We start from the raw sequence: 72,089 nt of genomic DNA on the forward strand, positions 1-72,089 counted from the left end.
GAAAAAAGGGGAAGGAAGAATCTGGCTGTTGAAGAATAGGTGCCGATATGAAGGCTTCTTTAAGATACCTGAAGGCCTCTACCGCCTCTGGTGGCCAGGTCTTAGCGTTGGCAGATTTCTTGGTCAGGGAAGTGATGGGTGCAATAACAGACGAAAACCCTTTGATAAAGTGGCGGTAATAATTAGAGAACCCAATAAAACGCTGGATGGCCTTAAGTCCAACCGGTTGGGGCCAATCAGAAATCGCCTTTAATTTCTCAGGGTCCATACGTAATCCGGAGCCAGAAACCACGTGACCAAGAAAAGGAAGATGCGTTTTTTCAAAGACACACTTGTCCACATTACAGTACAGATGATGCGACCGAAGGCGTTGAAGAATCAAGGAGACATGATGGCGATGAGTAATAATATCAGGTGAAAAAATAAGAATATCGTCTAGGTAGATGACAACAAATTGATACAGGAAATCCTGAAAAACTTCGTTAATGAAATTTTGAAAAACCGCAGGAGCGTTACAAAGTCCAAATGGCATGACAAAATACCGTATATACTCGTGTATAAGCCGAGTTTTTCAGCATACTTTTGTATGCTGAAAAAGGGCACTCGGCTTATACACGGGTGAACTTACCTGGCGTCCGGTCCCTGGGCTGTCAACTTCTGCATATGCGTTCCAACAACAGGAAGTTCGGCATTTGGAACGCAAACCTGCGTTCCAAATGCCGAACTTCCTGTTGATGGAACGCATATGCGTTCCAGTGCCGGGTAGGTGAAAATTCTCTCTCTCTCTCATACATTTAAATCCCTACCCCTTATATACCCCCCCCCTTAATTTAGTTTAGTTAGGTTGTACCCAATGATTTTATAATCATTTATGAATGTTCCTTGTCATCTAGCTAAAAATGATTTCATAGATTGAACCTATCATTTTTATTTAGGTTTTTAAATTAGCGCTCTTTTCCACCCTAGGCTTATACTCGAGTCAATAAGTTTTCCCAGTTTTATGTAGTAAAATTAGGTGCCTCGGCTTATATTCGGGTCGACTTATACTCGATATATACGGTACTCAAAATGCCCATCGTGCGTATTGAACGCCGTCTTCCATTCATCCCCTTGTTTAATACGGATAAGGTTGTAGGCCCCTTTCAAATCCAGTTAAGAAAAAATTGAAGCTCCCTTGATCCTATCAAAGAGTTCAGAGATTAATGGTAAGGGGTACCTATTCTTTTTCATTATGGCGTTGAGGCCACGGTAGTCTATGAAAGGACGCAATCCGCCGTCCTTCTTTTTTACGAAAAAGAAACCTGCTCCTGCTGGTGATGAGGATTTCCGGATAAAACCCCTGTTTAAATTCTCCTTAATATATAGGGACATGGCCTCTGATTCGGGTAGAGATAATGGAAATACCCGTCCTCTAGGTGGTATCTTATCCGGCAACAATTCAATGGAGCAATCCCAAGGTCTATTAGGGGGTAACTTGGAAGCCTCCTTTTCACAAAAGACATCAGAAAACGAATGATATTGAGGAGGAATACCGGAGGGTGTTGGAAGACAGCCCATAGCGGGTCTATGAATCCTGGGAAGACATCGGGAATGACACTCTGAACCCCATGCAAGAACTTCCGGTTTCTGCCAATCTAAAGTGGGGGAGTGAAGTCTGAGCCAAGGTAGGCCTAAGATCAACGGGTTGATAGCCTTTGGAATGACTAAGAAGGAGATTTCCTCAGTGTGTAAGGCTCCAATGCGTAGAGACATGTTGACAGTTCTGTTCTTAATGGATCCTCCAACGATACGACTGCCATCTATAGCTGTAATGGCAATAGGTGGATCTAAGGGTTGCCTAGGCAATGATAACCGCTCTACAATGTCAGCTCGTAAAAAGTTCCCCGCTGCACCGGAGTCAATAAGCGCTGGAAGAGACAATTGTTTATCAGTATATTGCAGAAGAACTTGGATAGAAAAACTAGAATCCATAGGAGAGAGAATGTTCATACCTAACTTAGTCTCTCCGTCATCAGTTAGGTCCGATCGTTTCCCGGGCGCTTCCCACATTGACTCAGGACATGACCGGGTTCCCCGCAATAAAGGCATAAACGATTCTTGAACCGCCTCTCTCTTTCCTCCTGGGATAAACGTGCTCTTCCCAACTGCATAGGCTCTTCCTCCGGTGTAATAGGACTTTGGAAGCGAGGAGCCAAACGGAAAGTAGATCGACGGGAACTCTCTCTTTTCTGAGTGCGTTCACGGAAACGTATATCAATCTGGTTACAGAGAGAGATCAAAGCATCCAGGGTAGTGGGTAACTCTCGGGCTGCTAGCTCGTCCTTAATACGATCGGACAAGCCTTGCCAAAATGTGGCCACTAAAGCTTCATTGTTCCAACGAAGTTCGGCCGCCATAGTGCGAAATTGACAGGCATACTGGCCCAGAGTAAGGCTACCCTGACGCAGACGGAGGAGTCCAGAAGCTGCACTGGAGACTCGTCCAGGTTCATCAAAGATGCGTCTGAAGGTTTCCAAGAAAGTGGCACAATTATGGAGAATGGGGTCATCATGTTCCCAGAGAGGAGAAGCCCAGGCAAGCGCTTGACCAGACAATAAGGAAATAATATAAGCGACTTTAGTTTTCTGTGTAGGAAAGTTTCCGGGCAAAAGTTCGAATTGAATAGCACACTGGTTCAAGAAGCCTCGGCATTCCTTAGGATCCCCATTGAACTTGGGTGGGTTAGGTATGCGGAGTTGAGAGGTGGTGGGAGCAGATACAGCTGAACCGCTTGGAGCGGGGGCAGGCTGTGGGGCCGGAGCAGGTGGAGGATTAGGAGCTGCCACCTGAGCTGCTTGGAGCGTATCCAACCTGTTAGACAGAGTCTGCAGAATCTGTAATAACTGTTCTTGATTTTTCCCCTGTTCCTCAACCTGAGCCGCTAAGTTATCCAGTAGTACTCTCGCAGTGGGATTCCCTGTCGCTTCCATCAGTTAGATAAGGGTCAGAGCAAACTGTTACGATTTTGATGCCTTAGTCAGTATTAGCACAGGCTTACCTAGGGCGCGGAGTCTAACGGCCTTCCGGTCTTCACCAAGAACCACCGCAAGGTAGTGTGGGCTTAGCTGCCGAAGAACCGCAGGTCGCGGCCCCCAGATTAGCCTAATGACGTAAGGGAGAAAGTTCTAAGTGATGGCAGGCAGACAAGAAGATAGACAATGCGGTACAAGTACAGGCACTAACCATTAATTCCAGGCGTTGTAGATCTGGAACAGTAACCGGTAGATGCACGGAGGCAATGGGTGCGTGGCAGGATCCAGAGAATAGTTGGTAACACAGCCGGGTCGGTACACAGAAGGTATCAGGTATACGGTGCCAGAGGGAGATCCAGAGAATAGTTGGTAACACAGCCGAGTCGGTACACAGAAGGTATCAGGTATGCGGTGCCAGAGGGAGATCCAGAGGATTGTTGGTAACACAGCCGAGTCGGTACACAGAAGGTATCAGGTATGCGGTGCCAGAGGGAGATCCAGAGAATTGTTGGTAACACAGCCGAGTCGGTACACAGAAGATAGTCCAGTTGCGTAGTGCCAGGGATAAGCCAAAGAATAGTCAGGTCACAGCCAGGTAGGTACACAGGAGTAGGAGGAATAGAGGGGTTAACAGGGAGCAGGTTCACAGGGGTCAGGACACAGGAACTGTAGCCAGGAACAGGAAACACATTGCTCTGACACAGGCAGCGTGTCAGAGCAGGGGAGATATAGGAGTTTGAATTCCCCGCCCAGGAGTCACATGATCAGCAGCAGAGAGAACCCGGAAGTGTGGCAGCGCTAACAGAAGAAGCGCTGAAGAGATGGACACCGCTGTCAGCTCCCGCTGACAGCGCAGCGGAACGGGAACAAGGTAAGTTCCTAACATCCGCCTAAATTGAGATGGTTTGGCAGTATGCCATTACTCCACCATTGCACAATCTTTTATAGACAATAACAATACCTGATATTAACTGTCAATAACACCAAAATTTCCTCAGTCTCCCAAGCCCGTTGCCTTGGTGTCACATTTGACTTACCACCCTCTGCTTTATTCCACACATCCAGACTCTCTCCCAGTCCTGTTGACCCCACCTTAAAAATATTGTCAGAATATACCCTTTTCTTAGTCAACATGCTACCAAAACTCTTATCCATTCTCTCATATTCTCCTGTCTTGTCTATTGCAACCTCCTGCTATCTGGCATTCCTGACACCCACACCACAATCCATACTAAATGTTGCTGCAAGACTGATTTTCCACTCTCACCGCTTCACATCTGCTTCTCCACATTGCAAATCCCTATATTGGCTCCATGTGTCCTCCAAAATCAAATTCAAAATACTCACGCTTACTTACAGAGCCCTCAGCAACACTACCCCTGCATACATCTCAAATCTCATATCAAAATACTCTCCCTCCCACTCTCTTAGATCTACCTCTGACCTGCACCTTGTCTCATCTCTCATAACCACTTCTCACTCCTGCCTACAAGTCTTCTCCCGTGCTGCTCCCCACTTATGGAATTCCTTATCACGCTCAATCAGACTTTCCCACAGCCTTCAAATCTTTAGAATCTCTTTGAAAACCCATCTCTTTTTTAGAGGTGACCTTATCACCGATAACACTATTCACACTAATGCACGCTCACAACTCTCCCAATCTCAACTCTGAACCACATTTGCTACTCTTGTTTCAGCTGTACCCTCTTCCACTTAGAATGTAAGATCTCTAATGAGCAGGGTCCTTCATACCCTTTGTTTTCATGACTGCATTTATTTTGTCAACCTTGTATGTCGCTGTTTAATGTATGTAGTTTTCCCTACATGCGCTGTGGAGCACTGTGACACCTTACAAATCTATGATAGTACTAATAATAATAGACACCTCTACACCACTTGCATATTGACTTGACATAGGAGGTGTTATTAAAAATAAATATCTTTAATTGTATGTAATCACACATGTAACCATAATACTGAGATATCAATATTACATAGCATGTGATGTACCTTGTGTTGTGAAGGGAATTACAGGTAACATTACTATATATAATACTTTATCATTTACATTGGGATAACTACATCGCCCAGATAAAACTATAATCGTATTTTGTTATTTGTAATATTGAACTTACATCTGGCAATCTTCCTCCTAAATTCTGTAAGGAGCTGCAGCTATCTCCTACGGAGGTCACTCCAGCAGCGTAGAAATTGTGGACCAGTGCACTTGCTGCCCGCTCTGCTCCTTGATTATATGCAGCATTTTTGTACGCATTTCTGAAAAGGAATCCATTATTCTAGCAAGGGCCAACAGCTCAGAACCGGTGAAGCTCTCTGACCACATGTTTGCAAGTGATGGAGGCTTTTCAACATTCTGCTCACTGATTGGCTAGCAGGACATGTGTCGACTTAGGTACATAAACCGTGGCCCCCATCAACACCATATATAAATGGTGGATATGCTTTAATTGTTTTATCCATACTGAAGTACCTGTCATTTCTCCTATGATGATGATGACAATGGGCAGTACCAGTGCCATAATGTGTTCCAACTTGACAAATGGTGAGAGATCAGCCCAAATATACACCTTTTCATACACTATATAAAACATAAGAGGTGGATCTTGCATTGCCATTTTGTGACAATTCATATCCATTTTGGTATTCTGCTGTATTGCTATATTTTGCATACAAAATCATGTCCCATCCTGAGGACGAAAAGCCTGGGCCTAACGAATCGTCCGCAAAGCAGCACCAGACAACCTTCAGTCATCAAGAACTTTTGCTGGTGGTGCTGCTCGTGGTTGATAAGCTACACCACACTACCTGGCAGCAACTGAGAAGAAATCACACAATGGGGTAAATGCTGCGGCATCCATACGCAGATCTGTATCAGAAATCAAAAGAGGTGAGTTAACATGGCCAAAATAAATTTTATGTTCATAATACATTGGAACAATGGCCATTTTCTCTTAATATTTTTCTACACATATGTATCCTAAGGCATGTAATGTTTATATTTTCATAGGATCTCTTCCTAAGTAATAACAATCAATTACAAAACAAGTCAAAAAGCTAACAACTGTGTAGTTGTATAGATTTTTTAATGCATGTGTATCTGTCTCTAATTTGTGACCTTTAACCAATAAATAATTAGATATAGCTATATGTATGTCTTCACCAGTAATTTTGTCATATATTATTCACTATTTTTAGCAACATTGTAACATTTGCATATTTTACACAGCGGCAGGATTTCAAACAACGCTTAAAATATAAGAGCCAGAAAACCCTCTTTGGACCTAACACATCTGGAGAACACAGTATTGGTCTGCATCGATGACCATTAAGTACAGGTTGTGGAACATATTGACACCTCACAAGCCACAGAACAAACACCATCAGTTAAATATCATATCATAGCACATATATTAACTATTCTGAAAACGTTTATGCTGTGAAGAAATAAATATAGCTACACTGGTAAACATTTGGTAAAATAAGTCTTTCATGTTATCACGTGATAATACATTATCAAGTCATGAATTTAAAATGATTTTAGAAATAAAATTAGATTGAAACTAAAATACTTTCTAAACACACCATATAGTCATGTAGTTATTATGCATTAAAAATAAAACATGGTCAATTCTATTGTGTATTTTCAGTGATTATCCCTCGGAACATATGCAATTAAAATGGCTGCATATGTAAAATTGGTACAAAGGCACAAAATGGTAGTTTGCAATTCATCCATTTATTGGTGTTTTTAAAATAACCCTTCATATACATACACACATGTGAAACGTGTATGCATTTGACATGTAAAAATATAAATGTTTATAATAAAGTATACTTTTAAACAAATCTACATATATGATGGCAACTTGTATGACCAATATAAAATAAATGTAATGGACTAAAACATACATGATTTTAATATGTTTGTAATATTTTCATTATGTGAGCTGTACATGGCGAGGAACCACCCCAGAGTGAAGGTGAGAATGAGGAAAGTGAAAGTGATGTGTCATAATCTCCTGAGAACCAAAATGTTAGCAATATTCAGAAGATTTTGCTAGACATGCAGGTGACCAGCAACCTTGTCCAAGCTACATTTAATTACATTACAAACCTTCTTCAGAAGCTGTTCCTTCCCATGCTCTGATGACTAGGAAGCACTTAAGCTTCAATACTTCCAGTATTGGGCCAGGAGGTAACAGAGTCAGGAAACTCAATGATGTGTGTCCTTAAATGTTCTTTGTGTGTATCACTGTTTGGTTTGTTTATTTCAGCAAATACATTGCTTTAAAAAAAATCTGGTTTCCTTTTTATTTAAAAAATTATTGCAATAATAAATTAACTAATGTAAATGTAACTAATTTGTTATTTTTATTTCGGTTTTGTTTGGAAAAAGAAAAAAAATATTTGATTAAAACAAAAATTTGTAACTAATTCAAAAGGTACTTACATGAAAAGTAATTAGAAATCACATATACTACATGGACAAAAGTATTCAGACACCTGACCATTACACCAACAGAGACTGTAATGACATTGTATTCAAATACATATATTTTAATATGGAGTTGGTCCCCCTTTTTCAGCGATAACAGCTTCCACTCTTTTTGGAAGGCATTCCACAAGATGTTGGAGTGTTTCTGTTGGACTTTTTGCCCATTCATTCTGTAGAGCATTTATGAAGTCAGGCACTGATGTTGGCGAAGAAGGCCTGGCTCGCGATCTCCGTTCCAGTACATCCCAAGGGCATTCGATGGTGTTGAGGTCAGGGCTTTGTGCGGGGCAGTCAAGTTCTTTCACACCAAACTCATCAAGCCATGTCTTTGTAGTCCCTGCTTTGTGCACTGGGGCACAGTCATTTTGGAATAGAAAAGGGCCTTCCCCAAACTGCCACAAAGTTGAAAGCATAGCATTGTCCAAAATGACTTGGTATGCTGAAGCATTAAGATTGCTCTTCACTGGAGATAAGGGGCCTAGCCCAAACCCTGAAAAACAGCCCCATACAATTATCCTTCTTCCACCAAACTTCACAGTTGGCATAGTGCAGTCTGACAGGTAACGTTTTCAGTCCAGTGTTGGTGTGCTTTACACCACTCCATCTGTCGCTTGACATTAGTCTTGGTGATGTGAGGCTTGCATGCAGGTGCTCAGCCATGAAAACCCATTCCATTAAGCTCCCGCCCCACAGTTTTTGTGCTTACATTAATGCCAGTGGAAGTTCAGAATTCTTCATCTATGGAATCAGCAGAGCGTTGGTGACTTTTACGCACCATGCACCTTGGCAGTCGTTGACCCCACTCTGATTTTACATGGTCCTACCTTTTGTGACTGAGTTTCTGTTGTTCCTAAACGCTTCCACTTTCTAATAATATCACTTACAGTTGGTCGTGGCATATCAAGCAAAGAAGAAATTTCACGAACCATCTTATTGCAAAGGTGGCATCCTATCACAGTACCACGCTTAAAGTCACTGAGCTCTTCAGAACCCATTTTGTATCACAAATGTTTGCAAATGGAGCTAGGTGCTTAATTTTATACACCTCTGGCAACGGGTCTGATTGAAACACCTCAATTCAATAATTAACAGGTGTGGCCAAATACTTTTGTCCATATAGTCTATGACTATGCCTTGAATGCGGCATAGTCCTGTGATTCTGGAGGACCATCATTGACATTGTTTTCCTTCTGGTTAGCAACCTTGTCCTCACCCATCCATGGAACCCCACAACGGATGGCAATATTCTGAAATATCAAACACAGAGTCGCTCACAATATCCGGCGACTACATAAGTGCTCCACCAGTCTGGTTAAGAAAACAGAATCAGGCTCTTAAAAGCCCGAACATCGTTCTATAACCGATCTGGTTGAGGTATGCGTGGAATTGTATGCAACATCTTGCTCTGTTTGTAATGTACAATTGAAGTGAGGAGCCAAGGGCAAGCATTGTATCCTTTGAAAATAAATGGGAAAAACACAAAAGCAAAACATGTGTGTATTGTATTGGGCCACAATTGTGTTCAAATGAATGTAAAACTTTAGCATTATTTGGCGCTAGTAACAACAAATACTATTAAACAGATTATTAAACAGCTACACCATTATGCAAAGAGTGCTCTCAGAATTTTGTAAAGGCTCAAAACAAAATTTTTACTATTATAATTTAAACAAACTTATTTGGACCAAAACGCTGTATTACAATAAGCATTTATTTAATAAAACAAAATGACCTAATAGTAACATGTCTCCATGTGGCTTTGCCTCGGTGTAAATTTTTTTGTCAAATGCCTGATTGCCGAAGGCAAAGAAATCATGGCTGCTTCCATGCCATTTAACAGCCAGGCATTGAAACTGGAGACATGCTTCACATATAGTTAGAACATTTATCGAGTGGAAATACTTTCTATTCCTAAAACTAGCTTCATTTCCAACCGAAGGGATCAGGGCTATATATATATACCATGTACTGCTCCTATAATGTGAGGAAAGCTTGGCAGCTATATTGGAAAATTACTGCTGTATGAGCATAAGGGACTCCTCATTGAGGACTCATGAATAAATTGACAGATACGGTCCTGGAAAACCAGCAGAACAACATTCATAAAGACTAAAGGTAGGCTGGGATATTCCTGCCATAACTTCCACTGTATTCTGGAATGAACCAGATGAACAGAAATGTAACACCGCCAACAGTTTGGTCAGCAGTTGTATTGCTGCAAGACATGTGCTGAGGCTCTAGGTCACAGTCATGGTGACATGAGGTGGAAGCCGAATGTGGCTGATCAATTCAGCATCTGACATCCCAAATACGCTGACACGCTCCCGAAGACACACTCCCTGGCCTGGCCATGCTGTTTTTGGAGGGGATGATGTTTGTCATCCTCCAGAATCACCTGCTGTGCAACATGTGACTGACTATATGTGAGAAAGATTGAGACAAAAAAAAAAATCGAGATTTTTCAGGGCTCTTTGAAATTTCAGATTGTAAACAAAATACACTTACAACTAGCACAATTTCCATATTGGGCAAATATATATTTATTCATGTTCTGTGAGTGAAAAATAATAAAACTAAACTTCATATATTTTATAAAACAACATATTTCATTGCTATTCAGTGGAATAAAGGCTGTATTTCAAAATAAATTTCAACATAAATGCTAATGTATGTGATTGCTTAGAAAGAATAATAAAAAAACAAAGCTAAAAACCAGCAATGCTAATGTAAGTGACTGCCTAAAAAAAATCATGTTTTCATCTCTGGATTTTTATAGTTTTTTTATTACTGGCAGGAAAGAATCTGACTATTTTTTGACTATCAGTACATTTACTGACAGTTGGTAATCATGGCCTGGAAGCATTTACCAGCTCCATTCATTTTTATCATTGGTTCTGCAAAATTATTGAAAATCCAAAACTTGCTGGTTTCCAGGGCTTTGTCTGCTGTACAACATAGTAGCCATATAGGTTACTATGAACTGCATTCTTCCAATGCTGCATTGCCTGGGATTGAGGTCTTACAAAATAACAATAAATGTACTTCACCAAGTGCCAACACTGTAATATGTCAAATTCAGCCTCAATCCAAATATTAAAATGCAATGTTACTAGACCTACATACTATTATAGGATAGCTGTTGTGTTTACAGTATAAAGAATGAATTTGAGATTGTGACTTGTAACCCATATTTAAATACTTTGTTTATTGTCATTCCTTTCTTCCATGTTATATATACTGTATTCTATTAAACTTTCTTTCATTTAATATATTTTAGATCGGCCTACTCACCAGAAGTTTCTGAAGTAAGTTTCCGAGTACTACTCCGCTTCCCTCAAAGAGTTAAAAATCGTGGAACAGCAGACTTCTTACCAGTGAAGCCAAGGCATTCGTGGGAATGGCACAGCTGCCACCAGTGAGTACTGATTGCTGTCATGATATGATCTGTCCTTTCTACATCTTTTTTATGGTATTCATTTTTAGACCTATTTCTCCCCAAAAGGCATTTTCATAGTATGGATTCCTTTAGTCATTATGACCTCCTAGACTCTGTGTCTCATCGGAAGGTTGCAGAAGGCCACAAAGCCAGCTTCTGCTTGGAAGACACTACATGTGATTCAGGAGTAAGACGCCGATATGCCTGCACAGCACACACCCAGGTGACAATATTGGATCCTTATGTATATTTACCTAGATTATGGCTGGTAAACACAGTGGTTTATATGTCTTTTTTATGTAAACGTTTCTTTTCTTTATTAAAATTGATAAGTATCAGACCAAAACAAGAATCAAAGAATATTTTAAGGTAAACAAATCAAACCTATAATGTTTTACCATTTTAAAACTTTTAAAGAAGGGAAAAAACTTAAAGAGGGGAAAAAACTTAAAGAGAGCAAAAAGGGAAAGAAGGAGATGGGAAGAAGGGGAAGGAGGTGGGGTGATGTCATGTGCTCCCATCATATAAGAAAAATCAGTAAAGTAGGGAGTATCCTTAGGTCGCCCAAAGAAATGCTAAACTAAGTATGGTTAGATCTAGGTATAGTAACCTCTAGAGTAATCTGATTCTTTAAAGGATAGCCAACTAAACTAGGTTGTGCTGACCTCTGCATTTCTGTCTATTGTGACAAGGCGATATGTTCCATTGACATACAGAAGTCTATTCTCTTGAACCAATCCGGCACCCCCTCTCGCAATATCTCTTTATAAATTTTAATCACCTCCATTCAAAATGGTTGGACTTCGGACATCTCCACCATATATGTCAAGGACCTCCTATGAAGCTATAGTAGCACCAACATTGATCTGCGAGTCCAGGAAACATCTTACTAACGATGCTGGAACATCTGTAGCATCTAGTAATCGTTTTATATTGAGTCTCTAAAACTGACACACTACTTGATGAAGCATGATTTTTTCCCATTGTGGGGTGACTAATTGTTAAGGATTCCCAGTGTGAAAACCATGGACAATAGTTGTGAATGCTAACAGTGTCTTTATTTAGAACACCGGTCACACAGGTAATAAATAGGTGCTGGCAATGGTTAACAGTATGCATAGTCCATATGTCACGGTCTGCGAAGAAGTTACTAGCTGGTATTAGCGCTGCTGAACAGGCAGGCACGGAGTTTAGCGCACCCCCTGTGTTCACCCCCGCAAGAGAGTTTGGGCTTCGCTGCAAGAGGGTGCGCAGGTCGCGGTTCTACGAGACAGCCCTCTGGCATAGTTACTGAGTGGACGGGCGTAATCAATCAATCCGGGTCAGAACCAGCTGAGAAGCGAGGTACAAGGGAAGATTCAAAGAAGAGTCAAAGGACAATCAATGCATACGCATGCACTAGTTAACACAATGCTTGATTTAGAAGGGTATGTATGAAGTGGATAACTCCTTTAAAGTTTTACTAGTGCTCATAGACTTCTAGAACTTTTATAAATATTTAAATTTATCTTCCTGCTTTATTTTATGTATATACACTATATGGACAAAAGTGATATTATTAGAAAGTGGAAGCATTTAGGAACAACAGCAACTCGGCCATGAAGTGAAAGGCCACGTAAAATCACAGAGCGGGGTCAACAACTGCTAAGGTGCATGGTGTGTAAAAGTCGTCAACACTCTGAGTTCCAAACTTCGACTGGCATTAATGTAAGCACAAAAACTGTGCATCGCGAGCTTAATAGAATGGGTTTATATGGCCAAGCCTTACATCACCAAGACCAATGCCAAGCGTCGGATGGAGTGGTGTAAAGCACACCGACACTGGACTATGGAGCAGTAGAAACGTGTAGAGAATCACGCTTCTCTGTTTGGTAGTCAGATGGGTGAGTCTGGGTTTGGTGGATGCCGAGAGAACATTACCTGCCTGACTGCATTATGCCAACTGTGAAGTTTGTGTGGAGGAGTGATAATGGTATGGGGTTGTTTTTCAGAGTTTGGGCTAGGTCCCTTATCATCAGTGAAGGGTAATATTAATACTTCTGCATACCAAGTCATTTTGGATAATGCTATTCTTCCACATTTGTGGCAACAGTTTGGGAAAGGCCCTTTTCTATTCCAACATGACTGTGCCCCAGTGTTGCACAAACAAGGACTACAAAGACATGGTTTGATAAGTGCGGTGTGGAAGAACTTGACTGGCCCGCACAGAGCCCTGACCTCAACCCCATTGAACACCTTTGTGATGAACTGGAACGGAAATTACAAGCCAGGCCTTCTTGTCCAACATCAGTGCCTGACCTCATAAATGCTCTAAACAATGAATGGGCACAAATACCCACAGAAACACTTCAACATCTTGTGGAATGCCTTCCAAGAAGAGTGGAAGCTGTTATCGCTGCAAAAGGGGAACCAACTCCATATTAAAGTATAGGTATTTAAATACTTGTACAGCGTCATTATAACTGCTGGTGTAATGGTCAAGAGTCTGAATACTTTTGTCCATATAGTATATGTAACTAGACTATCAAATAAAATAATTTTGGTCCCCATGTTGAAATCTCAGTATGGGCCATAGGTGTGCACACAGCATATACCAGGTGTTCCCTGATGTTGGGGCCCACACAACTTCCTCTGAAGACTAATTCTGCACACTTGGTGAAGCACTTGTGCTAAAGGGTGCAAATTTGCATATGGACAAACCATACTGCGATGCAAGGGGTGTGATGTTATTGCATTAGATATGCTTAATGTTTGTAGACACTCCCTTATATGTTTAAGCTTGAATCTTTAGTGATGGTCCCTAAGACCATGGGGAATGCTGGGAAGTGGGTGTGGCCAGTGTGCAATGTACCCAGAGTCTGCAGATGGCTGAATAAAGAGCTCAGCAGTGCCCACCCATGCTTCAGTGTCCTGATGAACTGATTTACAAGAATATTAACAAAACATGGTGTCAGAAGAAGTTTTAACTGGACTGCTAGAGCTCAGAGTGTGAAAGGATCCTGCAGAAGTCTGTAAAGCTGTGACACGCAGTGTCTGAATATCTGCCTTGTGCTCTGGTCACATCAAACAGTGAGTAACTATGGATAGGCTGTCTCCTCCAGCAGGCATGCTCATGTCTGGCAACTTGTCTGAAAACTGGAAAAGATTTAAACAAAGGTTTAATATATATCTTGCTGCATGTGGAGCTGATGCAATGGAGGATAAAACAAAGTCATCCATCTTCCTCCATGTGATAGGAGAGGATGTGCTGGACATTTATGACAGTTTTCAGTTTGCTGAAGGGCAGAATATGGTGCTATCTTCTATAATGCAAAAGTTTGAAGATTACTTTGTGCCAAGGAAAAATGTGACATATGAAAGATATAAGTTTTTCACCTGTGATCAGAAGTCTGGAGAAGGATTTGATCAGTATGTTACAGAACTGCAATCACTCAGCAAAACCTGTGAATTTGGTGATTTAAAGGACTCACTGATTAGAGATTGTATTGTCTGTGGAATACCTGATAATGGACACAGAGAAAGATTGCTGAGAGAGCAAGACCTAGAACTAGATAAGGCAATGACTATGTGCAGATCTGCAGAAATGACCAGACTGCAAGCCAAACAGTTACACAAGGAATCTGATACTACTGTACATGTGGTGAAGAAAACAGAGCCAAGCAAACCACCATTCTCTAAAATGAAGCAGTCTAAAATGCAATCTAATAGGAAAATCTGCAGTAGATGTGGAAATACTCACAATCCTAAAATGTGCCCTGCTTATGGTAAAACCTGCATGAAATGTGGTGGACTTAATCACTTTGCCAAATGCTGTAGAACCAATAGTGAAACAAACAAAGTGCATGCCGTTGAACAAGCTACGTCTGAAGATTTTTTTGTGAATTGTATTGAACTTTGCAGTACAGACAAGAAAGAATGGATTGTTCCTTTAACAGTGAACGAGATTGTCATTCCCTTTAAGCTTGATACTGGTGCGCAGGTGAATTTGATATCGTTTCAAGACTATAAGACTTTTAGAGTAAAACCTAAAATTCATCCAGCCAATGTGAAAGTTACAGGCTACACTGGGGAGGAAATTCCTGTGAAAGGTACATGCCTAGTGACCCTGAGCTACAAAGGACAAAAGTTCAAAACATCTCTACTGATTGTGGATAAAGATGTACAACCGATTCTAGGATTAAGTTCATGTGAGAAGCTTAACTTGATAAAGAAAGTTTTCATGGTGACATCACAAGTAGAAGATGAATGCAAATCAGTGTTTACAGAATACAGAGACATGTTTGAAGGTTTAGGTTGTCTGCCTGGCGAGCATAAGATAAATCTAGACACGCAAGTTCCTCCAGTGATACACCCCTGTAGAAAAGTGCCATTTGCGCTGAGAGAAAAACTAAAACAGGAGTTAAACCGCATGGAAGCTTTGGGTGTGATACAGAAAGTTGATGAGCCTACTGAATGGGTGAGCTCCTTAGTAATTGTTGAAAAGAAAAATGGACAACTCAGAATATGTCTGGATCCAAGAGATTTAAATAAGGCTATTAAAAGAGAACATTTCAAACTACCAACCAGAGATGAAATCATGTCACAGTTTGCGGGAGCAAAATGGTTCAGTAAATTGGATGCATCTTCAGGATTCTGGCAAATGAAGCTAGATGAAGCCAGCTCAATGCTGTGTACATTTAATACCCCAGAAGGTCGATACAGATTCCTTCGACTACCATATGGGATATTGTCTGCTCCAGAAGTATATCACAAAAGGATACACATGATTTTTGAACACATTCCAGGTGTTGAAACAATGATGGATGACATTATTGTCTGGGGATCTACAAAAGAAGAACATGATTCTAGACTGAGACAAGTAATGGAACTTATCAAGAAGGTGAATCTAAAGCTGAACAAGGACAAATGTGAATTTGGTGTGAAAACACTTACCTTTATGGGTGACGTGGTCTCGGAGGAAGGTGTGAAGCCTGACCCGAGGAAAATATCAGCCATAATAAACATGGAACGTCCTAACAACAAAGACGACGTGAGAAGATTCCTAGGAATGATTACTTACTTAGGAAAGTTTATTTCTCAACTCTCCGAACAAACAGCACCTCTAAGATGGTTGTTGGACAAAAATAATGAGTGGATGTGGTCACATGAACAAGAAGAAAGTTGGCAAAACTTGAAATGGACCATCACAGAGCAACCGGTACTAAGATTCTTTGATCCTACAAAAAGTATAAGAATTTCAGCAGATGCCTCGCAATTTGGCCTAGGCTCAGTGTTGTTATAAGAACATGAGGATACATGGCAACCGGTAATCTATGCATCAAGAGCATTGACAAGTGCTGAAACAAGATATGCTCAGATAGAAAAAGAACTTCTAGCAATCACATATGCATGTGAGCGATTTCATCAATTTGTGTATGGTCAAGCGTTTACAGTGGAAACTGACCACAAGCCATTGGTAGCTATCATGGCTAAATCGTTACATGACTGTCCCATGAGAATTCAACGAATGCTTATAAGACTACAGAAATATGATGTCCAATTGCTGTACTGTCCTGGTAAATACATGTACATTGCTGACACACTTTCCCGTGCTGTGAACAAAAGTGAAGGTTCCGAAAGTCTGATGGATAAAGAGATAGACGCATATGTTAATTTGATTGTAGCTTCTCTACCTGTGTCTCTTGCAAGACAAGAACAGATAAGAAAAGAAACAGAGACAGACATCACAATGAAAGTGTTACAAGACATCATTCTGAAAGGATGGCCAGCAGAAAAAAATGCGTGCCCACTGTCTATTCATGATTATTGGATGTACCGCACTGACCTTACGGTTGTCAATGGTATTATTTACAAAGGCAATAGAATTATTATACCTGCACGACTAAGAAAAATTATGCTGTGCAAGATACATGAAGGCCACTTAGGAGAAGAGAAATGTAAACGGAGGGCGCGTGAAGTGATGTATTGGCCAAGAATGAACCAGGACATAGCACAGACAACAGCTACATGTGAACTGTGTCTTACGTACAGACCAAAGCAACAAGTCGAGCCGCTGAGTCCTCATGCAGTGCCAGAGAGACCATACCAGAAGGTAGGCGCAGATTTGTTTGATTGTATTGGAAAAACGCACATTGTCGTGACTGATTATTATTCTAATTACCCTGAGGTGCAGACTCTACCTACAACTACTAGTAAAGCCGTAATCACTTGCATGAAGTCAATCTTTGCAAGGCATGGTGTTCCTATGGAAGTGTTCACTGACAATGGACCTCAGTTTTCCAGCGCTGAATTTAGACAGTTTGCTGAAGAGTGGGAATTTGTCCATGCAACATCGAGTCCCCACTATCCACAGTCAAATGGGTTGGTGGAAAGTTCAGTAAAAACTGTAAAGAGTCTAATGAAAAAAGCACAAGACGGCAAAGAAGATTTCTACAAAAGTCTTTTAATCTACCGCAGTACACCTCTACAGAATGGACTCTCTCCTGCACAAATGCTGATGGGAAGGAGGATTAGAGCAAATCTTCCGATAAGTGATGAACTGCTTAATACGCATAACTCAGCATTGGTGAGACTGAGTAAGGTACGTCAACAGGAGAAACAGAAACTGTACCATGATAGGCGAGCAAAATGCTTATCTGATCTAAGATCAGGTGACCAAGTCCGTCTCCGAGATCATGGGAAAGGCATTTGGATGCAGAAAGGTATTGTGCAAGCACAAGTAGCACCAAGATCTTATATTGTACGTACAGATCGTGGAACAGAAGTAAGAAGAAATCGGGTCGATTTAAGATCTCAGCCCAACCATAGTGATGGCAACACGACTGAAGACTACCCTTCATCTGACATGTATGATGGACTTGATAATGGTGAACAAACCATGATGGAAGAAAGGTCCAACATGGTTGACGATACACAGACTTTGTGTGAAAGACCCATAAGAGAAATACGCAGACCTGAGAGACTCATTGAAACGTGTTAGATGATGTTCTTAATGTTATATCGTTAAATTGTTATTCTGAAGGATACAGGGCTTATCTTTAAAGAAAAGATGTGATGTTATTGCATTAGATATGCTTAATGTTTGTAGACACTCCCTTATATGTTTAAGCTTGAATCTTTAGTGATGGTCCCTAAGACCATGGGGAATGCTGGGAAGTGGGTGTGGCCAGTGTGCAATGTACCCAGAGTCTGCAAATGGCTGAATAAAGAGCTCAGCAGTGCCCACCCATGCTTCAGTGTCCTGATGAACTGATTTACAAGAATATTAACAAAACAAGGGGTGCAGTTGTTTAATTTATTTTGCATGCAAGTAAAATACTGCCTGCTTTTACATGTAGCGCAGAAATACTGAGCAGCTCTGCTTTTACACCGAGATTTTGCTAAATTGTAACCAAGCTCTGGATTTTCTACTAACTGTAAATAAGGCTCTAAGTGCTTAAAATTCTTTTGATGTAGCCAGTATTCTAGGCTACTTGTTTGCTGTACGCTGCACATACTGAACTATCTGGCCAACGAGGTTAGCAAGCACATGCCCTTGTAACTCCCATTGTCCTATAGATTGTAAGCTTTCGAGCAGGGTTCTCTTACCTCTCTGTCTGTATGTATTACCCAGTAGTGTCTTATTAATGTTTGTTCCCAATTGTAAAGCGCTACGGAATTTGCTGGCGCTATATAAATAATTGTTGATGATGATGAAGGGAAGGAGATGAGAAGTCCCATAACTGGACTGTCTTGATATGTGCTGCTCCCAATAACTAAGCTACTAAAATGCTCTAGATGACAGGTCCATATTTCCTTATGATAATGATACCAATTGTTACAAGCCAATAAAATAAAGTCACCTGACTAAATTAAACAGTGTGTGTGGTTGTTTTGGTTGTATGCCTGTAGTAGGAACATTTGTAAACTCCACTTGAGTAGGTACTGATGTTCCTGAATAGAATTCTGATTGTACTTTGCAGCAGATTATATTGGTGCTATAAAAATAAAAGGGTAATAACAGCAGTATCTTCATATTCTAGGGGTTGAGCCCAGGATGTTATGACACATATCATGCAAATATTGACTGTCAGTGGATTGATATCACTGATGTTCCTCCAGGGAAGTATATTCTAAAGGTGAGCAGATGTATAAACCCTTTCAATAAGTATTAAATATCTGCAGATCAGAAAAGTAATGTAGTGCATATCATTTCAAAATTTATATTACAGGTCTCCGTGAACCCCAATTTCCTAGTACTGGAGTCAGATTTCACCAATAATGCAGTACGCTGTGACCTGACCTACACAGGAAGCAATGTAATAACTCGTAACTGCCGGCATTCCAGGTAGTTTATTCATAAAAACATACTAAATATAGGAAACACAACATTTATTTCTGGTGTATTTTTGATTGCCCCTGGTTTAAGGGTAAAACATGGTGGTATTTGCAGCAATGGATGAGGGGTTTTCCTAGTCAATCCATGCCATCTGCAGTAACATGCCTGATTATATGACCAACAGCACAAAACAATATTAATAATAATTAATTTATTCTCTCAATAGGACTCAAATCACTTTACATTGTTACAGAGGTGAGACAGGCATCTTCGGCTCAACACAGATAGTGCTATTTTTTTTTTACAGTTTATAAATTGTCTCCAAGGATGGCAGATAAGTTTTTGGGTCTCCCGCATACATTGTAGTACGACTTTATACCAAAGCACTAACATACAAAGTTGTCTCTTATTACCGCCTTATAGCTTTGCTATATTTCTAGGTAGAACTGCACTCCCGCTCAAAAATATTTTATACAATTGCTATACATTGCATGAAATCCCTTACACAAACAAAGCTGCTCTCAGTTACCTCTCACATTCTTACTGTACTCTGCAGACATCAGTACCTGAACAGAACAAGACCTTATATGGTCCTTTAATTGCATTGTGCTTGCATATATGGCTCTAGCTGCAGTACATGGTGTTACACTGTACAAGGCTGACTGTACCCATCCACATATAAACATTGTGTAACTGCCTGCTTTTTGCACACCGTAGCTGGGGGAAAAGGAAATTGGCATATAATGTGGATGCACAGAATGGTGGTATGTACTGAGGTAGCCTGGGTTTATTCCTCAGTTGTACATAGTGTGAGGTCACAACCTGGAATATTTTATGAGCGAATAGGTAAAGTATATGCTGGGCACTGTTGGGTATAATAAATGTCTTATTTTTTCTCTGTATAGTATTATTTCTAAATAATATTTCAGGCAATTATATTTTGTTAATTGTTAGATATGGTGCTGTTAAATTTAAAAGGCATGAATGGATATGTAAGGAAAATAATTAAACACACTGTTTTACATTGCCACACCCCTAAACTTCTTTGCAAGGTTTGCAACTTTTTCCTTTCTATACACAAATGCTAGATCCTAGCATCTGGAGAAATATGTACAGGTCTGATATACATACAAAAAACACACAGCAAACATTTTAGTGACAGACACACTTGCACACAGAGCCAGACTTTAAGGATAGCTTTATGCTGAGAGGAATGTTAGCTGTTAGTTTTGAGAGAAAGCATTTGCATGCCAAACCATTATTCTCTTTCTTAAAATTGAGGAGCAATTGCAAACAAGAACATAGAACCACATGGATATAATTAAGTAATATCAACATCATCACACAATCTGGTTGAATGGTAAAACCACCTGAACAAATGGATATCTAAATGTTCTCTATGGTTGTGTATATAGGTAATATTCTACTAACATTAACATGTTTGCTACTTTAGCTGTTTAATGTTTTTGAAAGAAGATAGATGTATTAAAAAAAAAAAAAAAAGAAAAAAAAAAAAAAAAAAAGAGTATTCTTTACTTTATTAATAAAACATATTTTCCTTAGATGCCACAGGCTATCATCCTGAGATGGTCTCTGTCATTAATAAATAGGTTTCCCCATGTTTTACTTTGGGCTATTCTATCTATCCCCTTGATAAACAGAGCTCATAGATCTAAGGCGTATTAAAAAAAATCATTGAAGATCATTGCTATACATATGTATTATTAAACAATATAAGTTTGAAGATGGCTAGATTAGGGTTCCCATAATTATGAAACACTGTGCTGGACTCAGTACGTTCCATGTAGAGAAGTGTTCATAGCACTGAATGACGTAGAAACCTACATCCATATTACATGTGTGCCATCTGTAGGGTTCAGAGTCAGAGAATCATGAGTTCCAATTCAGTGTACGCAATACATAAAAGTACTGATTAAACCGGGACCTCAGGACAGAGCGTAGTTAACGTGATGGTGTCTGGACTCTTCTGTGACTCTACCCACTTCCTTTATTGGCCAACAGTTTAAGTGGCTTGGTGAAATGCAATGGAGGGGGGGGGGAGGGGGGGGGAGGGGGAGATATTTGTGCAATATATGGCACTCAGAAAGGATATTGTCAAGTACCACCTAGCCAAAAGCTTACACTGAAATTACTCCATCTTGCTCAAAAAATGTGTTTTCAATATTTATTTAATATATAGGAAAATGCCAAAGGACAAATAGACTTTTTCATCTTTGTTTTTTTGCCTTTTATATTATTGTAAGCCAATTGATTAACCTAAATGTAATAAGCTAGCTTTCAGAATATAGAGATACCAAATACATGTACTTCACTCTATTTATGCATAAGTAATAGTTCAGAGAATACAAAACTATTTTTTTTAATTTATTTATTTTTCCTTCATTTTAAGAGTTGGAGACTCTGATTAGTTTAACGAGTTTCCCCTTTTTCAAACATTAAATGTTCAATGTAATCTGTGCTGAGCATTTTGGTTACTATATAGGTCTATAAAAATTCAGCTGGACAGAATTGGAATTATTGTATATTGTGCTAAACTATTACCACTAGTGTATACATTCTGTGATGACACAATTGAGCCTACAGTGTATATTCTCAATAGTATCTATAGGCACTAATGGAATTGTATACCATACTGGACACTATTGATGCAATGGCATACATTCTGTTCCAACTGCCAGCAGTGACATATTTTATAGTGAACTCTGTGGTCTCAGTATGCTTGTTATTGTCAAGTGTAATGTACTATGATTGGACAGCGCAAATATGTGTCTTGTATATTGACCTTTGCGTAAGACATAGAAACACAGTCCAAATAAAGTCACAGCCACTGTTTTTTTTACTGTGTAAATCAGACATATTATTTATAGGTTTATTTTTTAACACAACACTTGCTCCTTTGCTTTGTCCCCCAAAGTTGATGTCCATTCCAATCCTAACAATTGCATTTTACAGCATTTAACACACTTGTACTTTATGGTAATAGGTGAGGTTTATCACTACCTGTGACCTTTTCAGTGGGGGATGGGGCTTTTAAAACAGCCAGGATATAAAGAGATCACTAGGCAAAGTTCTTTATGTACAAGTTTGTCTCTTTTTTTCCCTTTTCTACGTGCCCCTTTTGAAAAAGGTTTATTTGTCAATGTTTCAGAACTGCAACACCAGCCTCTGAATTTGTTAATGAAAATGTTAAACCATTTTAGTTCACTCCAAAGTGTTTTAGTAGACATCTTGTTAGTACGACTGTGTATGAAGTATTAGGAACAGACTAAATTTTTCATGCATGCATGGCACAAAGAAAGATGACAGATAACAAATTATTAAATATTAAAGTAGTAACATACAAATCAGTTTAATGCTAAATGGTTATTTTTATTCATAATAAAGGAAATTACAAGGTTCAGTAATTAACATTTACAGAGAGACATCAATATGACCCATTTCATCTGGGAGACATTTGTCGGCTTCTGCATTTAGCACAGACCTTTCCTTGAGATAAGCCAAGCTCAATTTTTTAATGGATATAAAACAAACCTTTTGCATTTATTAAAGGAGACCCAGGAAATGTCAGTACCAAGTTTAGAAACAAGGAGATGAAAATGGGTTAGCTTTATGTCTATGCATTTAAAATGACATTGTTTTGATAGAAATAAGGGAAGGATTTTAGAAATGCCAGCATAATTGAAACATATATATTGTTCGATTTTCATTTTACAGCACTTTGTACAGATGACACTATTAAAGTATACAGTGCTCTCTTTACACCTCTAACCTTATAACCCCAGGTATAGTCACTAAATAAACGTGCAATAATATACATTATTTTATAACAAGGTCCTTATAAACTCACCCTTTTCATCCTTGTTTGGTCTGTGTTTTAAGCTTGTAGTATAAAAAGAGGGAACACTATTACTGATTCAACCTTTTACATATCATGTCTCCATATATATTATATCCTGCAATATGTTTTATTACCAATGTTTATACATATGAATGACATGTTTGTGTGTCCATGAACTCATGCTCAGTTTTCCCCCCTAGTCTCTGATGCCCACTGTGAATAATTGTAAGCACAAACCAGCACCGGATTGCAAATGAAGAAACTGTTCAGTTTGACATAACCAAGACAGAGGCTGCAGCCCGACTGGATTTTTACTTCTACATACTGTTACATGTACCGTGACCCCGCAAAAAAAATAAAAAAAATTGAGATTTTTATACTATATTGATAAACACCTTAATCCATTTTACAGACTTATTATCCACTACAATTGCTGACAAAATTCATGTTATTTGGGAGACGTGCAGATGCATTTTAAATTTTTACATTTTAAAACTTGTCATTGTTTTGCTAAAATATTGCCACATAAACAGAAACCAGAGACATAAAAACAAACGTATCTTAACTTTTAATTTAACCAATTTTGCCAACATCTATAAATATTTGGACAATCCCAAATCCTTTAGCTCACTTGAAAAAAGAATGCCAATTTACAATCCAGGAAAGGTGGGCACAAACCGCTAGCACTTTGCAGCAGAATTTTATAGCTGGTATACCTCTTTTGCTAGGCATGTGAATGGTCTAAAATTTCTAGGCAAATATATTCTGTGCTGCACGGGTGTGAAAGTTTTTTTAACCTTACTGTAAATTAAATTCTCAAAATGAAATAGCTTGAATATCACAGCTTTTAAATTATCCACAGAACCCCAAAACCTTGTCCTAGTAATAATAATCCACACGTCTGAAAAGCCCAAAACATTGTAATCATGACGAGTCCATCATGCTCTATTTTGATCTTATTCGAGACTTCCCTTGCCTGAGTTTACAATGAATTTTCCAAACTCCCTTTTACTCTTCTTCCTCTTTATTAACAGAGTGCTCTGTTGATAAGTGAAATACAAGTAGTGGAACTCAAAGTGTGGATAGGTATAAATAAAATGTCTCTATACAAAACGGTTTTATTGAAGGATGTTTCTTGTGGTATTTGTTACTAAAGTCTATATGGTTTGTGTGTGGTATGATTTGTTAATCATTTGAGCTTGTATGTGTGTGCAGATAGAAAGGGTAAACCATAGCAGCATGCTGATAGAACATTGTTACCCATGATAAGGCAAATGAAATTCTAAACCTGGTTTTTTTTATTTACACTCCTTTTGTAGGGAGTATGATAAAGTATACAGGGGTTGTTTTACATTGGCACAGAATAGGTTTACCTGCAGAAGCTGATCTACTGCTGACTATGACACAAGCTGAGATTATGCTCACAGCATGTTTTATCAACACTGGGCATATGTGAAGGCACTAAAATGAGTCCATAATCCAGCAGGCATTATTAAAACCTTTTGTGGGTACATTTACAGCTTTTCATTAGTGGTTTGAAACCCAGCATAGCAATGTACCACAAGCATTAACTGTACTTACCCAATTGGTTTAATATAAGAACCAGATTTACCAAATAGTTTTAAACTTTCTTGAAGTAAATAGGGAGTGCTAGATGTTATTTTTCTAATTACATCCTTCTTTTTCACATTGTCTGGTGCTGTATAGGAAAGTGGGTTGCAAATACCAGTGTAGAAACTCTAGGTTTCATATGCTTAGCTACAAGAACTGAAATATAAATTAAATATAAGTTCTAGTGACCTTAACCAGAATCTCTCCTTGGTTGCAGAAACACTTAATCTGGATCACATAACTGTAATGTTCAATTAGTAACAAAGATATAAAATATATATTTTATATAATTTTTAACTACACTATACATCATCCATTTGTTTAACTTTTTTTGGTCATCACTGTTTACTCTTGTACCCAGACACATGCAAATTTTGATACATCTGTGTGAGACAGAACGAAAATCCCCATCTCTGTGTGAAATCCGTGGTCTTGTCCTTACGTCTTTTTTTTTTTTTTTTTTTAAATGCCATGCACCCAAAACGTAAATCCCTTTACCCAAAATGTAAAGGGATGAGAAAAAACAATATATACACAGTCATGTAAGAGTCTGGAGGCAGACAGATGGTAAGTGTGACAAATCTTGTTTTATAGGCTGATGTTGGATATAGGCAATACTGCACTCTGGTGGCAAATGTACATTATTACAGCTGTGTGTAATCGTTCACTTCATTAGATTACTGAGGAATATTTCCTGCACCTAAAGAAATGATACAAGATTGCTAATGTATACAAATCATTTTTAAATCAATAATACACAACAGAGCAAAATAGGAAAAGCAACTTCCCTAATCACACAATAAAAACAGAATTAGGTGTATACGGCTATGTATAAAATGATGGGAACATTAATTGGTTACTCAAACAACTGCATGTCCTTCTGCTTTCATACACAAAAATGCGAGAGAGAAAGAAAAAACATTTAGGGACCGATCATCCTCTCTTCTCACCATTCATGGAGTCTCTCAATCACCTTTACACATATTCCTTAAAATGTTTTACCTTATAACATACTGTTTCACTGCTATCTCATACGCAATTCATTTTGCATATCCACTCTTTTAGATTGCTTCATCCCCTACACTATTGTAGTACACGCATTAGTCCCATTTAATCTCCATTTAAGTGTACAAAATGTGTCCTTACAGTCTATGAGAGAAAACAAATATCTCCAAAGACTATAATAGCAAGAAGCCCATATCTAACAGCATTCCCAACCCTATAGTACCCTCATTTAGTAGAACTACATCCCTACACTCACTAATTCTTAACACACACCTCTAACACTCTCTACTCCTGGCCTCTCTGCAGTTTTCAGCAGCTCTTCAACAAAGCTCATCTCTGCAGTGAACTGTGCAGCTAGTGCTTCATATCGGTTTTCTAGTCGGCCATATTTCCTTTTCAGATCATTTGCACTAAGCATTGTAGTCCGTAGATCTTCTTTAACCTGCCGTCGCTGGCCTTCCCCGCTCTGTAGTTCCTGTTGAAGCCCCATCAACTGACGTGCTACCCCTTCTTGCTCTTCCTGATACCAACTTTCCTTCTCCTCATATATTGAGCGCAAAGCACAAAGATCCTCACGTGAGGTAGTTTGACTCTTTTGCAGTTCACGTAGTGCATCCTCTGCTGCTCCTAATTCTTCTAACACATGACTGAATCGTTCAAAGTTCACATAGGTGTTATTAGGAGGCATGCTTGAGTGTGATTTGATTGTGTATTCCTTCAGTCGTGTCGTCTTTAACCTCCGTCGCTCAGGGCGCTTCCCACTATCCTCATGGCGAACATTACGGCGCTTGATGGCCTACAGGGAAAGACATACAATTTTATATTTTGAAAGTGTTACCTAGCACCATGTTTATTATTTCCAGTGTCAGCCACAGTCTTTTCTCCTGCAAACAGCACAAAGACATTCTGGGAGCGTTATTATAAAATATGGCACTTTTTTCTCACCTTAATCCATGAATGTTCCAAGCTCTGATCAATTGTCATCCGTTTCCTGAAAAGATTACATGTAAAATAAGGTTTCATGCAACCTTCTACATAACATAGATTATAATAAAGATAGAGTATTAAAAAAGGTATACAGGGTTTTGAAATAAGCACTCACTTGGGATCCTTGACAAGCAGTCTTCGTATGAAATCCTTAGCGAGTTCACTTGTATTACTAAAATATTCCTCATCAAAATCATAATTAACACCTGAAATATTGGTCAGCGTTTCCTGCTTCGTCTCTCCCAAGAAGGGAGATGCTCCACTTAAACTGGTTGGAGAAAGAAAATTAATGACAGTATGTCAGAGGGAGCAGGCAGGTGGCATTAAAGCAGGCATTGCATAATACAAAAATAAAAATGCAGGAAAGAATCTGAGAAAGCTCCATAAATAGGGATCACAGATAAGTCACAATCAATAGTTCCCTGAAAAGGCAAGAAACATAGCTGTAAATCAACTCACATCATACAGTGTGCCTTCAAATATGACTACACACTAAGAGGTTGTCCCTTCAAATTGAAAGTATTTGTTTTTTCCTTTTTCTTCATATACCCTTTTTACCAAGGTTATTCACTGTTTAGTAGCATTTGGTGTTATATTCACATGTGGAGCTAAGTAGAAACAATATCTAACTAGAGGTTCTGTGACGTTTCAGACGACATCAGCATCAGTCAGGGACTGTTTCAAGAGACTCACTTTCCACAAACCTAACAAAAAAATTAGGTGAACACTTATCTATGCCTGTACAAACTATGTACACTAGGCTGTAAACGGTTAGTCTCTTTAAATGTGCTTTCATTAAGGAAAATTGAGTTCCCTTATGAACATCTATTAAAACTAGAGATGGGCGGGCTCGATTCCCCGAGAACCAAACCCACCCGAACTTTGCCTATCCAAGTACCGAGCCAAGCAGGCTCGGTACTCTCCCGCCCGCTCGGATTCCAAATTGAGGCTGAACGCCATTGTGACGTCGTCGGATCTCGGTTCTCGCAATATTTGAAAATGATAAATACCTGCCTCCACAGCAATCCATCGCCATTTGACAGAGTGAGAGAGCAGAGTGTAGTCACAGGCTGATTAGAGCAGGCACAGAGAATACAATTCTGATAACAATTCTGATTACAATTGATAGAGAAGTCTTTTTTTTCAATATTTGGCACTACAAGCGCTTTTGGTGTGTCCACCATTCTTTTGCAATATTATTTCTGGCTGTCAAAAGTACTATTTTTCAGCAGTATCTAAAACAATTTGCAGCACTACAAGTGCTTTCGGCTCATAATGGATTCAAAGCAGTCCACATATGAGCAGAATGAGCAACCAGGTTGTGTCACCAGTCCTGATGGTAGTGTTCCCAGTACGTCATCTGGGAAAGGCGATGTCAAACTACACAGTCTTTTGAAATCAGTCAAAAAAACACACACAAAAAAAAAAATGTACTGTGTTGAAAGGAAAAAGAAGTGTAACTGAGGAAAAGTTAACTGCCGATAAAAAAAAAATTGCCAACATGCCATTCCTCACACGCAGTGGCAAAGAGAGAATGAGGCCTTCACCTTTGTCTATTAGTGGCAGATCAAAAAATGTTATAACACTAGAAAATAATTGATCTGATGTGGCGCTCCACTCAGTGTGCAGCCTGATGTATGTAGAGGAGTATCCACTATTCTCCACAAATTAAACACAAACATAAAATACAGTTAACATACACTAAGCGCGCACCTTCTCACATCTCACAGGAGATAGGGACTTCTGTATTCCCTTCACTGGATAGATGACCCTTATCTCTCTCCTCAAATAGAGTTCTTATAGTCTGAAAATCAGACTCATGGAAATATAAAACAAATGGAGAAATAGTGCAGATTGTCTACAATGTATATATAAAAGTCCACAGAGTTCCCGAACAAAGAGTATATTCTTCAACCTCGTGATGAAAACGAAGGAATACCACCGTAATTCTTGTGACTTTTTACACCATCTCCCCCAAAGATATATGCTTACAAGATGTTAGCTTTAATAGAGCATCTCTAGTAATCCTTCCTGTATACCGCTTTCAAGTTCCTCCACAGAGTATAAACATGATATGCCAGAAAAGAAGAAATAAAAACCAATCTGGTGCATGATCATAAAACACCATTTAATAAAAATGTATTATCTCCAAAACAGAGACCTGTACATATAAAACATGACATCAAGGATATCCCAAAATGGTAATGTGTATACTCATACCAGATGAATTCAGGATATTCGCATAAAAATTTCCTCCACGATGTCAGTTCACCAATGTAACGAAATCCCGCTTACACTTATCCTTCCAACGCGTTTCGACTCTAGGTCAGAGTCTTTTTCAAGGTAGGATAATAGTGTATTATCGCCTCTATATATATATATCCCTGTTTATAGCGCGTATTTCATAACAAACTCCGCCCTACTTCCTTTACAGTCATAACGAGGCTTGGATGTAATCCAAAAAGCCCTCGTCACTTCCGGTATGCGCGCGTCCCATAACAAATTTAACCCTACTTCCTTATCACTCTGAAAACGAGGCTTGGATATATTCCAAAGGCGCTCGTCACTTCCGGTATAGGGGGTTATGAACCTCAGAACTTTATTAACAGGAACAAAACTATCCTAATAGATTTCCTGTTGGCTTAATAACGGGGATAGAAACAGCTTAATTGTCTGTTTTAATTGCTGTCATAATTTAGACCTACTTAAAAAGGTTAATATGCGATCCTCCATAATTCCTTCTGAGGATACACATTTACCATGTACATAAAATACAAAATGCAAAGATACAAAATATTTCTATTTAAAATAAGGTAAGTGTATGAAAATGTTTAAACACACCTAAATCAACAATCTGGGTACAAAAGAGTCTAAACAAAAATCCACATGTACAAATATACATATACATATATATAGGAGGGTATGTAAAAATCCGGATCCCTTGAAATCTGTAATTTTTATGCGAATATCCTGAATTCATCTGGTATGAGTATACACATTACCATTTTGGATATCCTTGATGTCATGTTTTATATGTACAGGTCTCTGTTTTGGAGATAATACATTTTTATTAAATGGTGTTTTATGATAATGCACCAGATTGGTTTTTATTTCTTCTTTTCTGGCATATCATGTTTATACTCTGTGGAGGAACTTGAAAGCGGTATACAGGAAGGATTACTAGAGATGCTCTATTAAAGCTAACATCTTGTAAGCATATATCTTTGGGGGAGATGGTGTAAAAAGTCACAAGAATTACGGTGGTATTCCTTCGTTTTCATCACGAGGTTGAAGAATATACTCTTTGTTCGGGAACTCTGTGGACTTTTATATATACATTGTAGACAATCTGCACTATTTCTCCATTTGTTTTATATTTCCATGAGTCTGATTTTCAGACTATAGGAACTCCATTTGAGGAGAGAGATAAGGGTCATCTATCCAGTGAAGGGAATACAGAAGTCCCTATCTCCTGTGAGATGTGAGAAGGTGCACGCTTAGTGTATGTTAACTGTATTTTATGTTTGAGATCAAAAAATGTTACCGAGCCTTCTTCTTGTACGGACACTCGTGACAAAGCAAAACCAAGTAATTTGGTGCACAAGTACTGTTACGCGTGAAAGCCGAGCTGCAAGAAAACAGTAAGGCATTAGAGGATAATGTATGCTCCGAATCAGAAATGACACCAATCCCTGTGGAGAGTCCATCCACCAGTGGGATGTCTAATAGTGAGCATTATGTTAGTGACAGTGTACTCATAAAGAAGGTTCCTTTCAGCAATTTCTATTTATATTCTAGACTCTATAACGGCTGAATAGTTTTACTCCTAGTGGAGAGGGGGTCTGATGCAGACAGATACCAAACTACCTTGGTCCATTTATTTTTACTTTCTAATTCCAGTCTATGCAGGCTGCTTTTTTTCTATTCAACTACAAGTGAAGGGTGTAATATACACCCAAAGACGATGGCTACATTGCCAATAATCAAAGATGGAGGAGGTAGACAACCAGGTTTGTCTGTATAATTTGCAGGCAAGTGTTCGCATTAAGGACGGCTTACCAGGGATGAAACGGTTTTTTTCAGAATTTATTAGCTTTAGAATTACCTCACTTATCCAAGAAACTAGCGGAGCACTAACTTGGGTTATTTTAGACCAATTTTTTTTTATTTTTTTCAAAAATGGCAAAACAAAACCAAAACCAAAACACGACTGTAATCCAGATCCAAAACCAAAACCAAAACCCGGGGGTCAGTGAGCATCTCTAATTAAAACAGTCAGTGCATACTCACAGGATATAAGTGATCACTCCAATGCTCCTGTGGGTAGATAAAAATATGTTAAGCCAATGTGAAATGTCACAAACAGATATCCTATTACCTAACTTGTTCAATTTCCCCTCCCCCAACTTTCTTTAGCAAAATGTTATAAGATATTACTCAACCATGGATTGGTTGATAGGCTGATAAGTTGAAACAATTGAATTAGTTAACTAGAACTAGATGTAGCAGTAATTGTATTTTGATACACTCCAAATGTGACCATCATAATCATGGCAGTCCATTTTATATTTAGGTTAACCGGCAAAAGTGCTCTTGGCATTAAACAATGATTTAGGTTTGTTTTAAATACTGATATATTAAAAAAAAAAACAAGTATACATTATGATAGGCAACAAATATATAATTAAGCATTTATGCACAAAGAGAATCGCTGATTTTACAGCAATTTTACATTTTTTATTAGAGAAAACAGTAGATAGGACAGACATTTTTCATAAATGCATATAAATTGTAAAGGACTCCGTCAAGGATTATGCCAGGTGTAAAAAAAACTTGGCTTTAGATCATAAAACCTATTTAAAAGGAAACTTTCATCATGTAATCAGGTAATATTTAAGGTACTAGTCAATTTTAGGCTCATGCCATAAACACATAAAAAACTACTTGTATATCATGCGTGCTATTTCTTTCAGATATGCAATTGTTATTATCTATTCTAGATACAAACCAGATGGAGGAAACAGATTCAAAATTATTTCATAATTATTTCACACAGCACATGATCTAATGGTGGCAGCTTTCACCTATATAAACTTTGTGATTAAAGTAGCTTGAATTGTACCACCACTACAAATCTTCTACCTTGGGTAAACATGGCAAGTTGGAATCCCTCTCCCCCATCTGCAGTCATTTTAGAGTGGTGAATAAACATGCCCACCACAGTAGATGGAAATGCAGCTTTCAAGATTGCTATGCATTTTGTGTACCTATATGTTTGAGCAATGTTGTTGGAGTAAATGTAGTGCTGCAGTCGTTAATGATGTTGTTCTTCCACTTACTTTTAAAAAAATGTGTCACATTTTAGGGCCCTCTAAAGAAACCAGTAGCTGCTTCATCATTAAATAGCCAATAATATTGTCTTATAGCCTTGATTTGTAAGTTACTAGAGTCAAGGTTAATGAAGTCTAAACACAAGCAGATTACTTACAATTGCCATCTAAATCTGTTGTCAATTTGTCCACACTCAATCTGCACAGATCAGGTAACAAGTACTGGGCCAAATGTTAACATTTCACAGCAGAGAGTATTTTAGATTGGACATGACCAAATGTGTGATGGAATTACTGGCCAACTTTATTTTTTCTGCTCAATCAAGTTGTATTTCAGAAAGGCCTTTAAAAGGGCCAGAATCAATTCAACATCACCAAGCTACAATACCAGAATTGGATAACAGGAACATTGTGGATCAGGCCGCTTGTCACTCGTGTTCACATAAGCTTATAGCAGTCATCTTCCTGTAGTATTTTCTGCCAAGGCCGATGAAGACAGGTTATTTATCCGATATTGCAATTATTTTGGAGGTCACATACACCGATATCAAACCAATTTTCTGATATTACAGGGTGTGGTCAGCTTTGGAGACACCACAAGCCTGCAGAGGGATTCCAACTCATTAAACGGAGAGAGAAAAACCATTGACTTGATACTTTATTACAGTAACATTTCCTATAAGGTCTCATAATAAAGTTTAACAAACAAAAAAAAGGATTCTCTTACTTTAATCTGCCCCACCCTTAAATACTAAGCTTAATCATTCAACAAACATATGTTCAGCCATATGCACCAAAAAGATTTAAATAAGTGTGCATATCTCTTTTTGCATAACATTGTCTCCACAGAGCAATAGCATTCTACTGCATACCTCCAGAAAGAAACACAATCATTATTTCACAAACATGCCTTACCACATATCAGCCTCTAATCCAAGAGGTTCATAGTTTACAATCTCAGGAGCTGTGAAAAGAGAATATGGTAGAAGTTACATTTCACTGAATAACAAAAGTTATTCATTTAAGGAAAACTAAATGAAAATAAAATGTGTTTATGATGTTTCCGATTTTCTGGTACAGTTTTGTGAGTAACAAAAACTGTGCTCAAGTATTTCCTCCCTCTAAATCACAAAAAGAAAAGAGATTGAGTTGGGATCTGTTATATCCGAACAAGATCGGGGTGACATATTCCAACGTACTTAAGCCAGCTCAATCAGTGTGCGAGTGATTGAAACACAGTTTAAAGTGCTGAATCGGTGGTACCAGGCTATTAAGTAAAATGTTCACCGGGTTCCCGGACCTCTGTTGGAGACGTCAAATGGCACCGGGCACTCTACTACATATTTGGTGGTAATGCTCATCTTTCAGATCCTTCTGGGACACAGTTTTACTTATCTCCAAATCAATTATGGGAACAGAGTTATCCAGTTGTCCGAAATACTGGCTCCTTAATGATATCAAATTGCCCATTTCCCAATATAAAAAGATCTAAAGTGAAATACCTCAGCAGTGCAGTAAAGGTTGTGATACTGGTCCACTGGAGATACCCAATAGCCCCTTCTATCAAAGCATGTTTTGAACTTTCATATGTCTGTGTATGGACGACATGATTTACTCCTTGGCTGATAAATATAGAATATACTACTTATTAGGATTTGAGTGGATGAAATTTCAAGTATACCACAGTGTATGCCCAATGGAAAAAAACGAAGCCCAAACCAGCCCCCTCTTTTTCCCTTCTTTTCTCTATCCCCTATCAAACAGAGTAGTTAAGTAACTACACATCTCTTGGTGTGTTCATTCATACTTTCAACAGTTCTGTTTGCGGAACCTGTTGTTAATCTTCTCAGTTGAATGAAGGAACCGCCTTACAGGTTTTGTCAACTATTTGAATGTTTTTATTTAACAAAACAGCTAACAATGTTCAATTGTGTTCATACTGTTGTATGCATATGTATAAGCTATTCCATTTTCAATAAAAACAGATATATATATTACATGAAAAAAGTTATGTTCCCCAACACACTTCGATAAAAGGATGCTGGTATAAGGTAAAAGACGACATGGCAAAGCATTCCATGACATCAATGACCATGTATGTCTGTGAGAGAATAAATCTTCCTATTAAAAGAAATTCTGTTATTTATGAGAGTGATGCATAAAGAATTACTCCACCCTCATAAAATGACAACTGTCAGCAAAAAAGTTAAATATGTGCAACATGGCATATTGCCAAGTATAATTACTTCAATTATGGCAGATATTCCATCTACTTAAAAAAAAAAAAAACAGTGTTACATACACACAAATAAAAAGTTAAAAGCACACTTGAAGGTTTGTCAGTAACAGCACAGATAATTTGTCTACTTGTCACACCATGTTTCTAGGATCCCAATGTAACACACAGTCCACAAAGGACATGATCATTATATATAGCAACATAATTTTGCAGCAACCCAAAATGTAATGCCCCCAATCATAGATGCTTCCCTGTGTTCTAATCAGTACTAGGCTAATTGGTTTAGATATGTTTATTTATTTTTTTGCTATTTTTACTTCTAATTTGTACTCAATTTACACTATAAACCAATAGGGCTTGTCCAAACAGAGAGGTTACATTTGTTGCATTACCAGTAGAAAGCAATGAGAGACCACTGTGGTGGAATTAGAGTAGGATAGAGACCATCTGATCCTCATGTCATCTTGGGAACAGTGGACAATGATAAGTGTGGACAACAATTGTATTGAAGTGACTTGGAGAAAATTAGGACAGGTATATTGGCTAATGATAACAGGTGGAAGCTTGTACCTTATGCTTTAAAGAGGCGCAAATAACAATAATAAAATGGTGAATCAAGTTTTACTTTTATGATTTAAGATAGATGCTTGTGGTTTTCCCATTAGGTATGAATGGAAACCAACACTAGCTTGGCCTTCGCTACTTACCAACAAATTCCGGTGTACCAAAGATATTCTTGAACTCATTCCCAGCCTGTATTTTGTGAGCAATTCCAAAATCTATGAGTTTGATCCGAGGACTTGGACTGCTCTGATCCAACAACATGATATTCTCTGGCTGAGGACATAGGAAATATGTGAAAATTACCTAAACAAAAAAAATAATTCAAGCAATACCTGAAAAAAAAGAAAAGTTCTGGATTTCATATTGTACCCAGAGCGGTATTAAAATGACCATTTTAAATAAATTTAAGGGTCATGTAATGCCCACCCACATACAGTTATGGCCAAAGGTTTTGAGAATGACACAAATAATAATTTTCAAAGACTGCTGTCTCAGGTTTTATGTTGGGAATATGCATATACTCCAGAGTCCCTCTTTGCCATGACAATGAACTTTATCCCAAAAAAAAATTTAAACCACATTTCAGCCCTGCCACAAAAGGACCAGCTGACATGAGGTCAGTGATTCTCTCGTTAACACAGGTGAGAGTGTTGACGATGACAAGGCTGGGGATCACTCTGTCATGCTGATTGAGTTAGAATAACAGGCTAGAAGCTTTAAAAGGAGGGTGGTACTTGAAATCATTGTTCTTACTCCGTTAACCATGATTATCTGCAAGGAAACATGTGAAGCCATCATTGTTTTACACAAAAAGGGCTTCACAGGCAACGATATTGTTGCTAGTAAGATTGCACCTAAATCAACCAAATTATCAGATCATCAAGAAATTCAAGGAGAGAGGATCAATAGTTGTGAAGGCGGCTACAGGGAGCCCAAAAATGTCAAGCATGCTCCAGGACCGTCTCCTAAAGTGGATTCAGCTGCCGGATCAGTTACCACCAGTGCAGAGCTTGCTCAGGAATGGCAGCAGGCAGGTGTGAGTGCATCTGCACGCACAGTGAGGCGAAGACTTTTGGAGGATGGCCTGGTATCAAGAAGGCCAGAAGCAAATTCTCTCCAGGAAAAACATCAGGAACAGACTGATATTCTGCAAAAGGTACAGGGATTGGTCTGCAGTAAAGTCATTTTCTCTGATGAATCACCTTTCAGATTGTTTGGGGCATCTGGAAAAACGCTTGTCCGGAGAAGGAAAGGTGAGCGCTACCATCAGTCCTGTATCATGCCAACAGTAAAGCATCCTGAGACCATTCATGTGTGGGGTTGCTTTTCAGCCGAGGGAGTAGGCTCGCTCAGAATTTTGCCTAAGAACACAGACATGCATAAAGAATGATACCAAAACATCCTCCAAGAGCAACTTCTCCCAACAATCCAAGAACAGTTTGGTGACAAACAATGCCTTTTCCAGCATGATGGAGCACCTTGCCATAAGGCAAAAGTGATAACTAAGTGGCTCTGGAATCAAAACATTGAAATTTTGGGTCCATGGCCAGGAAACTCCCCAGACATTAATCCCATTGAGAACTTGGGGTCAATGCTCAAGAGGCGGGTGGACAAGCAAAAACCCACAAACTCAGCATTGATTAGGCAAGAATGGGCGACCATCAGTCAGTATTTGCCCCAGAAGTTGATTGACAGCATGTCAGGGAGATTTGCAGAGGTCTTCAAAAAGAAGGGTCAACACTGCAAATATAGACTCTTTGCATAAACTTAATGTAATGGTCAATAAAAGCCTTTAACACTTATGAAATGCTTGTAATTTTACTTCAGTATACCATAGCAACATCTGACAGAAAGGTCTAAAAACATTGAAGTAGCACACTTTGTGAAAACCAATACTTGCGTCATTCTCAAAACATTTGGCCATGACTGTAGACAACGTCATAAAGAGTAATCTAACTGAAAAGTTCCTGTGAAAAGAAGCAGGGCACTGTAGAAGCAGAGAAGACGTGAATTCACATTTTGTCAAGTGGCAAAGGTTAAGAAATCGTTTGATTTACAATCAAAGATTTCTGCCTGGCAGTAGTTTTTGCAATCCACATAGGATCAAACAAAAAAAATTGCAATCTTGGGTGGGAAATATTATAATCTCTCTATTTTTTCCAAGCAATGCCATTGGGTTATACTTCTTGTTTAACAGGGAATTTCCTTCAACAAACATTCAAATAGCCAAGGCCGCATACAATGTTTGTTTTGTAGATATTTGATACTCTAGATTGATAAGACATGTTTTCCAAATGATAAGTAGACAAACTATTTACATTACATTATATTTTTCAAATTTTGTGGGTATTATAGGCTTATTAAGGAGTATTTTATTTTCAATATTCAATCTTTGAGTTTGTTTTACTAAAGCAAGAAATTCTAGACTTCAACTTTTAAGTGCAGTATATTCATTGGTGACTTAAAAAAAGTTACAAAACATTACCTTGAGATCAAAATGTGCAATGCTTTTGTGGTGCAAATAGTGGACCCCATCAAGAATCTGCTTTAAGAACATTGTGGCCTCTTCCTCGCTCAAGCTCTCCTTTTGTGCCAGGAAGTCAAACAGCTCCCCTCCAGATACTAATTCTAGAATTAGCACCACATCTGTGCGATTTTCAAAGACATCATGCAGGGTGATGATGTTTGGGTGTTGAATCTCTCTTAAGATGTCCACTTCCCTTTCAATTTCCTCTCGACTCACACCTCGGCGACTGGATGATAACCGGCGCTTCTTAATGAACTTTGCTGCATATTCCACTCCTGTTCTGCGCTCCCGGCACTTTCGTACAATCGCAAACTGACCACTGAAGGGAAATAAAGAGATCTTTCAATTATAAGAATGTAGAACAATAATACACAGTCCTGCAAGATTATCTGCCAATGCAAACATGGTGCTGTGTCATCACTGTAAACTATCCTTCCCCAATTGAACTGCATTTGGAAAAGCCAAAAAAAAAATATATATATTTGTGGGCTTCACAGACACTCCTATTAAGAGGTATTTATTCTGAAATTTACAATAATAAAACACAGTTGCTGGGAAAATAGGTTTACTACAGATATTTAAATGCAAAAATATCCTTTAAGAAATTCAAATGTCCTTTACTGACAAAAAAATAATAGTCCTGTCATATTGAAAGTCAGGACATTAATGCCTTCTATTATTTTTTAAAACAGACAGTAGTTCAAATATTGTAATACAAATTGCAGAATCATGAATTGACATTTTATTAAACTGAATGATTACTACTACTGCTATTTTATAGATCACTAGAATGCAGTTCAGTGATCAGCCCAGTTGTGACAGGATGGACCGCCTATGCCACCCTGTCTGATGTTGCTGGGAACCGGCTGGGTTTACTTTGCCACCGTTCCCTTTCGTTATCCAAAAAGCGCCCTCTTGCCGCAGTAGGAGGGACTTACACGAGATGCCACCACTGGACTCCTTACCGGCATCCAGTACCTGGTTTCTTCTGGGTCACTGACGCTGCTAGCGTATCCCGTTGCTGGTGTACCTAGCCGGTAACTCCGGACCTCTTACTATGGATCCGGGTTGCTGTGAATGGATCCCCCCTGGCCTATCACACTAACCAGGGCTGCTGGGTAGCGGCAGAGCGTTGGTACTAGAATAGCTTAGGTCCAAACCGCAGAGACAGCCGGAGAACGGATTAGATTTAAGGGTCTAATCTGTAGATCACAGGAAAACAGCAATATTGAAGATGATTCCAAGCAGGTCTTTGAAGAAAGATGGTTTATTTGCTCACACACACTGGTGGAAGGTTCCAGTGTGATCAGGTCAGATGACAATTCAGAAGAACACCTATATGCTCACAGAGCTCATCTTTTATACAGTTCAGAAATAGTCTATTTTTAGAAACAGGATATACTCTATTCACACCAACAGGAATTTACATGTATTTCAAGGCTAACAAAATTTACACTTAGCTATGAAATTCTTAAAAAACCTTGCTGTGACTTCCTGAATCTTATTTCAGAGACAGGAGACTCACAAGCAAGTCAAAAGGTCTAACTGGCATGAATACTTCAGACAGTCGCCGAATACACATTTCCACAGATCAACAAAAGGACTCACAACAAGCCACTTCCCCAAACCACAATACACCGAAGGCTTGGTAAACACAGGCTCATTGTATCAGCTATATGCATCAGAAATAGGCATATCCTATAGCAAGTTTAAACAGAGACAAATTTCTTCCCTGGTCTCAGAAATAACGACTTCCTATTTTACACTAAACAAGAATAAGTGCAAATGCAATTACATAAATAAGTGCCCTGCGCTATTCGCTTTAAATAAATTTTTACCCACAGTTATTTAATAGTGATCCAGTCACACCAGTAACATGTATTCACTAAAAAAGTCTCCTCACAATAAAATTCTTCAAACATGGGGGACTAATTTAACAGCATATTAGAAGAGTTCATATACTAATCCAAAATAATCCAAGCTATAATTAGTTTTAATATCTACATCATATCTTGAATTCACCTAAAGTTGCTGCAAATCACTGAAGTTTATAATGTAAAGGAGTCTGGAAAATTCCAGGCGATTTTTTTCAAATTTAGTAATAGGATACAATATCTGCTGCTTTGCCTTTTTCTTCATAGATGTCAACTTACCTGCTCTCTCCTCCGATCACTATCGCAAAGGTGGCCATTTTGCGATAGTCACCATAGAACACATAGGAGACAGGTCTTTCAAGAAACAACATTTTTTTGGGACTGCTGTTCCTAGTGAATAATTTTAAGTAATAGTCTTTGTGACAAGGAAGGAAATTGAACGTGTTTAAAATGCGGTTCACAATAAATATGCCCCATTAAGAGACTGCAAAATGGCTAGGATAGGTGCATTTGTAATTTGTAGTACCAAATAAACAGGAAATGCAATTCTGTTGACCTACTTTGATTACAAGTACTATGGTGTTGTGGTCTATGGAGCTATCATATTGCCATTAATGTTGGTGGAATATTGCTTGTGTGAGAACTATTTGGACACAGAGTCCATTTATTTTGCCTTCTAGCACTGTTTTAGGGGGAAAAAAATCCACTTGGGAGGGAGTGTGAGGACAGATACCATAAAAGGGGAGTTGTTGCTCAAGGGAACTACCCGAAGATATTTGATCCTATTGTCAACAATAAAATCCATAAAGATTAGATTGTCCTAGATAGGGTAACAGATGAGAGACAGCCGAGATTTAAAAAACAAAAACAAAAAACCCCATTCAGTGGTCAAAGGCTGGGGGGATTTTACAGAGATGCACAAATAATGCAGGGAATGGAGACGGGGCAGAAACATGATTATTATATTTAGCTTTATGATTATCTCACCTCCCAAGCTCCTCTCCCATCTCATATAATTCCTCCACATTCTGCTGCCGGAATCCACTCATGATGCCCCGAAATCGGTATTCCCTTGCTCGTTGATGAAGTCCTGGAATGCCGGTCTCGCTTGCTGTATCTTCCCTGTATTTCCGGACTCCTACCTAATACTCAGGATGCCTAGAACGTTACGTCATCCCGCCCTCTATGCCAAGAGTCTCCGCCTCATCTGGTCTCGCTTTTGGGGTCATGCGATTGGTGAGCTGGAAAGTCGTTCCACTGAATAATGACTACTGTCTGCCTAGTGCAGAAAGAAAGAAAGAAAGACAACACCCATTCCCTTGCCTTCTTTCATTGCGCAGAGTGACGGCATTTTTCGCAGTGTGTTGCAGGCAAATGAAGCTAAACAAGGTTACGTTTTTTTGTGTTTCTTTTTTAAAAAGTAACATTATACAGAATTTAGTTTAACAGTATGTTATATAGTGGCCTATTTATTAACTAGTGTAATTTACACAAAGGACACTTACCGTGATTCAGACACAATTTGGAAGATTCTTCAAATGTATGATTGTTGCATTGCAGCAGATAGTGTACATCTTTGTAATTCGTCTTTTCTTCACTTTTCATTTCTGTCCAGCTCTGCTTTAAGAGCAGAGCTGGACAGCACACGTGCAAAGGGATCATGTGATCCCTCCCTGTCACAAGACAGCGCACTCTGCACAGTGTGTTTGTTCTCTGTGCGCATGCCCAATTTTTCAATTGATGCATGCGCACAGGGATTCAATTAGGAAACCAGACCGCAATCAAGACCGCTAGTGAAGAGCCAGTGTAAAGGTAAGTGCATACTTACCAACTTTCTGAAGTTGGCTTCCAGGAGAGGGGGGCGTGGCTCAAAAATTTGCGTCATTTTGGACCTGCCCCCGTGATGTAATGACGCAAATGCGGCATTTTACAGCAGGGGGCGGGGCCAACAGGAATCGCAGCATTTTGGACCTAATTCTGCCCATTTCACTAGGAAGTGGGCAGATGCAGGAGATTACCACACTCTCACGGGAGTACGTGAGACTCACCCGAAATGCGGGAGTCCGGGAGAGTTGGCAAATATGGGTAAGTGTTACACTTCACAGGAACACCCGTTTTTCGGAAATGCTGTTCCTATGGAGATTTTTTAATAAATATGAGAAATAGAATACAGAGAGAGAAAGGGGCGTAAACATAGTGCATTACATGTATAACATCATCAAAAATAATCCATATATGTGCAATTCCCGTACCAGAAATTCATATATCAATAGCTTGGTATATGTATTCATAAACCTTCAAAGTAGGTGCTGTCTGTTGCGAACCTCCGACAAATGCTCTTCCCAAAGCGAAGTGGCTAGAACTCAAAACAAGCCAAGATAGTATAATACCATCACAACAAGTGAAATAGAAAAGACTTTTAATAAAAAAGAGGCAACAAAGCCTCACACTGCGGCTTATATATAGTATGCTCGTACATAAAACATGATTTAAAAACAGGGATCATGATCCCTTGAGAAAGTCTTTATTGAGAGGATGAAACGCGCCGGGTAATTTCGTTTGCTGTTCCGGATTTGTGCAGCAGTGGGGGTGTACTGGCCAGATTTGCCCTGCATGCTGTTCCATCATTTACGGAAACTGGACAGATAAGCTGTTTTTAAATCATGTTTTATGTACGAGCATACTATATATAAGCCCTCCCCTGCTTACCTCCAAATACTGTCCCGGGGGCCACCCCATGTACACACCCCAAGCTCCTTCCCACCACTCTGTGGACCAACCACTAACCCCAAACATAAAAAAGAGACTAAAACCATCAGAGGAAAACGAGGAGGAAAAACTACAAGGGGCGAGACCCAAAATAAGAAAATAGTTGAAAATACTAAGGGGATCTTCAACCTTAGCAAAAATACTTTAACCCAACCACAACAAAACGTTTTAGGGAAAGGTCTGAAGTTTGCCCCAGATCGGCCACTTAACAAGTTTGAGAATTATGTGAATTTACAGAAGTTTATTCGCAAAATAACTTTAAAGAAATTTTTCTCCCAACCAGATAAATATGCCGCACCTAAACAACCCATGACTATAGCGACTGAATTTCAACACACCAGTCTTAAAGATAAATCAAAATTCTACCCCTGTCATCTCAATGGACCTTTCATCACTACTTTTCAAAAACTAGTAGAAAATGACATTAAACTTCTCCCCACCTACAATATTCCAAAGAATAAACCATCAAATCTTACTAGAAAAGAGAGGGATGCTATTAAGGAACTTAAATCTAACCATGACCTCATTATCAAGCCAGCTGAAGAACTAAATAGGCAGCTCAGAGACACCAGCACATATGAAGAGCTTCCCTCCAATCCTACTTCCATCAGAATGAATTACTCAATCTTCTTAAACCAGCCTTTGAAAGAGGGATTCTCAACAAGGCTGAATTTGACCATCTGTACATCCGGTATCCTAAAATACCCGTTATCTACCAGCTCCCCAAATTACATAAAGACCCAACCAACCCTCCAGGCAGACCCATAGTCTCCGGCATTTTATCACTCACCACTAATCTATCCAGTTACAAAGATTCATTCCTCCAGCCCCTGGTCATTACACAAAAGAGCTATCTCAGAGACACAGGACACGTGCTAAGTTTACTTAAGGATGTTAAATGGGAGGAGGGCTATACTCTGGCAACATGTGATGTCACCTCCCTTTATACTATTACTGACCACCAAGCAGGGTGCACTCATGTGAGAAAAATCCTCACAGAAGCCTCCGATATACCCTGTGCACAGATTGACTTTATTATGGATAGCATCGCCTACATACTTCATCACAACTATTTTTGGTCTGAAGGCCACTTCTACAAACAGGTTCGCGGTACTGCTATGGGCGCGAAATTTGCGCCCAGTTACGCAAAACTGTTTGTGGCAGCTTGAGAAAACAACTCCATTTGGAATAACAACCCGTGTCTTTCATATATTCCTTTCTGGCATCGTTACATCGATGATGTTATATTCATCTGGACAGGCCCCAAAGAAGAACTGGACCTATTCTTAAACTTCATTAAACAGAACAACCTTAATCTTCATTTCACAGCCAATACGAGTACACACAAGGTTCAATTCCTAGATCTCGAAATATATATCGAAAACAACCAGATTGAAACAAAAACATTCTTTAAAGAAGTAGATTCAAATTCATATATCCCCTCTACCAGCAATCATCATAAAAATTGGATCCGCAACATCCCCAAGGGCCAATTTACGAGACTACGGCGCAACTGCTCAAAACCTGAGCAATACATATTACAAGCTGATATACTCAAAGACCGTTTCACAGAAAGAGATTACCAACAAGATTTAGTTGAAAGAGCTTTTGAAGAGATTAAACACACTGATAGGGAACTACTCCTGGCAGAAAAAGACAAAAAACCAGAACCCCCATCCATCACCTTTATCACCAGATACAGCCGTGATTCCTGACGCCTGGAGTGCATTATCAACAAGCATTGGAACATATTGTTAGGGGACACCAAACTAAAAGACATCCTCCCAGTAAAACCCAGATTTATTTACATGAAAGCAGACAACCTGAGATAACAACTTGTAGAAAGCACCATCCCACTTCGCACTGCCCCTTTAAGAGGCACATGGCTCAAAGAAAGAGAAAAAGGTTTCTATCACTGCAATCGTTGCTCAGCATGCAAAGTGAGCCGAAACCGCAGCACTAAGTCCATCACCTCATTCATCTCCCACACTTCTGGGGAGGAATTCACCATCCAAAACAGACTTACATGTGACACCACAGGGGTCATATATCTTCTCCAATGCCCCTGTGGCCTGCAATATATTGGGAGGACCATCAGAAAGCTGAGTGTAAGAATCTCTGAACACCAGAGAAATATAAAGAAGGGCTTTGATAACCACAGCGTTTCTGCACACTTCGCTACACACCATGCACAAGACCCCTCCCTGCTCCACTTCATGGCCATTAGCAAAGTTGACAAGCCATGGAGAGGTGGCAACTACACAAAGCTCATTTCCCAAAAAGTATCAGAATGGATTTACAATATGAGGACCCTTACACCTGAGGGCCTAAATATAGATTTTGAATTGGGGCACTTTCTGTGAATTTTCCTTGATTTACCTCTATTACATTTATCTGTCATCTATTTATTTTAATTCTCCTTTCTATACATTACTGTTTGATTGCCTGTAGTTTCTCTACTGGCTGCTTAGGATGTCCGTCACCATACTTGCACACTGATAGGACTCCACAAGCCCCAGCCTTAAAGTATGCAACACTACAGTATTATTGGCTGCGTGTAGCTGTCCATCACAGCTGGAACCAATAGGAAGCTTGAGTCCATCGTCTAATGATGGAGATCCATCCGTAATAGGCACCTATTTAAACCTGATTCCTCTATATCCACCCAGTTATCCCTAAAGAAGCGTATCGGCGAAACGTGTCGATAATACGCCTACTTACCGTAGAGACTGTGCTCCATCGCTTGTACTTCTCACCGCGCAGTCTGTAGACCTTCTCACCTCGAACCACCGCATGCGCGTCCTGGATACAGTAACGGCCGCGACTTATCCACACTGACATACTACATCTGGCAGCCGTCCAATACACCACAGGACAATACAGCCGCTACAAAGAAGGTACTCTATTCCCTTTATCTAGGGTAAGTGCCATCCCATTTACACTGCCACTGAACTGTGTTTCCGGACATTGCTTACTTGTATATCGGGTATCTGGCTACTTGTCAGCAGCGGATCGGCGTCCGTGTACGACTTGGTCACTGATCCTACTTTGTCAAAACGCACCCTACATCGTTACCGAGTATGTTAGGCTATGTGGACTAAGTTTTTTAGCCGCCTATCGGATCCATCGCTGCTTGGTTATTAACTATAAAGACTTTGTGCCTCCCGCACCGACATATGCATGTTCTGGACATAAATTGGAGATTTATTGTCAGCAGCGGATCAGCGTCCGTGTACGATTTGGTCACTGATCCTACTTTGTTAATACGCACCCTACATCTTTACCGAGATGTTAGGCTATGTGGACTGTTTGTTTAGCTGCCCATCGGATCCATCGCTTCTTGGTTATTAACTATAAAGACTGTGTGCCTCCCGCACCGACATATGCATATTCTGGACATAAATTGGAGATTTATTGTTTATTCTCCAGCAGTCATCCACTCCCCGTTTGAAACCATTTTCATCTATATATACTTTGCCATTATCCTTAACATTTGTGGTACATATGACTGCATTCTTATGATATCAGTTTTGGGATCTTTATTCCTGCATGCTACACCATATTGGTACTGTACACTCCTGTGAGACACCAAAGGTCTTCTTTCACAGGTGCAGTACCATCCATGCCTCCATATTATATTTGCCTGTATATGCATATACTCTGTTGATACTTGCTACTCATCACATTCTGTATATTGTACTCCAAGCTAGAATATACTTGCTCTGGCACCAATATAATTTGTTCACAATACACCTTTATTCACCCACCTATCTGTTATTTCTTTTGCGCCTAGGGGTTACACACCTTTATACACTTCCTCATTCAAGGGTTGGAAATTCCCTTTAGCTCTACCCCTGTAGGCAGCAACCCCCAAACCTACACCTCTATTTAAGGGAGCGCTGACCCACCCATTTTTTGCCAGATGATAGACTGAGACTGATGCCTAGGAGGGAGCAGAAGGCCTTCGAGAACACTGCGATGAATTGTGAACCCCGGTCTGACACAATATCTTCCGGTAGACCATTGTAACGGAATATATGTTTGACGAACAAGGTGGCCAAAGAGCGGGCAGAAGGTAACTTGGTCAAAGGAATAAAATGGGCCATTTTACTGAACTGGTACACGGTTACCCAGATGGTGTTGCACCCGGAAGATGGAGGTAAATCAACGATGAAGTCTATGGACACATGGGTCCAAGGTCTGACCGGGACAGGTAACGGCAGTAATAACCCAGAAGGGGAACTTCGGGAAACTTTGTTCTTGGAGCACAGGTCACAGGATGATATATACTCTCTTACATCCGCAGATTATGATGGCCACCAGACAGTACGAGAGACAATTTTGATGGTCTTGGCAATACCGGGATGTCCAGAAGCCTTGTTGTCATGACACTCTGAGAGGACCGACTTTCTGAGTTTTACAGTCATGAAAAGTTTGTCCACTGGCGTTTCAGAAGGTGCCTGTGGTTGACACTGCTGAAGGGTTTTACCCAGTTCCTACGTGAAGCGAATCAAAATAGAAGAATCAGGAATAATGGAACAGGGCTCAGAAACTGGAGTTTGAGAAGAGATAAAGCTACGAGACAAGGCATCCGCTCTTAGGTTCTTTGAATCAGGCCGGAAGGTAATAATAAAATGGAAACGGGAGAAGAAGAGGGACCACCGTGCTTGCCTGGAGTTCAACCTTTTAGTGGACTCGATGTAGGACAATTTTTTATGGTCTGTATAGATTGTGATAGTATGTGTTATGAGCGTTTTGTCGCTATCCAATAATGATTGTCGAATCTCAATTTGTGTTTCCAACGCACAAATATTTATTCTCAAAAGGTAGCAGAATAATTCAAGCGAAATAATAGTAAGTACAGCCGTTACTTATCGCAGGCGCTCTGGATCCAGTGTACAGTCATTCAGTCCTGAAGTCTGTGGTCTAGGTGACTGAACACTGCATGAGAGCTACTGCTTATATGCAAACAGAGATACAGTGAAGCAATGTAGGTGGTATAGCTTGCTTCTATTGGTCCAGGCATCAGGAGGGTCCAGGGGGTTACACATCATAGGCTGATTCAATCTAAGGAATCCAAAGGTGGGGGTCTCTCCAGGGGATGAGCTCTGTTCTTCCCTCCATCTGCTCTGTTCTTCCCGCCACACTCCTCTGTTCTTCCCGCCACACTCCAATTACAATCAGTCCATTTGCATTAATCATAGAAAAGGTTTATTCCCTGACATCAATAACTAGAGTATGCAATGTGCGATCTCTTCGCTGAATGCAGCAAACAGCTGCTGATGTAAAGGGGATTACTATGATATTAGACATGACACATTTCTTTTAACCTGAACCATATGTATCACTAATATGCATATAACTTATAATATTACACATAAACACTACTATATTTCGACATAAATAACTATGTGTTGCAACTACCATTAATGTGTACTATTTACAAATGTGTGTGTTGGTGCGAATGTATACTAAAGTGTAAAAACTGTTATTGCCATGTGTTGCGGCTGGATACGCCCTTCCACGTCGTAGCATGCTCTACGCATAATTTCAGACAAGGACAATCAAGTTTGCTCGATATCAATTGAAATGACTTTATCCAATTTGCTGACTTCGACAGCTCCACCCTTTGATAGTGTTATGAACTATCACCTAATAACCGTCTCAAGTTCAGGATTATACAACACCTCTTCACAGACCATGATCTCTGTTTCTCTCACCTCCCTTTCAGTCTCGTTCTCAGTGTTTCTCTTAGAAGACTGTTTTCCACACTTTAACACAGTAGGAACACATTTAACACATAAACCAATTGCTAAGATGACACCCAGTATAAGGAGAAGGAGCTTACCTACACTAGCAACCATTTCCTGTACCGATTCCCCCAGACAAGAGAACCATTTCACAGGATTCAACCTCGAAAACCATCCTGCCACCTTTTCCCCGATCTCATATAACGAAGAATTATGGTTCCTTCGAAATTCCCATTTCAGTTGCAGAATTTCATCCATCTTCTGGTCTATAACCTCCTTAGGGTCATCCGTATTATTGGTGATGTACGTGCAACATTTATATCCGAACTGGGTGGCCAGTGTTACAGAATACCCACCAGTAAGGTGAGGTGAGATAATTTAGTACCAGTCTATGTTGCACCAACTCCTTTTTGTACGCTTGTAGCTCCCTTCCAGTATACTTGAAAGTGTCATCATACATCTCAGTGATATTGTCTATCAATTTATCTAGGTCTTGTATATATTTAAAGTTTAATGTTCCCCGAGCGGTCCTGGTGAGATCTAGAGCAACCATAACTTGAAAACCAGCGGTTTCACTAATCAATTTTGTAGCTATGGGTTCCTCCCCAGGAATCAAATTTCTCTTGCCACAGTGTTCATACTGTGTGTGTATGTATGGTGGTGATGTAGTCTTGTGAATACCAACCATTTCCTCATGAGTAATAGTCATGATTTCAGGAACCAGTTTAGCTAAGAAACACAAACCCTTGGAACTCGGAGTCACCCAGGAATAAGCTTTTCTCCCACAAACAAAGTACACATCATCAGGGTGAACATAAGGAACAGTATGCCCATTAATTATATCACATAAGGTTTTGACAAAACTACCCATGCCTAGTGCCTCCATTTGTTCGAGACACGTGTCAGCATGGATGACATTCTTACAATTACCTATAGAGACCTTTCCAATGGATACTTTTTTATGTTTAGTTACACGCCCTAATTTGTGGTGTCCATCAACAGTCCTGCCAATTGGTGACCTTGTAAGTCTCCCTCTAAAATGAGCGTGGCGAGCCATTGTCTGATCTGATGGGTCAGCTTTCCAATTCTCCAGACGTTTTGCATGAGAGATATTTAGGCACAGCAAAGATCTGTCTATAGAGTATTGTTGAAGTGTTAGACTAGGAGACCTAGTGTTATTGTACCTCCCCTCTATGGGCCTCCCACCCCTCAATTCGAGTACTTCGGAGATGATTGAAGGGAATGGCACTAGTCCTATGTTATGCTGCTCCTGCGGCACGTGAGAGCACACCCAGCACTCGGTTTGGTTTAGGACCTTACCCACCAAGGAGTGATAATCCTCCAGAGGATGCCCGCCCACATTCAGATTACTGGTGGACTGGCATCGCTGGATGCATCTCTCTTCAACTAGGGAGTCACAGAACTTGCAGATACTATACTCATCAGACAATAGCCCCTCACACTGTCTCCGAGTTCCTGAGCTAGCAGACCTTTTCATAACCCCTGGACCAAGCTTGATAATGGGCTGCTCTGAGTACTCTAGTAATTTTTCCTCGATCTCCATCTCATCCGTATCACTGCCAGAACCTTCCTCTGTCCTCCATCCTCCTTCACAAAAATAGAATGTCCTTGAAAAAGTAAAAACAAGGAAAATCCTGGAACAAAAGAAAAACAAAAACCGCCACTCCATCACTGGAAAGATGGTTCTGATGCAACGTCTCTGGTTCAGGTGTCTTGACTGCAGGCTTTAGGTCCCCCGATACAGATTTACGAGTGGCAGATCTGTGTCGTCGGTCTCTGTTTTTTCTCGCACTTTCTCCGGGTTACTGACTCTCCTGCAGTGGGACCCAAGTGTCTCTCTCTGCAACCTTCAGTGATGTAGTACTGGTCAGCAACACTTGGTACGGGCCTTCGCAACAGTCTGTTAAGCAACCTGAACGTAAGAAATTGCGGATCATAACATAGTCCCCAGGTTCAACATCATGACAGTTCGTTTCTGGCATACCAGATGACAGCATTTTGAGTTTTTGTTGTTGTTGTTTCAGCTGTCTGCTCATTTTTATAAGATATTGCACAGTCACTTCATTATTACACTTTAAGTCGTCTTGCGGACTCCCGATCAAATGAGGTTGTCGGCCGAACAGTATCTCAAAGGGGGACAGATTAAGAGGAGGTATAGGAGTGGTTCGGATGCTATGGAGGACTAGTGGCAAAGCTTCAGGCCACGCCAACCCAGTTTCAGCCATTACCTTACCAAGCTTGTTCTTAATAGTACCATTTACGCTTTCCACCTTACCACTGGCTTGTGGTCGGTAAGGGGTGTGAAGTCTTCTACTGATTCCCATGAGCTTACACATATTTTGGAAGATATCACCAGTAAAGTGGGTACCCCTATCACTTTCAATGATTCTAGGGATACCGAACCTACACACAAAATCTTGTACAATTTTCTTTGCAGTGAACACAGCAGTATTAGTGGCTGCCGGATATGCTTCTATCCAACCGGAAAACACATCAGTACATACTAACACATACTTTAGATTCCTGCAAGGTGGTAATTGGATATAGTCAATTTGTATTACCTGAAAAGGCCCGTCTGTAGGAGGGATGTGGGATGGCTCAGTTGGAATAGTTTTCCCGACATTTTTCCTCAAACAAGTAAGACATGACATTGCTTTCTTACCAGCCTGAGAGGAAAATCCAGGAGCACACCAGTATGCTCTCACCAGTTTGCACATACCTTCTTTACCCAGGTGAGTCAGACAGTGTGCTGCGTCAGCCAGGCTTGGATAGTATGTTCGGGGAGCTACAGGCTTACCTTGTCCATCCCTCCAGAGTCCTGAGGACTCTTGACCACATCCCTTCGCCTTCCAGACCGCCTTTTCCTGCAGGGAACACAAATCTTGCATTTCAATTAATTTCTGCATGTCTAATGTCTGAAAAACCATCATAGTCTCGGTCGATACAGTCATTGCTGCCCATTTAGCAGCTTCGTCCGCCCTGTTGTTGCCCAATGACACTGGGTCTTCTTCAAAGGTATGGGCTTTGCACTTTATGACGGCTACCTTCTTGAGTAACTGTATCGCTGTCAAAAGTCCTTTTATGTGTTGTGAGTGTGCCACTGGCGTACCTGCTGCTGTCGTAAAGTTCCTAAGATGCCAAAGGGCCCCAAAATCATGCACTACCCCGAAGGCGTACCTAGAGTCAGTATATATATATTAGCTGATTTACCTTCTGCCAACTCACACGCTCTCCTTAATGCTACTAGTTCCGCCACTTGGGCTGAGTGAGGTGGGCCAAGGGGTTCAGCTTTTACCACAGCCTGATCGTCTAACCCAGTGTAACCAGTACATAGTTCTCCCGTCTCTGTCTGTCTATGGCAACTCCCGTCTGTATAAAGCGTAAAATCAACATTTTCTAAGGGGGTGTCACATATGTCGGGCCTTGCAGTAAAGGTCTGGTTCAGGTGTTCCATACAATCATGCGTATCAGTACTCTTGCCTAACTCATCATCAACCAGGGTCTCCTCACCTCCCACCCTTTGTGTCTCTTGAGACACATATGGAAGGTATGTAGCTGGATTTAAGGTGCTACATCGTTTGATGGTGATGTTTGAGGGTGCCATCAGAGCTAGTTCCCACTTTGTGAATCTAGCTGAAGAAACATGTCTGGTTTGAGCTGAATTTAACAGAGCTGATACAGCATGGGGTGTATAGACAGTTGAATTATGTCCTAATACTACATCCTCGCTCTTACCAGAAGAGCAGTTGCTGCCACACTTCTGAGACATGTTGGGAGTGATCTTGCCACAGTGTCCAATTTTGCACTGTAGTATGCCTCCGGTCTGCTAGCGTCACCATGTTTCTGTGTGAGGACACCTGCTGCACAACCATCAGCTTCCGTACAGTATATTTCAAAAGGCTTTTCATGATCCGGTATTCACAATGCAGGTGCTCTAGTCAGACTATCTTTAAGATTAAAGAACGCTTGCTCTGACTTTTCTGTGTGTACGACACATTCTGGTTTCGAGGAAGAGACTAGTTCCTGCAATGGTAATGCCAGAATAGAAAAACCTGGGATCCAGGATCTACAGTATCCACACATCCCCAAGAAGGTACGAATCTGCTTCTGGCTCTGCGGGAGAGTCATGTGTTGTATAGCTTCAATCTTGTCGGTTGTCAGGTGTCTTAGCCCCTTGGTGAGGCAGTGTCCTAAGTATTTGACCTTAGTCTAACATGGCTGTAATTTATCCTTTGCCACCTTGTGCCCTGTTTGTGAGAGATGGAGCAACAACAATTTAGTATCATGTAAACATGACATAAAAGAATAAGAGCACAGCAACAAATCATCCCCATATTGAATTAGAACAGACCCATTTCGGGGTTGAAAGGATTGCAAACAGTCATGTAAGACTTGGGAGAAAATACTGGGGCTGTCAATGAACCCCTGGGGCAGTCTGGTCCATGTGTATTGCACTCCCCGGTAGGAGAATGCAAAAAAGTATTGGCAGTCAGGGTGAAGAGGGACTGAGAAGAAAGCAGAACATAGGTCAATGACAGTAAAATGACTAGCAGACGGTGGAATCTGCATGAGGATGACAGCTGGATTCGGCACTACGGGGAATTGGCTCTCAACAACTTTACTAATTCCCCTTAAGTCCTGGACTAATCTATAGCCCCTCCCCCCACTCTTCTTCACAGGGAAAATGGGACTATTTGCTGTGGTGGATGTACCATGTAAAATCCCTTGTTGCAACAGCCTCTCAATAACAGGATATACCCCCAATTCCACCTCCGGTTTTAATGGATACTGTGGGATTTTTGAAGCTATCCTACCACTTTTTAGATTTACCATGACAGGGGCTACGTTTGCCATTAGTCCAGTGTCCTGTCCATCTCTGGTCCATAGTGAACCTGGTATTTCCAGCAATATCCCCTTTACTTGAGATGGACTTTGTTCTATAACAGTAGAGTGTAACATTAACCTTTGAGGGGTGTCCAATATATCCTGTACCTCATGCGCAACCTTCTCTGGTATGTCTAAGAACACCCATCTGAACAGTACAGTATATGACACATCCCATTTTACATAACAAGTCTCTCCCTAGCAAGTTAGTAGAAGCCTCTGCAGCTAAGAGAAACGAATGCTTAGTATGCAGGGGCCCGATAGTAACTTCAGCGGGTTTAGTTAGAGGATAATGTAACATTCCTCCCGTTACCCCCATAGCTGGAATAGTTTTACTGGTCACCTGTAGATTAAAAGAAGAGGTTATCACAGATCTGGCCGCCCCTGTATCTACAAGAAAAGTTTGCTTCCTACTAGCTATGTCAACTATCATTGTTGGTTCTTCTCTCAGACTCTCAGTTAACCTCACTGGCTGTAGACTACAGGTATGACCTGACCCATAGCGCTGACTATTGCTTTCCCGCGCAGCATTTGCTTCTGTAATATGCGCGGGCAGGTGTGAGTCTTCTAGTCTATGTGAATCCCTCCTTGGAAGATATCTATGCGACCTTTCATTAGGATTATATCTTCCCTTAGTACAATCTCTCCTCATATGTCCTTCTTCTTTGCAATTATAACATCTCAACATTCTGCGTTTCCTGTTATGTGGGTTATAGGCTGGTGGTCGTGTATGCATTCCCTCTAATGCTTGTATACTCACCGTCATCAACTTGTCACTCTTTTCTTCCTTTTTCCTAAAGATATTTTTATCATGCTCCACAGCAGACTCCCTAAGGGAATCTACCGTGATGCCTCTCCAATTAGGTAATGAGGTTTGTACTCTGGTTTTTAAATTTTCCCTTAGACCATAGTACTCCTACAGCTACTTCCCTGTGATGTGGGTCCTCACCTATGTTTGATATCCCAGTGAACCGTGTTATCGCTGCTATAGCTCTACTAAAGTAATCTGATGCTGTTTCACTATCTTTTTGTTTTATGGTGAAAATCTTACTCCAATTCATACTACTGGAAAATAGATGGCTAAATGTTTGACAATCTGTTCTATATTCTCTTGATTAATCTCATCTGTCAAGGTGTCGTCTTCCTCCAACGAACAATCTTTAATAAATTGTTGTACGTTAGTATTGGGAGAAAGATACGCCCTCAACACTACACGCCAATCCTTATCGGTTGGTTCGTGTGCATTTCCCAAGTCTTTAACAAACTTCTGACACTTAGCCAACTGTTTTCTAGGATCTGGGAATTCAGTCACAATGGAACGTAATTCTGATCTAGTCCAGGGACAATGCATTGTAACATTTCTTAAAGGAACTACACCATCCTTATCCGCCTTTACATTGGGAACTGATATTGTGCGGACTGGATACGTACCCACTGGTTCACTATCTTCAGGGTTAGCTACTTCAGTACTTTGAATATTGTCTCTCCTAGTGGTCACACTACTCTCACCTATCTCAGCCATTGCCCCCTTTCCATACTTACGCTGAACCTCTAACATATTAACAGCATGGGCAATGGCTGAAATTACCGTGGGTTCATCCTCTTCTTCAGAAACACTTGCTTTAAACTGACTTAAAACAGGATATAACTTAGCAATTTCCTTTTTTTCATTTTTAATAACGGCTGTACTTACTCCCCCCGCCGCATAGGGTGGCGGGGGCGCGCTTGCGCTGAGTTCTCCACGCTTCTCAACTGCTACCGTTGTGCGCGCGCTTTTCGCCACGCCTACTTCCGCTGTGCACTCGCTGCTCTGCCACGTGTTGCCTTCCATTTGCCACAATTTTAAACAGTCATTATGTTTATTTCTCACTTTTGTTGACTTAATCAACCACACTTTATCTTTTACATTATTTAGTACCTCTGCATTAAAACTCACTATTGTTGGGAAAGGCCTAACACAATCTTTGGTCATCTTGACCCACGTGTCGCAATACGCAGTTGCGTATGCACCATATTTCTTACACATGAGAAATCTTGCTGAACCAATAGGCCCTTCCTTAGGCAGTACCTCGGACATCTCTAGCGTCTGCTTAGCACCCATGTTGAACAATAGGGTCCCAGTAATATCACAATATCCTGCCATACAAATAGGGTTCCAGAAATATCACAATATCCTGCCACTAATTTCAACACTCTGTGACCCGCAATCTACCGCTAGAGATATTTTACTGGCCCGTGAACGTATTTGCTACAAGCCGCGTCCACTCGCTTTCTCTTGTACTGAACGAGGACCCCTAATACAGAAATATCAATGCGGACTAAAGGGTTATCAACTCCTCGATTACCCCTGACTCTCCAACAAAATCTGTTGAGTTTATTACGCCTGGCAGCATCCAGTAAAGTCAATTACCAGCCTTACCAGCGTAATTCCTCCCCGTTACCCCCAAGTCGCAATCACGGCTTTCCTTGCCGTGCGGTGCAATCGCAACGCTTGATAAGCGATGCGATTACCCTTGGGTGCACGTCGTGAAAAACTCGCTTATTTTCCGCCCCCGGTATACCTGCCTTGTATACCGTACACCAGTTGGGCACCTACTTCGTCAGACAGCAACTGACACTCTATTCAACAATAGATCAAACCTTAGTGTATTTAAAGTCAACAAATCACACGACATACACCTTTTCTGTGCAGAAAATCAAAGTTCCCAACAACAGTAATAATGTCTCAGAGGTTTTAACAAGTAATTATACTATGCATGTATAACAACTATCAAAACAATTGTTTAACCACGTGGCAAATCTACCAGAAGTTCGCGTACGCAAAGCAGGAAGTACACTTATGCTAAGCAATGCAATACAGTTAAAACGCACAATGACAGTAAAAAGAAACAGTTTTCTCTTTTGTCCCTAGATTCAGTTAGCGTACCTTAGATAATGCAAAATGGACATTCGGTTTCACAACACAGAGTAAAATTCAGGTTTTGAACACATTGCGTTCTTACCCGTATATGACGCGTCTCCACCCTTTGTTGGGGAACCGAAATCCGTTGATCTTGCGTATCATCCGGCAACGAAACCTCCAAACTCACGAGCCCCCATATTGTTATGAGCATTTTGTCGCTATCCAATAACGATTGTCGAATCTCAATTTGTGTTTCCAACGCACAAATATTTATTCTCAAAAGGTAGCAGAATAATTCAAGCGAAATAATAGTAAGTACAGCCGTTACTTTTCTCAGGCGCTTTGGATCCAGTGTACAGTCATTCAGTCCTGAAGTCTGTGGTCTAGGTAACTGAACACTGCATGAGAGCTACTGCTTATATGCAAACAGAGATACAGTGAAACAATGTAGGTGGTATAGCTTGCTTCTATTGGTCCAGGCATCAGGAGGGCTCAGGGGGTTACACATCATAGGCTTATTCAATCTAAGGAATCCAAAGGTGGGGGTCTCTCCAGGGGATGAGCTCTGTTCTTCCCGCCAAACTGCTCTGTTCTTCCTGCCACACTGCTCTGTTCTTCCCGCCACACTCCTCTGTTCTTCCCGCCACACTCCAAACACAATCAGTCCATTTGCATTTGACAGTTAATAATCATAGAAAAGGTTTATTCCCTGACATCAATAACTAGAGTATGTAATGTGCGATCTCTTCGCTGAATGCACCAAACAGCTGCTGATGTAAAGGGGATTACTATGATATTAGACATGACACATTTCTTTTAACCTGAACCATATGTATCACTAATATGCATATAACTTATAATATTACACATAAACACTACTATAGTTCGACATAAATAACTATGTGTTGCAACTAGGATTAATGTGTACTATTTACAAATGTGTGTGTTGTTGCGAATGTATACTAAAGTGTAAAAACTGTTATTGCCATGTGTTGCGGATGGATGCGCCCTTCCACGCCATAGCGTGCTCTACACATAATTTCAGACAAGGACAATCAAGTTTGCTCAATATCAATTGAAATGACTTTATCCAATTTGCTGACTTCGACATATGTTTCGCTTCTTCAAGCCAGTGGCGCCATTCTTCTAATGCCCATTTGACGGCCAGTAATTCACGATTGCCCACGTCGGAATATTCTTCAGCGGAAGAGAATTTTTGAGACAAATATTCACAGGGATGAAGGCGGTGGTCTTTAGGATATTTCTGAGACAATACGGCTCCAACTCCTACATCCGAAGCATCAACATCAACAATAAAAGGAAGGTCTGGATTAGGATGTCTCAGAACTGGGGTAGACATGAAAGCACGTTTCAAGGCTTCGAAGGCGGAAACTGCAGTAGGCGGCCAGACTTTAGCACTTTCAGCACCCTTGCAGGTAAGGGCTGTGATGGGGGCGATAAGAATAGAAAAAGAACTGATAAACTTCCTATAATAATTGGCGAATCCCAGGAACCTTTGGATGGCCTTTAAATTAGAGGGTTGCACCCAGTCGAGAATAGCCTGTAGATTTTAGGGTCCATAGCGAAGCCTTCAGGAGAAATTACATATCCCAGAAAAGTGACCTTGGAGACTTTGAATTCACATTTTTCTAATTTAGCGTACAGGTGAAGATGATGGAGCTTCAGTAGTACTTGTCGAACACGATGTTGTTCCAATGAGCGGAAGTAAATCAGTATGTCATCCAAATAGACCACTACAAAGGAACCCAAGAATTTGCGAAGGACATCGTTAATTAAGTCTTGGAAAACAGCTGGAGCGTTGCTGAGGCCGAAAGGCATAACGAGGTATTGATAATGGCACGTTTGAGTATTAAAGGCTGTCTTCCATTCGTCGCCACTTCGGGTATGTATCAGATTGTATGCTCCTCGTAGGTTAATTTTAGAATAGATTTTAGCCCCTTTCAGTTGATCGAAGTTGACTGAGATAAGTGGCAAGTGATAAGTATTTTTAATGGTTATTTTATTTAACCCTCTGTAATCGATACAAGGCCTAAGCCCGCCGTCTTTTTTAGCCACAAAGAAGAAGCCTGCTCCAGCGGGAGACTTGGAAAGCCGAATAAAGCCTTTTGTAGGTTCTTCTTTACATACGATTCCATGGCTTGGGTCTCTGGAATAGATAAAGCATATAATCTTCCCTTGGGCAACCTAGAACCAGGGATAAGGTCAATTACACAATCGTACTCCCGGTGAGGAGCAAGAATATCTGCTTCTTTCTTTGAGAAAATGTCATAGAATTCACGGTAAGGAAAAGGCAACCGCTCAGGGCAGATCTGAGTAATTCTGAGTGGTAGAGACAAGCATGAGGAAGGACACCGAGGACCCCACTTGATGATCTCACCCTTTGTCCAGTCGATACAAGGATTGTGAAGAACAAGCCATGGGTGGCCCAGAATTAAAGGAACCGAAGGACAATGATACAGAGAGATGGTCTCGGAGTGGAGGGCACCCAACTTTAGCTGCAGAGGAGGTGAGCGATGATGAATTTCACCCTTATCCAGGCGATTCCCGTCCAAACCATGAACAGTGATGACGGATTCCAGAGGAACGGCTGAGAAACCCAGGCACCGGGCGAGGGCCAAGTCCAAAAAGTTTCCAGCAGCTCCACTGTCCAGGAATGCAGGAACGGAAATATCCCGTCCATTATAAGTGAGCTGAGCAGGTACAAGCAGGGAATTTTTTGGAGAGATGACTTGTAGACCTAAGTGGACACTCTCCATGTTCACTTTGCCTGGTCTTTTCCCGTTTTCACCGGGCAGAAATGGCCCTTCTCTCCACAGTACAAGCAGAGACCCAAAGTACGCCTCCGGGTACGTTCCTCAGACGACAGTCGATATGCTCCCAGCTGCATAGGCTCGACCTGGTCAGTGAATGAAGTTGTAGGAGGCGTAGGAGAATAGGATGAAGGATATTCCTTCTCAGCTTTCCTTTCCCTGAATCTTCTGTCGATCCGGATTGCTAGCTGCATGAGTTCCTCGAGAGATCCCACAGTGGGATACTGGACAAGGGAATCTTTAATTTGTTCTGAGAGACCCAAACGGAACTGACTACGGAGAGCTGGGTCATTCCATTCACAATCCGAGGCCCAACGCCTGAAATTGGAGCAATATTGGACCGTCGTCCTTGTATTAAAGATCGCAGCTGTGCTTCTGCAGAAGTCACTCGGTCCGGGTCGTCATAAATCAAACCAAGGGCAGAAAAGAATGCGTCCACAGATTGTAATTGAGGACTATTGTAACAGAGAAATAACTATCCCCACTCTTTGCTGTGGTGATCCGGACGAGAGTGGTCTCAATTTGAAATAAAGCTTGCAACTTTCACGGAAATTGCGGAAGAGCCTGCGGTCTCCAGAGAAGCGATCTGGCAAATTAATTTTTGGTTCTACCACAGAAGGCTGAGCGGCTTGCGAAGCTCTTGACGCCTGTTTTTGGGCAGTCTGCCGTTGAGACAGTTCTTGAACCATTTGGGACAAGGTCTGGATTTGTCCTGCCAACACTTGCGCCTGACTTTGTTCCATAGGACCGAATACAAGACAATTCACTTACTCCTAATGTATATTTTTTTTTTTTGTGGCCGGTTATAATGTTAGGAACTCCTCCAACCAGTGCTGCAAAACCCGGAGTCTGCTCCGAAAGTCTGGTGTTCACCGTTGCCCCTAATGGTGGGGACAGACTTGGCTGCAGACAAAAAGAGGGTCGTGAGATGTGTACCGGCTGGGGAGAACCCAGGAAGGCAGAGTGAAGTCCAGGCAAGGGTCGAGGGCCGGCAGCAGACAGCGTATCCAGCAAACAAGCCAAGGTCAGAGGTCACAGGCAAAACAGCAGCGTAAGAGTCCAGGCAATAGATCAAGGGGCACAAGCAATCAATCGTAGTCAAATATCCAGGCAAGGGTCGGCAACAATAATCAGAATCCTAACGGTAACAGAAAGCAAGGAACACAGCAGGCTAGTATGCTTCAAAGCAGGAACTATAACCGGCAGGGAGGGCTTGTCCCTTCCTGCCTTATAAATGAATAGGAGCCAATGGGAGCTGTCCTGCACAGCAGGAGGAACTTTAGCCCAGCTGGGCAATAACTAAATTAACAGCGCGAATGCACCCGGCTACCTAGCCGCCGGGACGCGGCGCTACTAAACTGAGAGCGTACAGGGGGGAATGACGTCCCGGTCATCATGACGGCCGGGACGCAGAGCCTGCAGGGGAAGTGGCACCGCCGCGACTCATAACAGCTTGTTATTGTTTTTAATAATTTACTGTCTTATGATTGGTTAAGCTTCTATACCTCTAATAATTTACTGTCTTATAATTGGTTGTTAAGCTTCTATACCCCTAATATTCTACTGTATAAAGAGTCTGAAGTAAGCTCTGGTTGTAACAGAATCAGAATTACTCAGCATTAAATCTTACAGGTGTTGGGTGTTTTTCTGTTCACCAGTCGACTGCAAATCAAAGAAGATCTGACTGACATTGAAGGTGATTTGTAGAAGTATCAGTGAACCTGATACCCCACTTTTCTGGGGACTCGTGTCCGGGATGCCCCAATATCTCCACACCTGACGCCAGACTCCACTGATATCCAGAGAATTGTTGAACTAAATTCCGTACAGTGAGTAAGAAAAATAGATTTCTACCTTCTTATTCTGTTCAGTATTTCTTCTATGTCTAAGGAAAGTCAGTTGAGGTGATTAGAGGGTATTCCATGAACCCAATGTTAACTCAGAGGAAAGAATAATGAAATTATAAATGTATAGATACTGTAGATTATGATGGATGTAGACAGTTTGAGTTAGAAAATAATAAGAGAGGTGTATGTAAGAATTGTTCCTGCTGTATTGTTCTGAGAAAATATTCAGCTTGCAAGGGACCTAGACTAGAGGGTGTTATAACTACAAATGCATATTACGGTTTTGTGAGTAATGAAAAAGAACTTGTACGTTAGATTGTCATTTGAATCAGGAAATACTAGAGAAGAATTTAGGTCACGATTGGTCAAACACAATTACATACTGGCCACAAAATCATTTTACCAGATTATAAACCTATATGTCCATACACGGACTTGAGGGGAAGAATCGAATCAGCCATAAGTGCCAGCCTTTTAATCTAAAGCCGATAAAACTCATATCTGGGGGTAAATGTATCAAGCTGAGAGTTTTCCGGCGGGTTTGAAAAAGCAATCCGATTCCAGTTATCATTTGTTTAGTACATGCTAGAATCTGATTGATTGCTATAGGCAACATCTCCACTTTTTAAACCCGCCGGAAAACTCTCAGTTTGATACATTTACCCCCTGATGTTCCTAGGGCAGACTAGGAGGTAAAGGACTAAATACACTTGAAGTCTGTACAAAGGGGAAAATGTTATTACCTTATTCCGCTTACAGGACATTGTATCCCAGATACTGACAGTACTGTGACCAATAACCCAGTAATGGGGGCATAGAATAGTAAGATGCCTAATATAGGTAAACCCATGGATATAATTAAGGAGAGAGAAGGTAGTAAAGCTCTTAAAAAATTAATACAGTACTGAAGAGAGCAGGATTTCCCCCAGAAGGGACATTAGACTTGGAGAAATGGTCTCGGTTTTGTTTGAATAATAAAGAATGGTTAAAAAGGCTTGGCTAGGAAAATTAGGTCAATATGTGGATATGGTAAATGGATGAAAAGCTGAATGATATAATGAATCAAGTAGGTTGTGTACTATAAATGTATGTTTGATGCTACGCAGCTGAAAGTGAAATGTGCCCCCCCCCCTTATTCTATGTAAAAGATTTCAGCGTGTTGAGATAAGAAGGACTTGTTATATTTTGTTATCTGGCAATGTATGGCAATGTATGTAACATTGATAAAAAGGTTCTTCGAGTATGCTTCAATAATTCAAGAGTAACTAAAATGTGTCCAGAGTGGTCAGTGGAAATAACATGTTGAAGCTGACTTGTATTTAGTCTAATGCTGGGACTTGTAGTTCCACAGCAGTAGGCTGGAAGATATCAGTTAGTTTTTCTTCCTCTGTATGTGAGTTTTGTCTCCGTCTTACTGCGTGTGAGGGAGATCCATGTTTGTCTGTCTTGACCGTTTTACAAGAGATATGTTTCAAGGTCGGAAAAGTTGTATATTTGTAAATGCAATGCCTGCATTGCTTAATTTTATGCTTTTGAAGAGATGCAAAAGAAGTTTTAAAATCTTTTGTCTGTCACTGCACGATTGGACAAGACTGTAAATAATATACAGATAGTGTCAGGAGAAAACAGTGACCTTCAGCTAGCTGGGGTCCAACAAACCGTTTCTGTATTTGAACAAAATTATTTTGTTTCTGAAGTTGAGAAAAATAGCTTTCTCTTTAAGGAAGTTGAGAATTCTGTGAGTGAGCTTTTACATGCAGATATTACAAGCAGTTTTAATCTGTGCGAAAATGGCGCTGATGAATGTTCTCAGAAATGAAGAGGGTTTTTTATGACCATAAGAAATGTTACGAGATAAAATGCCGTCTGTGAGCAATACTTGTTTAAGTGAATATATTTGTACTTTCGACACGAAAATCACAGAATCTGAAAATATGTGTGAATATTTGGTGATGGGAGATTTTGTTGAGAAAATGTTGAGTGATTTGCAGACACAATGCGAGGTGTCTAATGAGAGTACTCTGATTTATGAGAGGAGCAGTGTTGCTTTCAAAATGGCTGAATGCCTGGAACCTTTAGAGACTACAGAATGAATATTTGTAAACCCAGAAAACATATTAGAGTCATTCAAGGGGGCTGTACTAGGTGATGATAAGAAAAGAGTGGATCAGAACATTCGCTCAGGTCATGTCACTTTGACATTCCCTGTTTGTGAGATTAGGGACTGCCCCTTTGAGGAAATCATATTTTCATGGCATGGAACGCATAGCGTCACAGTAAAGCTACACGTAAACAAGTGTCTTTTTGGCAGCTGTTCACTGCACAAAAATATTCACTGGTTACCTGATAATGGTGTACAAGCGTGTTACATGCAATACACACTGATTGGGAAATGTGAATTAATGACAGTTACTGTAATCCGTAATGAATAATTGTTAATCTCTTTGAAAAAGTTTTTTTTTCTTCACAGAAGGTCTCCAGCTACAGAGAAAGACCCTTTAGGCAATCCAGATTGAATTTATCCAACTTCCAATGAATAGAAGTTTGCAATATGTTTTGGTCCACAGCTACATTAAACATAAGTAGAAACTAATGAAGGATTTAAATAACGTAGACTCTGCTGAGTAATGAATGTTTTTTCTGTATGTCATAAAAGGTCAGAAGGTATGTTAAAGAGAAAAGGAGAAATGGACTAACATAGTTGCATATGAAATAGTGTTTGGGTTTGTCTTTGTTTTGTTGTTTGTTTTGTTTTTTAACCAAATTTTTCATTAGATGATTTGAAAGAAAGTAATGCAATGTAATGTCAAATTATGGTAGATTACAAAAAGTTTTTATTTTTATCCTCATAATAGTTTTGAGTCAATCAGTTTTGTAAACACAGTCACTGCCCTTATTTACTGTACTATAATCGTCACATACTGTAAGAACTTCTTTGTATCGTGGGTATGGTAATGCATTGTTGGGAATTCAATGTTTGTAAATGAAAAAAGACTTAAGACTTTATGAGCTAATATCCGTCCTCCTGCATTAGCACTTCTGGATGATAGTAAGCCATTTACACTCTCCGTTGAGCAGAACCAAATGTTTAGCCAATTTTAAGCTAAAGTAACTTCAGCACCAGCACTGGCTTTGCCAGATTATGACAGAGCTACTCAAGCACATGAAGATGAAGATTTCACTTGAGATAATACCCAACATTGCAGACTGTTTAAGACCAGATTTTTTAATGGCCTTTCTGAAACATTTCGTCAACAAAATTGTTCCTTATAAGACCAGAAGCAGCAACAATGGAAAAGCAATTCATGCTCCAAGTCCCGGAAGGTATAGAAGACCGGAAAAGGAGAAGCAGAGGAAAGACCCAAACTCAGAGAATTACCGTTCATGTGGGCAAGAAAATCAAGACTGGAAGGTTCGAACAGACACAAGTGCACCTAAGCAACTAATAAAGGAAAAAGGAAACATGACTCTGGAAGAAATTAAAAAACAAAGGGTTTGTTTCTTCTGCAAACAGAGAGGGCACATGAAAAGAGATTGCATTAAGCATAAGAAATGGCTTGAAAGAAGAAATCAACAAGCTACAGGCCAACAACCCGCATAGGAAATTGGCGCTCCAACGTACCTCCCGCTCACAAAAAAACAAATTCTTAGAGCTGACTTGACTAAAGGCCTAGAATGGGAGTGTCTAATTGATACTGGAGCAAGATGCACTGTATTAAGAAAACAGGAGGTACCTCAACAACTATTATCAGAAATTGATTTACCTGCTACAGGCCTAGCGGGAAAATAAGTAAAATTAACAGAAAGTAAACCAGTCACACTTTTAGTAGGTGAAGAGAAAATTGAATTTCTAATTCAATTTCACACTTCCTTATCTTGTCCCTATAATCTTTTGGGAGCAGTTGTACTTTCAATGATAAAAAACAGTATGAAATACACACCAAATGGAGTAAAAATCACGGGTTATCTTCCATCTTCAGTCCAAAAAGAGCTTACAGCAGCAATCTACATGCCAGAGCAGATTAGCACATGTCAAAAGGAAAAGACTGCTATTCTACCAGATTGGCTGAACATAGTACCAGACAAGTTATGGTCCAAAGGAAAACAGGATGTGGGTACACTTAAAGTATGTCCTGTAAAACTGACACTAAAACCAGGAACACATCATGTCTCAATTAAACAGTACCCACTTACTGCAGCTCAAACCAAAGTAATCTCAGAACAAATACAAAGACCCCTATAAATAGGGGTGTTAAGAAAATGTCGCTCTCCTTAAAGCACACCCCTATTCCCATTAAAGAAACGAGATGTCCGACAAGGGGTGCAATACCTGATGGTTCATTACCTAAGAGAGGTCAACAAAAGATTACTGATCAACACTCCTGTCGTGAACATAGAGAGTTTGCAGTTATTTATAAGGGATAATTCATAACTGCAGTGTAAATAGGTTATATCAAATGAATCCATTGATGAGTTTAAAGTGTAAAATTTAAAGACAGAGAGTCTGATGTAAATGTGTTTGATGGCTTTGCACGTCCCAGTGTGAGAAGATAAGCATGCCACCTTTAGCAGCTTCAAAGATCTTTTACTTTTAGTTTTAGACACTTGAATAGACTTTGTGAGGCTGATCACAGCTGGAGATCCTGGTAGGCAGCATGTGAAAGCCTGAATAGCAACTAAAAATCAGCGCTGAGACAGCAGGCAATACCAATGTAACAAAATATTGAATCCACACAATGTAAAATAAACACGCATTTAATAAACAAATAAATATACATATAATATGGCAATATAAATATCAGTGCACTGATAGTATCACATATGCTTAGGATAAAATATAAAAAAATCTCATAGTGTAAATTCCACTGTGAATCCTTCAATAATCATCAGCCATAGCAATCAAGTTGTCTCTGATTGAAACAAATGTTGTCAAAGAGAATACAACAATCGTGTGGAATAATGATATGTTGTATATGTCTGAATTACTAATAAAAGTGTAGGATCCCAACAATGGATAGCAAATGTTCCGTTCTTTAAATCCTGCAATAGTAAGCACTATTGCAATATGTGTAATAACTCTTATTCTCATTGCTCAGAAACAATGTGGCCCCGTAATGGAAGCGAATATAAAGTGTCTCTCAAAGGATATCTTCCAAATACAGATTCTTCTAACCTGGTAAATTGTAGCAACTGAATACAATGCATATGAGTCAAAATTGTATCATAGGTTTCTTCCAAACCACCGTGTGTACTCTGTAATACAGCATAAATCAAAGGCTGCCGGAGCAATTGAACTTACAGGCAGTGCTGCGAGTCACACTTAGTTGTTTCCATATATCAGCCCGATGGAACTGGCAAAGATATCTATGCCTCCGGAGCAGTTCGGCTCACAGGTACTCCTGAAGTTCATACACCGTGATTTGCTTCCAAACGCCAGGTCAGATGACCACTTGGTTCTGGGACCGCCGTATAGTTGAAATAAGTTAGCGGTACTGCCAAGTGATTCTGCGTTTTCAATCGCTCAGATTGAGTCCATATTTCTGCACCGCTATTGGGAATAAAGCTAGGAGATGAGAATTGTGCCTGATATTCCTATACAATTCTGATGCGTTTCATCGTACAACGATGATTTCATCATAGAAAATGAAGTCTCTATCAAAAAGGCTCCCTTTTTATAGCATGTCGGATTGGTCTCCTATCCAAAATATCTCAAACATGTCTGTCATTAGCTCATTAGTGTCAGGCGCCATCTCCGCACCTTCAGTCGGTGCCGAGTACGGGCGCCTGTTCCGATTCCCCGCAACGAGACGAATGACATAGTTCCGGCACCTGGGCGCATGCTCGGGGTCTAGGCAACGGGACGCTACTCAGCTCACACAATACCCGCTACCCTATAGGGGTTTACCGCGGTCTATTTAAGGAAGTCTCTGGCATCACTAGGATGCCAGAGTATCGTGATATGGTTCCCATGCTCCAGCACTTCTTAGAGTTCTGCTCTTCTCGGATTGACCTTTTCGCTTCTGACCCAGCTTGCTTGACTCTCCCTCTGGATCTCCCTTGGGATTTTCTCTACTCGTTGGCTTTGACCCCGGACCGTTTGACCTCGCTTTTGCCTACTTCCTCTGTACCTCGCAGCCAGCTCGGTTTGACCTTGGATCACTTCACTACGCTTCAGTCTGACTCCCTTGACTCCCTATCTTCGGCCAGTACAGCACCACTACCTGCACCTCTTCACTGGTGGCTAACCTTGAGGGCCGCGACCTGCGCACTCCTGCAGCTAAATCCAAACTTCCTTGCGGGGGTCCCTGGTGAAGACCAGGAGTGCGTTTAGACTCCGCGCCTCAGCATTAGCTGTGCCAATACCAGTAAGTGGCTTCCACGTTGAACCGTGACAATTAGCATGTTAACCCCTTCATTTGTTTGATAAAGGGAACGACCATTCAGAGAATTTATTTATCTTATTATTTATGTATGCAAAAGAGAACTTCAATTAGTTCATTCATCTCAATGTATTGGTTTTGATCATTGAGTGGATTCGAAAACAGCATCTTGTTTCAAACACTCAATTAGGGGTTTGAAGTGTATTCTCTTTGACAAGATTTGTTTCAATCAGAGACAACTTGATTGCTATCGCTGATGATTATTGAAGGATTCACAATGGAATTTACACTGAGAATTTTTTATATTTTATCCTGAGCGTATGTGATACTATTAGTGCACTGATATTTATATTGACATATTATATGTATATTTATTTGTAGTTTATTAAATGTGTGTTTATTTTACATTGCGTGGATTCAATATTTTGTTACATTGGTATTGCCTGCTGTCTCAGCACTGATTTTTAATTACTATTCAATTGCTTTCAGAAATCACAGGTTCGTATCAGCTGCATGACAGCAGACCCATACCAATTTGTTTAATTAATACTGATTCAGCGCCAAGTTGTTTTCTTTGAAGCATGTGAAAGCCTATACAGGTATATAGAAATATGACCTTCAAAGGAAAATGTTGTCATAGTTAATATTTTGGGAAATCTGGGTGAAACTCCATACTGAGGAGCAGAAATCACACCAGGGTTGTGAATGACAGGTACGGGTGGTATCCGTGACCAGCTAAAATCACATATCTTTGGAAAAAGTATGTCACATTGTCATAATTCTATCATGTTTGGTATTTAAATGTGCGGGAGAATATGACCGGTTTATTGAAGGGGGAGCAATTTCTCTGGGATATAACTGAAGAATTACCCACAGGTCAAAACTTTGGGAAGATTTGTGAGCAAAGTACAGTGACACCCAGGAGACAACCCTGCCTCCCTATTAGCATTAAACACTGCCCCTGTGAAGGCCATCCCACTTGAGTTTGCTTAAAAACCTGTGTTTTGAAGGGGCAAGTTGTCAGACTTTTTGGGGAAATCAAGCCACATTGATAAGCTGTCCATCTTCCTAGCCAATTCCCTATGGCACAGATTATGCAACTCACGTAAGTGCTATTCTGAATGTAACCCCTTTTTATTTTAAACTGCTTTGCTTGTTATGTCAAATCTATTAATTATTCATTATTTGTTTTATCTGTATGCCCTGTATTTTTGTATATTAAATCTATAATTTAATAAGTTGCGTCCTTGATACTCTAACAAATCCATTAGCCTGTTTAGAAGAGACAGATTGCTCGACCAAGTTAACCCTTGGAATGCCAGTGTGTAATTTGTTGATACATTTCATTAACAAGCTGTGTGTGCTTGCATTTACATTTGTGTAACAGTCTGGAGGTGTGAAGTTAACCCTGTGCATGCTGGTGTGGGTCTTGCTAGTCTGTGAATAGTTAGAAGCCTGCGTGCCAGTGTGGGACAGTATATTGGGGTCCTATTGCCCCTATTCAATAGGTGGTGGCAAACCTGAAGTGTCTGGGGATGTGAGAGCGCTGTGTTTGGGGGAGATTCCATAGGTCTATAACCTGTGTGATGGGTAGAGAAAGACTGCGGGCTCATATCGTGTGAAACCTCATACAGCAAACACACCAAAGTCACGGCAGCTGGGAGCGTGTTCGTGACAACTTCCATTGTACCCAACCCCCACATTTTACAGAAGATAGTCAACTTCTTTTTTTTTTTTTTTAAAAAACATATTTTATTGAAAAGTTTTTCAAGCTTTAACAGCATGTAAGTAAGGGCATTTATCGTTCAATCATTATATAAAGTTATTAAGAACTTTGGGCCTGATTCATTAAGGATCCTAACTGAAGAAACTTATTTCAGTCTCCTGGACAAAACCATGTTACAATGCAAGGGGTGCAAACTAGCATTCTCTACATAAATTAAATACTGACAGTTTTTTCATGTAGCACACAAATACTTGATAGCTTATTTGTACACTGAAATTTAAAATTAGAAGCAGAGGGGGGGGGAGGAGAGGAGTTGAAGAAATGAACAGTGGAGGGGGAGGAAAAACAGATTGGGAAAAAGAGAGGGAAGCCAAGAAAGAGGTAATGGAATAAAGGCATGGAGGGGTAAGGCGGTAAGGGAAGAAAAAGTAAAAACCAAGAGTAAAGAGCTCAACCTTGCGTCTTAATGTTACAAAGGATAAATAGTGTGGGCGCTAGATAACACATTGAAATAATTTATTATCAATATTTAAAAACATAAGACATTCCAATCATTTGGCCATATAATATCAACATGCAGCACAGTATGAATATACCATAAATCTGATATGTCGCTATATTTGGCAACAAAGTCTGTAAATGTCAATTACCATCATAATCCATAAACAGGTATTGTGGTGTTTACTCTTCTGTTAAATGAAGTTGCACAATGAATATAGTTAGAACATCGGAAAAAGCTGTTATCCGGAGCTGGTTTGGATATCACCATTTCTCTGTCCTACCACTGGGGGACCCTGCGTTACCTTGGGGTATAGTAGGTGGGACTGGAGTTAGGCACTTATAAACTTGTTTGTTCCCCTGACTCCTCCCCCACTATGCCCCTCCTCTGTAGCTGACTTCAGTTGTTGTAAGTGCCTTCTGGAGAAAGGTCACTTCTGTATAGGCTCCTGCCTATACTTAGTTTAGCAGTAGGTTTTCCTGTTTTTATTTTTATTCCTTTTCAGGTGCAGCGCTGAACTCCATGCCAAGACCCAGAGGAGTGAAAGTCCCCGGGATTTCTTCACTCTTGAGTTCCAGTGCAGGTAAGCAGCACGCTTCCCTTGCACTTCTGCCAGCAGTCTACCCCTAGAAAACAACGAGCAAAGGGGCCATTTATGTTTATTAACGGCCTTATAGACGGCCGGGGCCATGTTTTATTTAAAGTATGCCTTTATAGGCAGCTTTATATGGGGCGCATATGTTTGTTAACGGCCTTATAGACGGCCGCGGCCACATTTAAACAGGCGGGCGGGAGTGAGGGTGTCTCTGCCTCTCCTCCCCGCCCGCAGACTTGCCGGCAGCCTCCCCCCCTCCTCTGCCCCTAGATAACGAGCAGCGGGGGAGAAGGACAAGCATCACGCTCTGTAGAGGCGATGATGTCAGTGAGACCGCACGCACCCTGGGCATGGCAGAGCGGCGGTTCTCACTTCCAGCAGCTGCAGCCATATTATATATATATAGGCTGAGCGGCGGTGAGCAGAGGCGGACATGTTAGGAGAGGGGAGTGCACCTCCCCCTCTCTCTCTCCCTAATGGCACGAACGGCGGCCATCTTGGATCCGGAGCACACACACATCAGTGCATGCTGTTCCAGACTTCTGCCTCTCATCACTGGGTTATGTAGTATCATTTTTAATTCTGTTTTTAAACGATTGTCAGCCAGTTTGCCACACAGTCAGGACCTTTATTTCAGGACCCTATGACTGCTGTATATATTATAGGATTACCTATTAGACAATATGGTAGTTTCCTATCCTCCTGTGACATATTTTGCTTGTTGGGTAGATGTACATTAATATAGGAATACATATCTGTATAATATTCCATATGGTGACTGTGGATGGACTTTTTCCATAAGTCTCGTAAAGGGAGTTCCATGTATATACACAATCCCTTTTACTACGTATAGCCTGTGTTCCTAAGTATTGTGGTTAACTTTTATACAGTTTTCCAAATATGCGTTTTGTCTGAGGAATTACCTTAGGGGTAATAAACACGCTGTTTTACATTCTCTGCATTATTTATGTGGCACAAAAATAATATACAGTGTTATCCCGTTGTAGGCGGGTTGGTCTGTATTGCATTGTGTATATGTGTGCGTAAACCCTAATAGCACACATATACATATATATATATATATATTACCTGTTTTAGAGATAGAACAGATTTATTCTGTGTCTTTTTCTTGCTGTTGTATCAGGTTACAATAGGTGAGTCTTCCAGGAGTAGAAAACTCGCTGGTTGGCATACTCAAAAAATGTGTGTGTGTGTGTATATATATATATATATATATATATATTTATATGTATATGTGTCTTCAATTTAATTGTTAGACAAGGTTATAACCTGTTACTTTGCCTACCATTTCCTTATGTTTTCTAATGGATCAACTGGGAAATAGGAGTGACATTATATATGTGCGAAATGTAATTTTTAAATTATCTTTTCCACAGCTTAGCCCGAATGCCTCGGCACAGACTGCAGGGCTAGGGTCTACAAACAGGGTGCTCCCATTTCGGTGTCAGCTGTTTTTCAGAAACAGGTCTGGTCTAAATCACTGTCGCTTCTGGTGGCCGAACACATTAAGGTGATTTTTAAGTTTGAAATGGTACGTGAGTATACCCTTTTTCATTCTTCTACACACGTTTACACTGTGCTGGTTAAGCTCCCACACAGCTTATATCTATCCGCTAACAGAAGCGGCATTACGCTGTTCAGGTATAAAACCATCTGGACAAAGATGCTGTTGTTCACCATCTTCCACAGATGGAGAGGATTTTATCTTGGACTGTTGCCACAGTCAGAATAAGGATGTTGTTCATTCCTCACCAGAGGATGTCTATTTCCATCTTGTTTTACTTTCAAGAGGAATATTCTTGCTGATTACACTCACGAGGTGGATAATCCCAGCTTAAACTGTACACAGTTTTCGCATTTGCAAGACAACAGTCTATACTTTAATAATAATAAATTAATAATAATAATACTTGGTTTTCAATTTTCAACCTAAGCCTTAGTGACACCCTAGTTGGGAAAAATGTTTTTTCCTCATATCTTAGACTCGGTTTCTGTCTTTTGTCAAAGACCAGGTAAACCGTAATAGACTGGCTATGTTTTCACCTCCTATAACTCTCCTGAGTCAATACAAGGGAGGTCCCTGTTGGTGACAATCCTGTGGCTCCTCTGTTCTCTTGTTCTGCTGTCCCCGGCGGGAGCAGACAAAGAAGTCCTCCTACACAGAGCAGGGGCTGGTAACAGGTTTTATCTAGCGGCTCTCGGACAGAAGAAGTGCTCTAGCCTTTTAGCCTTTATTATTAAGGGTTAATGGGGTGGTTTGTATTCAGCCAACAGCATCATAGCTGGTAGGCATACAGCTGTTCAGCTATGATACCTATAGTTAGCCACATGCTTACAGCACTTCGTTCTAATAGCGGAACTCTCAATTTGCTATTACAAATGAGTATCCAAAGGCTTCTGGCGGTAGGTGTGCTTTCTTTGTTTTATGTCATCGACACTAGGCCATGATGTTTACGTGTTCCATCCGTTGATCCTCTCTGTTGATTTGAGGTCAGGGTGCCACATTCCGAGTCAGGCTTATCCTTACAGGGGTGGTTATAGTTTATGTGCTGTGGAAATCAGGTAACCATCCTTAGATTTGTGAACAT

At 40.3% G+C, this 72,089-nt stretch overlaps 1 protein-coding gene across 1 annotated transcript; it reads right to left on the reverse strand.

The window, feature by feature from the left end:
• Positions 1-22,649: 22,649 nt before the first annotated feature.
• DAPK3 (death associated protein kinase 3) lies at positions 22,650-40,876 on the reverse strand. Its single transcript, XM_075204842.1, has 9 exons — positions 40,782-40,876; positions 40,264-40,555; positions 37,361-37,721; positions 35,019-35,148; positions 32,988-33,036; positions 31,033-31,059; positions 26,858-27,010; positions 26,701-26,746; positions 22,650-26,551 (listed from the first exon to the last, which is right to left on the reverse strand). Exons 2-9 carry the CDS (start codon positions 40,323-40,325, stop codon positions 26,018-26,020), a joined length of 1,362 nt encoding a protein of 453 aa, XP_075060943.1. The 5' UTR covers positions 40,326-40,555; positions 40,782-40,876; the 3' UTR covers positions 22,650-26,017.
• Positions 40,877-72,089: the final 31,213 nt, after the last annotated feature.

This window comes from Mixophyes fleayi, chromosome 1, assembly GCF_038048845.1.
Source record: "Mixophyes fleayi isolate aMixFle1 chromosome 1, aMixFle1.hap1, whole genome shotgun sequence".
NCBI lineage: Eukaryota > Metazoa > Chordata > Amphibia > Anura > Limnodynastidae > Mixophyes > Mixophyes fleayi.

What these genes read in the sequence shown, in the direction of transcription:
- DAPK3 (XM_075204842.1), bottom strand. Translation starts at nt 40,325, where the DNA reads ATGAGTGGATTCCGGCAGCAGAATGTGGAGGAATTATATGAGATGGGA. An exon ending in ATGGGAGAGGAGCTTGGGAG is followed by an intron (nt 37,722 to 40,263) that starts GTGAGATAATCA and finishes ATTTCCCTTCAG; the next exon opens with TGGTCAGTTTGCGATTGTAC. An exon ending in TGGTACACCGGAATTTGTTG is followed by an intron (nt 33,037 to 35,018) that starts GTAAGTAGCGAA and finishes CTCTTTTCACAG; the next exon opens with CTCCTGAGATTGTAAACTAT.